The sequence below is a fragment of the Solanum tuberosum genome, unplaced genomic scaffold (assembly GCF_000226075.1).
Source record: "Solanum tuberosum cultivar DM 1-3 516 R44 unplaced genomic scaffold, SolTub_3.0 scf00591, whole genome shotgun sequence".
NCBI lineage: Eukaryota > Viridiplantae > Streptophyta > Magnoliopsida > Solanales > Solanaceae > Solanum > Solanum tuberosum.
Genome location: NW_006239516.1, coordinates 57,190 through 129,278, shown reverse-complemented (window position 1 = coordinate 129,278; position 72,089 = coordinate 57,190). Strand labels below are relative to the sequence as shown.

Below are 72,089 nucleotides of genomic sequence, written 5' to 3'. Positions count from 1 at the left end.
CCAAACTACTACTTTCCTCTCTTCTTGTTTCTGGTTGTAGGCTAAGTTAAACAGAAAGTTTTAAGATATATATGACTTGCTTTGCTACCAAGAAGTGTGGATTTGCTGCCTGAGGATGGGTTATTGATGTCCTATCTTTCTCATAGTGATCTGTAAACAGAATAATTTGAGGGTTTTGTGTATCAGTATGCACTTACCAGTGCCTTTTTGCTTGTTTTGATGTGTGTATATATATGCCTAAAGGATACAGCGAAGAAATGGATCAGGGTAAAAAGATAGCGTACTATTTGTAATAGCCATAAGAATGGAAACCAGATTATTTAATTAAATATACAGTAGCTTAACTAGCTATAGTTTAATAAAAGGTCTTAGATTTGGCAGTTATCTATGACAGGAAAGTAGTTAAGCAATGTGTTTATAGCTTATATGAAGAACTCTAGTTTTATGACTCTTTAAGTCCTAATTTCTATCCCCAAAAAGTAAGAAAAAGGATTCTTATAGTCCTAAATTAGAAGTAACGCTAAAATTGTAAGAGTGGCCTCCTCATTAGGAGCAATGACTTTAGGGAACCACCAGTAAAGGAAAAAAAGATACACAGGCTGGATTCTGCTGAGTCTAATATCTACGACTGAATAAAGAAACGAGAAAAAAAATGAAAGTCTTGGTTACTTAACAGTTTTTTTTCTGTGTCTGGTGGACATGTACAAAGAATGCACAACAAGAAGTATTTATGCTAATTTAGAAGAGTACTAGAACAACAACATACCCAGCGAAAGAACTCCAAGATGCTTTGTAGCTCGACTCTTCTAAAATGTTGCAGCTTCCGTGGAGGATCCTTAAAAAATTTACTACTTTTGGAGGATTAGTCAACATTTTGAAGAGTCCGAGTGACATAGCCAAGATGTGAGATATCCTAATAGAATGAACACAGAGCATTTTCTCTCAACTGAGAGAACTCCATGATGTGAAATCATCAGAGGAAAAAAGATGAAAAAAGGAAGCAACTTATGTTTAGATGGGGTTTCAACTCAAATATGTTCTCTTAAGGCTATTTGTTTGGTTAGCCTCTGCTAACCTTTCCCCTGTAGTTAGCTTAGACACCTTTCTGGATTTTGTCTTCTCCTTAATTCTATAAGTTTTGTATATTCTGGGCTGAGAAATCTTCCTTTGTTGAAATCTTTGCATCCGCTGGATGCTTTTAATGACAATTCACTTCATCAAAAAAAGAAAAAAATACAGTTGACCGATGGATTGATTTTCCATAGAACCCTTGTTCCCTGTAGAATAGCTTATTTTCTTTGTCCTTTTTCTGAAAATTATTTTCCTGTTGTCTCAGAAACCTTCATGGGAGAAAGCAGCCAATATTATAAGAGAGAGGTCCTCTTTGTTGCTTTTATTCTTTTTACAGCTTCTACCTGAAACAGTATATGCTGAACTCCATCTCATGTCCAAATGGAGCTTCTAGCAATTCCCTGCTGAATATGCTGATTCTAGCTTTCATTTTGCAATCATTTTCAGATATGACCGAGAATCGGATGGGCGTATTCTTGTGGCAAAAGTTGATTGCACTGAAGAAGTTGATTTGTGTAGAAGGTATTACTTGAGTGAAAAATTACTGGTTTAGTGGAGGTTATTGCTGAACCTATTTGGTAAAACCTTTTTGTCACCAAAAAATTACAATTTTTGTTTAATCATCTTTGTTTCTGTGTTTAAGAAAAGACGGTTAATCTAATTGTTTCCTCACAATCTAAAAAATGGAGAAGAGTAAACTGAGCTTCAAATCTTTGATTACATATGTCCGGTGGATTCTCAAACTATGAGAGGTTCAGTTAGTTTAGGGGATAGTATTAATGTTACCTCAACTAGCACAGACCTAATACTCAATCTACCTCTTCCTTCAATTCAATTTCTCAATTGCTGCAGTATTGATTGGTTGAACCGTGACAGTGAACTTGCAAAAAGATAGATATCACCTGAATAAAGGAGGAGATTAGGTTGGACTTCATACTATATGCTTTAGTAAGGAGTCCTTGTGTGTTCCCCAAGTAGTTTGATGAAAGTGCTTAGAGTTGTCTTGACTAATGTCCTTTTGGTTTATGAGTTTCTTACTATGCTTTCATTTTTATCCGTATGCCTAATAATCATCTAATAATAAATTTTCAGGAATCACATACAAGGGTATCCCTCCATTCGCATCTTCAGAAAAGGATCCGATGTTAGGTAAACCATTAACTTATCTTTATCACTTATAAACTTGCGCTACTACTAATTAAAATTTTAAGTTGTTTATGGATTGCTTAATGTCTTTCATATTTCATTGGTTTGACTATGATCCCAAACCGTCTTAAATTCAAAAAGAAAAAGAGAAAATCTCCTGGTAGTTCTTCATTACATTGTTAACTGTAGGCTGTTGTTGTCTGACTACTTCTTATCAATGCTAAGGTGTTAGATTGACTAGCATGGTAACAGGCGCACTTGTTATTTTATATTTGACCCCTTTCCGAAAGTTTTGAACCTTATCAGTGCAACTTTTGGCCATGGAAAGTGTACTGAAATCCCTCTTCTTCATCACTCTATCTTCTGCCTTTTCTTTTAATCTCTATCTGCTTCTACTTTTCATGCTGAAAATTTTGAGCAGCATGAAAACTTTGTTGAAGTTCATAACTACCCCTTGTGAGTTATAAGCGTAGTAACTCTTGAAGTTGCTACCGGCATTCCAATTTCTGAATAATTAGAGCTGCACATTACCCAGTGTTTTGATGGTGGAGGTAAAAACTAAAAAGGGAAGTAGATAGGTCAATGTTTGTTAACTTACATCATTTCCACTATGATATTTGGCCCATGTACTTGGAATATTAATGAATATAGTTTTTTTTAAAGCCTAAATCTCATTCACATGGTTCTTATAATGTATTTATTGTTTACTATGCTTGCCATGCAGAGACGATCATGGACACCATGATCACGAGTCATACTATGGCGATCGTGATACAGACAGCTTAGTCAAGGTGAGAAAAATTGGGCTTGGATAAGGAAAAGAAGAAAACATTAAAAGAGGAGAACTTAAGGATGGTTAAGATTGAGAAGAAAAACAGAGCTGGTCCAAATCATGCTTCCTTTTTGGATATACAGGGCACAACTGTTTGTACTAATTTTTCACAATGCCATGCAGCAGTTGTGTGGCCTTACATGTTATTGTATCATTTGTATCATGCCATTGAAATGACTGGGATATTTATTCTTCTGCAGATGATGGAAGATTTGGTTGCACCTATCAAGTTGGATTCTCAAATGATTTCTTCGGATAATTCGTCTACCAAGCTGGAAACTGGCTTGAAAAGACCTGCTCCTGTAACTGGAGGATGCAGAATAGAAGGTTTTGTACGTGTTAAAAAGGTACGCAAGTTATTAATGGGAGCCAGTAAAAAATAAGTGCCCCTGCAGCCGCAACCCAAACTAAAAAAACACAAGGATGATGCTGGAGACAATGAGAAATATGAGATGTTTTAAGTAGTTTGAAATATAAACCTGGGCAGTAAGATTGTTGAAGTGCTCATGCATTATAATCTTGCTACTCTTAAAATATTTGACAAACTAATATATCCATTTATGTTATGTACTGTTCAGGTTCCTGGCAACCTTGTCATATCAGCTCGTTCAGCTGCTCATTCATTTGATGCTTCTCAGATGAACATGTCACATGTAATTTCTAGCTTTTCATTTGGTAAGACAATAACTCCGAAGGTTATGAGTGATATCAAAATACTGCTACCACATTTGGGTCGAAGCCATGATCGGTTGAATGGTAACTCATATGTTACTAATCCAAGAGATTCTACAGAAAATGTTACTGTAAGCTCCTACTCACCTACTATATCCCTCCTTTTTTTTTGGATAAGTAATTGTTGGATTGTGTGACCATCTCATCTCAACATTTGGGTTCCCATTTTGGTGGGTTAAGGGTGATTTGGTTTCTTTATATGGCTTTTACTTTTTAGGCAATCCTCACCTCTTGAGCTAGTTATTGGGGTTGAGTTAGGCTCAATGTTCATTTTCTTTATCATAATATCAAAGTCAGGACCATCCCAATTAATTGTTTACCCGATGCTGGGCTACTATCTCATATTGACCACGTTCCAATTGTCAGTACAGGGTGTGCTGGGGTGTGGAGTTCCCACATCGGTGGGTTAACGATGATTGGTCTCTTTGTTTGGTCTTGGGCAATCCTTACCTCTTGAGCTTGCTTTTGAGGTTGAGTTAGGTCCAATATCCATTTTCTTATCAGTGATATTTATAAATGGTAAAATAACACTGAGACAGAGCATTAAAATTACCAACTGTTCAGAGCCCCAATCATTTATAAATTTAAATGTTATATTTTACATTTTGCTGCTTTTACCAACTCCGGTCTATAAAATTTTACGGAAGTATGAAGAAATCTCAATTCTCAACGGTTTCCTCTGCTTCTCCACGAGTTTTTGGGTGCACTTCTATGATATTTTTCAGCTGGTACATTGATAAAGAGTTTCAGGGATGACCAGAAAACCTAGCTCACCTTTTATCTTTATTGCAGATTGAACATTTTCTTCAAGTGGTGAAAACAGAGGTGATGACAAGATCGTACAAATTAGTTGAGGAGTACGAGTACACAGCGCATAGTAGTTTGGTTCATAGTCTTCATATACCAGTAGTGAAATTTCATTATGAGCCATCACCAATGCAGGTGTTGCATCAGTACATTTCATGATTATGTGATAGAGCTTATTACATCTTATTTTGGTTTCTTATTCTTATTATATGTCCTTTGCTGTCAGGTCTTGATTACAGAAAATCCCAAGTCCTTTTCACATTTTCTTACCAATGTCTGCGCTATTATTGGTGGTGTTTTCACGGTCAGTCTCTCCTACTTGCCTCTCCCGTTGTTTCACATCTTCATTCCCCGCTAACAACTTTCTCTGGGCTTTTATTTGTGTCATCTTTATTGAAATCCCCCTACATTCGTTCTTTTTGGCTGGTACAGGTTGCCGGCATACTGGACTCGATTCTGCACAACACAATGAGAATGGTGAAAAAAGTTGAGCTAGGAAAGAATTTTTGAGGAGCGTAGTCTGATGATAGAAATTTAGTTTGTGCACTATATTTAAGCTGGATATACGCTTTAAAATTATACTATATTAGATATTCTCTTCGTTTACAGCGAGTCTTGAAAACATTTTTCTTGCATCAAGAGTTCTGATGATCTGCATTATGTTCCTCCAAATATATTAGTAAATTTCTCTTGCACGCTTTAATTTGTGAAATATATTTGCCGCTCTAATTGTTCCAAAATACTTATCATATTTTGCTTTTTAAGTGTCAAAGTACATGATCTAACCTAAGAAAAACGGTAACTTATAACACTTTGTATAGTTTTCAAATACCATAATTTAATTTTGATTTGAAAATATTGAATTAATCATCTAATCAAATTTAGCTTCGAAAGATTTGTTAAGTTGGCTTTAGAAAAACAAAGCATGACAAGTATTTTGATACAAATAGAATATATATAGAGCATAATCGGAGAGAGAGAAGGTTTATAAAGTTCTCTCTTATATAATAATAATAATAAGGGGAACTTTTGCAAATAGCTATTATAATAAACTTAATTATGCTCCATAGTTATAGTTTGCATATTTACGGGCTGTAGCTACAATTTAATTAAGCTGTCTCGTTTGTATAATTCGCGGATTTGTATAATTCACAAGTTTGTATAATTCGCGAGTATATTTGTGTAATTCAGTTATTTTTGTATAAACTCGAAATAACGGATTTATACAATTACAGACATCTGAAGTGTAAACAGTTATACGAATTATATTATACAAAAATTACATTATAGAAAAGTTATACAAATTATGAATTATATAAATGTGCGAATTATACAAAACTAAAAAGCTGAGCCGTGTAATTATAGCTAAAAATAGATTGCGAATTGTAATTAAGGTAAACTATAGCTATGTTAAGTAATTAACTAGTATATGTTTGTTTATACGCGTAATTTTCCCTAATAATAATAATAATACTTCCGTCCACATTTTTCTGTTTAACCTTACCTTAAAAAAAAACAAAAAAAAAACAGATAACTGAATATGGTTATGCGCGCCATTTCTAACTGCTCATTGGCCCCCAATTTCTTTTAACTCTGTTCATCATATAAATACTCTGTAAACTTCCCTCTTCTTTTTCATAATTCTCCCAAAGAAACAAAATAGTCATCCCGTTCCTGTGTTTTCTTCTTCTGCTTCTTGTTCAAGAAATAAAGACGTTTACAATGGCTAGTTATAAGCTTTACAGTTGGGCTGGCAATAAACTGCATTCAGCAACGGTGGATAAAATCAAACAAATGGTATTGCCATACGCAGGGAGCTCAATGCCTTTAAAAATGAGGCAACCGTGTTAGGCCCCCAAAATTTGAGGGCCCCATTTTTAATAATAATAATAATAATAATAGAATCATTATAAATATTTTTTAAACAAAAAATAAATTATATTTTGTCATTCTTTTAGTTCGTTTCGAAACATTAAAGAATGTTTCTTTCTTTTTTGTCAATTTTTAAATTTAACTTCCACGTGACATGTTTAAGATCACAAGATTAAAAAATATTTTGGTGTATATATATATATATATTTGGCTTTGGATTTCAAAAATATAAGCTAGGCCTCCTATTTATATTTGGCTTTAGGCCACTAATTTGCTTGAGCCGCCACTGGCCATATGTCAACAGAGGTTGTTTGAAATTGAGTGAGGTAATTATTCAATTCACTGTGTTTTTCTTATTGTTTATTAATCAGATTGATCTCTAACTGTGAATCTTTGTGCAGCGACCAGAATTTATGGATTGTAGACTCTGGCTTATCTCGAATAGTCCCCAGATGATTTCGGAAAAGGTCGCTAATACAGCGCTGTCATCACGTAGCCGAGATGTTGTCGGCATACTTTGCTAATGGATTAGTAGGTGGTTTCTGTACCGGAACCTGTGCTAGTTGGCGACACCTTTCTAATGTCCGAGGAGAGGCATTTCGTAAAAGTAAAGAAGCATATGACGCATCTGTGAAACAATATGCTGGTGGAATGAACCGACCTGTTCTAAGAAGACAGGAACAATACAATCCATTGGGAGAAATTGTTGAACAAAGTGAAAGAAAAGAGGGATTGAATGTTGTATTGGGAGTCAATGATCATTATTCTGTGAAAATCAAGAATGTGGTGGAGTTGAAAATGCAAAAGAAGAGTTACATCTGAATTTAGCAATTCTTATATCTTTGTTGCATTCAAAGATGTTTTTTGATGATGAATCAAGTGACAAACATATTCGGTATGTAAAAACTTCATTCCCTGAGCTGAAGTTCTCCAAGAAAGATATGGAGGACAAGATAGATTCTCTTGAACAGAGATTCAAAGAAACAAGAAAAACACAGGGAGAAAATCCGAAGATGGATTGTTGTATTGAAAGAGAGATCTACGATCTTTCCATGATACTATGGGGAAAAGTGCATAAATGAAGTTGTTGGCTGTATTCCCATAGGCTAGATTTCTTATTTTACATCAGTACTACTCTTAGGTCTGTATTTCTCTACTTGGTTAAACAATCTTGAATGTCTTGTGATATCAACCAGTTTTTCCAAGTTTTATGTTGAATTTTTATCGTGTTCCTACCATTTCTTATGTGTCTCTATCTGTTTTTTCAATTTGAAATGCTGAGTGACTTTAGGGTCATACTGGAGTAGCTGTCTGAGTTGAGTTAGTGCATAGAATGGAGGAATCAGATTATTATAGTTTTTTAAAGCAGTTCATAACATTGCATTATATACATGAAGGTTAGAAATACATCAACATTCCCTAGAGTTAGAAAAACATATGAAGAAATCATGTTTTGGTTATTTAACAAACATCAAGTTGATTAACTTGTTCTGCTTACTCTTTTTTGTAATGTCCCTGTTACATTTTTCTCTCATATTTATAATGTGATGATTATTATTGTGTCATTGATACAAAGAACGATATGGACGGAGATTGTCTTTTGCAAATTTTATCCGCTTTTATGGTCATGGTTGTGATTATTGGAATTAGATGATGATGCCATAGTGTTTGTAGCATCAAGATGTTCGCCTCCCAATTGTCCTAGTACACCCTTCTCAATTTTCTCCCTTTTCACGATTTCTTCATCTATATGTATACCTTTATCAATTGTCAGAATGACAGCTTTTGTTCCATCTGGACGGGTTACAACATCTTCACGGACCTTCATGTGTTCATCCACTTTCACGATATCAATTTCCTGACAAGCTTTCTTTTTTTTCTTCTTAAGGAAGCAGCACAGAGCAACTGAGAGAAATACTAGAAAGAACAGACCACCAAGAAAGACGAATATAATGATAATGGTATGTGAATGATGTCCTGGTGGAGATGGGGTGGAGTTGGAACAATGTGTGGTGGTGGTGGAGGATAAAAATTACGAGGTGGTGGCTTAATTGGTGATGGAGGTGGTGGACTAAGATAATGATGTGGTGGTGATGGTGTAACGGGTGGACTTGAATGTGGACATGGAGGTGCAGGTGGTCTAACCGGTGGACGTGGTGGTGCCACTTTTGGTGGTGATGGTGTAATTGGTGGACGTGGTGGTGTCACTTTTGGTGGCGATGGTGTAACAGGTGGACGTGGTGGGGCCACTTTTGGTAGTTGTGATGGTGTAACCGGTGGACGTGATGATGCCACTTTCGGAGGCAATGGTGCAACCGGTGGGCGTGGTGGGGCCACTTGCGGCGGGAAATGAGGTGTATTAGGTTGGTGGGGTGGTGGTGACACACTTGGTGGAGGAAATTGATAGGTATGAGGTGGGAATGGAGGGAAATAGGGAAGTTGAAATTTTGAAATGTACATTTTGTTGGGTTTTAAAGGTGTGAACATGAAATGAAGAGTTGTGACTCTCCTAAAGGGTTGTGACTTTGCCGAAGGGTTGCGACCTTTATGAAAGGTTGTGTCTTTTCTAAAGAGTTGTGACCGTTTGAAAGGTTATGCCTTTTTCAAAGGGTTGTAACCTTTCTGAAAGGTTGCCTTTTTCCTAAAAAATTGTGACCTTTACCCTTTATTGGCTATAAATAGAGAGACTTTCTCTCATTTTTCTGCATCGAATTCTTCCCTTCTCTTGCATAGATTTCTTACAAAATAAAATCGATTGATCGTGTCTGTATGTGTGATTCATTGTTGTCATTTTGAGTTCGTTGAAATTATTGAAGTTTGAGGTACCACTACTTCTTTAATGGTTAATCCGTTTTATCTTGGGAGGAATTAATCTGCAATCTCGGGTACTTGAGGGGATTAAATTTCTTAAGGACACAATGGGTTCTGTGGACTCGGATAGTTCTTTGTTTTTCTTTTCATCTTTTATTATTTCTGGTTTACTAATCTGAATACAGGAGAAAACAAGCTGAAAAAGTTTATATTGATGGTATTTTCTGTGGTAAGGAAATTACTTTTATTTTCTATGTTCTTTTTGTTGGAAAGAAAAAGAAGAAAAAGAGAATTATTTTATCATATGATAAAAGAGTTTTGGGATGAATTAGTACTACTTTAATATGTTTGAGTATATTTTCTGTAGTAAGTTTTCCTTGGATGGGTAAAACTATTTTTACTTTCTTCCCAAGTGCATTGAAGCATTGCACCCCTTCGGTCTTCTTTTCAATAAGAAAAATTATTTTGTGCATAAAGGTTAAGATATGCACTTTAACTTTTTCTCTCTCTATATTCTTGGTTTACATAACTATGAGAAGAAGCAAATAAACAAATGTTGTCTCCTAACAATATTTGAACATGAGTTTAGTTTCTCGTTGAAATTCAATGTCTTCTGAGGAAAATTGAAATATGACGGAAACTGGAAAAAAAGGAAAAAATTAGCAAGAAAAATGACTTGCATGGAATCATTGCTGACAAATAGAATATGATTCAATGGGGGTAAATCAAGTTTTATCTTTATTTCCCTTGATTATTATTTTGTCTATCCTTATAAGTTATGAGATTTATTTTATAAATTTTAGGATAGATGGTCATTATGTGATGATCTCAGAATATATATTTATTACTATTAATATGTATTCTGTTTAGAGGAGATTTTTTTTTTGTAGTTTTCTACTCCATGTGAAATTTGATTGTGTCTGACTTTTGGAGACTAAAATTCTCTGATTTTTTACTTCTTTGATTTGAAGAATATAAGAACTTCACAAACAAATCAGATTGTGCATTGGTTTGAAGAATATAGAAACTTCACCAATTTGTTAAATATAATGTTTGAATGAATATTCTGACTTGAAGAGTACAAATCTTCGTCAGGAATATTAAGTCTAAATGATTTGAAAAAGATAAAATCTTCATTGTTAGCTAGAGACAATGTTGTATTTGAGGTTTCTGGAGATTAAAAACTTTTTGGTTTACTACTCTGTTTGAATGTGAAATTGATTCGAAGAATATAAAAACTTCATCAGAATTCAAGGTTAATTCGGTTAACGATTAGAAGAATATAAAAACTTCATCGTTAAACTAGAAACAAGTTGTATAAAGATTGAATCTTTATTGTTAGTATTCTAAATACTAAGTGGTCTGTCTAATTGTGACAGAAAGGAAAAACAACACTAGTGACATAAAATTAGTGATTTTTTGTGTCTGCAATGGGTGTTTATATGGATTAAATCTCCAAAAGAAGGCTTCGTGTTGCCAATGCGTATTTTGATGGTATACATTATGAAAGCATGGGAAAAGAATATGTGGAAAATAATTTCAAATACTTGAAAAGTATTTTTGAGAACATAATTAAAATGTGGGTTTTTTTTACTTGTGATAAAGACAAAATTTGACTTACTATCTAATTTAAATTTGAAAGTACAAGATATGAAATTTAATGACATTCTTGTATTATGTTAGACCCACAAAATTCTTGGAGTATATTTGATATTGTGGTCGTTAAGTCTCTCTTTACTAGTATATGATATGACTAGTGTAAAATCACAAAATTATATTACTCGTTCAAAAAAATTGTATTCTTTGATGAAAAAGTTTCACTTAAAATATTGTGATTTTTCATGAAAAGACATGTCTATTAAAATAATCTTTTTTGTATAGACATGAACATTGGTGAAAAGTGATCTGTTATGTTTGTGTTGTAAAACAAACATTTGGGTCATATTGCCCTTATTGGACAGATGAGACTATGGTCATGGATAATTCTATAACAAATTGGATGCTATGGAAAGGTCCTTCTGTAAAGGACATATGACAAGGTGTTGACTCTAAAACAATGTCTGTATTTGAGAAAGTTATAAAAAGTAAAGAACAAAATATTTGTGGGAAAAAGTTACCACACAGAAGGTCTTTTCAAACTTAGTGTTTCTGTTTATTCTTACTTGCTTGAATCAAATTGTTTGTGACATAAATGCTTGGGACATGTCAATTACGAAACCTTACAAAAGCTGATCAACTTAGAAGTTTTACCTAACTTCTAGTGCAATAAATCAAAATGTCAAGTACGTGTTGTTGAAAGGAATTTTAATACCTGAGAATTGATTTATACTGACATTTGTGATATGAAGTCAATACCATCTCGTGGTGGGAAAAAGTGTTACATAAATTTTATTGGCAATAGAAACATATAGACAATATAAAACTAAACTTGAAAATCAGTTGGATGAAATGATTGTTATGATTAGAAGTGGTAGATGTGGAGAATATGAATCTTCTTTTGCAGAAATATATTTGGAAAATGGGATCATCCATCAAATTACTTCACATTCTCACCTTAATCTAATGAAATTGTTGACAGAAAAAAACCAAACTTTGAAGGAAATGTTGAATGCCCTATTTATAAGTTCAGGTTTACCACAAAATTTGTGGGGGTGCTATCAGTATAGCAAAAGAGAACAACAAAAAGTTTGTCTGTTCAGAAAGAGAGAAACAAAAGTTTTGTTTGTTAGTAAAGGGAGTAACAAATAAAAAAACTTTTGACTTTTAAGAAAGGGAGCAACAAAAAGTTTTGATTGTTCAGACTTTGTTGTATCCTGATAGAGAATTGCTTGTCACCCCTTAAAGTATATACAAGTAATAACTCTTTAAAAATTGTGATTTAACAATTTCCAATACAGTCTATTCCATATGACAAATGGAAATAAGGAAATATTCCCAAAAGGGTCAAAGGAGGACCTAAGACTGTGGATTGCATGTTCATTGGATATGCTACAAATAGTAAAGCATGTTGATTTATGGTTCATAATTCCAAACTGTCGGATAGTCAAGTAAAGGGTCTAAACGACCTTGGAATGAACCAAAGGAGAATGAACTTAATAAAGAGATTCATAGGCGTAGTAAATGTCAATGGACAAATTACTTCCTTCGAGTTTGATTTTATAACATTTTTGCTTGAAATTGAGTCTCATATGTTCTAAGAAGCTATGTCCTTTGTGGACTCATTCTTTTTGATAAAAGGTTGTCAATAGTAAGATATATTCAATCTTGAGTAACCTTACTTGAGAGTTGGTTGATCTTCCTCCAAGAAATAAACCTTTGGGTTTAAAGTGGATCTACAAAAAGAAGAAGAAAGTTGATGAAACTATTGACAAATACAAAGCAAGACTTGTGGTCATTGGCTTTAGACAATAAGAATGCCTTGATTGATTTTCACACATAATAGCCACTAACTAGGATTACATCAATTCAGATGTTAATTGCGCTAGTTGCGGTATATGACCTTCAAATTCACCAAAAATGAATGTAAAAACATTTTTTTTTAAAATGGAGAATTGGAGGAAGAAATTTACATGGAACAACCCGAGGGTTTTGTGGTTCCTGGTAAAGAAAAGGAAGTCTGTAAACATGTTAAGACACTTTGTGGACTAAAAACAAGCGCTCAAATAATGACATGCAAAAGTTGACCAAACTATGTTGGCAAATGAATTCAACATTAATGAATGTGATAAATGTTTTTACATTAAAGACACTCCAAATCACAAGGTCATCGTTTGTATTCATGTTGATGACATATTGATCATCAAAAGAGACATTTCTGACATAACGCTACTAAGCATATGCTAGAAAGTAATTTCGATATGAAAGACATTGAAGTTACTGATGTGATTGAAAAAGTACTTGACAAGTTCAAGTATTTGGATTTCAATATTGTCAGGACTCCAATAAATGTGAGCTTTGTACTTCAAAAAATGAAGGCAAACGTGACTCGCAATTGGATTATGCTAAAGTATTGAGAAATATGATATATATCATGAAGTGTACGCAATCAGATATAGCATCTGCTATTAGTAAACTGAGTTGGTTCACAAGTAATCTCAATCAAACTCATTGGATGACAATGAAAAAAGGTTTTGGAGTATTTAAAACATACTTAAAAATTATTGTCTTGCATTATAACTAATATTCAACAGTATTAGAAGAATATAGTGATGCAAATTAAATCACCAGTTCAAATGAAGTAAAATCCACGAGTGAATATGTATTTACTCTTGGTGGAGGAGCAGTCTCTTGGAAATCTTCCAAACAGAAATGTATCGCTTGCTCTACTATGAAATCTGACTTTATCACTCTAGATAAGGCCAGTGAAGAAGTTGAAAGACTCCAAAATTTCTTGAAAGATTTTTGGCCCAAACCTTTTAGCTCCAGTAAGCATACATTGTGAGAGTTAAATTTGCAATAGGTAGGGCATGGAGAATGATGTATAACGGAAAGTCTCGTCATATATGACGTAGACATAATATCGTTATAGAACTACTCTGTAGTGGAATTATCATAATTGACTATGTAAAGTCAAATGATAATGTGTCGGATCCACTTACAAAAGGCCAACTAGAGAGGGAGTTGATAGATTATCAAAGGGAATGAGACTATGGCCGATGACAAGTTATTGTGGCGGTAACTCTACCTAGAAGACTAGAGATCCCGAGATCTAGGTTCAAGGAGATAAAACAAAGTCATTAATGACGGTTCAACATTGTCAAAATATTTTTTATGGTCCATTCTCATGATAAGACAATGTTTAGTAACAAGGATAAATACATTAGGACTTTTTAATGGTTTCTAAGTTTGATACAGAGTATATCAAATGGTGTATCTACGGAATAACACATTTAGAAATAACCTATGTAAGTGTGAAGTGTAAGCCGCTTCAAGGAGAATTCGGTAAGGCCAGTTCTCTACGCACTTATAAACCAAGACGTGTTCATGGCTGAAACGAACAAAACAATGAGAACCAAAAACACCACAACTTAAAGAAAGGTGGCCCGATTTTCAAGGGTTGATTGTGTGACTTATGTTGTCTAGGTATACACCAAAGCTCTATGGTTCAAAGATATCAAATCTACCGATTGACCGAGTATATTCGATATATGTTCACTATGGAAAGTTCAAAGGGAAACCCACTTATCCAGATGCAATCAATCCTTAATTATGAATCACACATTTTTTCATGCATATGTTTTAATAATAGTCATTCCCTAGTCATGTGGGGGATTGTTGGGTTTTAAAGGTGTGAATAGGAAATGAAGAGTTGTGACTCTTCTGAAGGGCTGTGACTTTGCCGAAGAGTTGCGACCTTTATGAAAGGTTCACTACAACAAAAATAATTTTTAGCGGTAATACATATTGACATTAATAAAGAGTGCTAAAGTCTTTACCGGCATTAGTTAAGTGTCATTAGAACCAATGTTGCTAACGGCTTTAGGGACATTTACAAAGAGTGCTAATTGCCGCTAAAAATACATATTTAGCGGCAATTAAGAATTAATTGCTTAATTGCCGCTAATGATCATTTTTTATGTAGTGGTTGTGTCTTTTCTAAAGGGTTGTGACCATTTGAAAGGTTGTGCCTTTTCCAAAGGGTTGTAACCTTTAAAGGTTGTCTTTTTTCCAAAAAGTTGTGACATTTACCCTTTGTTGGCTATAAATAGAGAAACTTTTTCTCATTTTTCTGCATCGAATTCTTCCCTTCTCTTTCATACGTTCTTACAAAACAAAATCGATCGATCATGTCTGTGTGTGTGATTCGTTGCTGTCATTTTGAGTTCGTTGAAATTATCGAAGTTTGAGGTACCGCTACTTCTTTAATGGTTAATCCGTTTTATCTTGGGAGGAATTAATTTGCAACCTCGGATACTTGAGGGGATTAAATTTCTTAAGGACACACAGTGGGTTCTGTGGATTCGAATAGTTCTTTGTTTTTCTTTTCATCTTTTATTATTTCTGGTTTACTAATCTGAATACAAGAGATAACACATTTGCCATTGCAATGGAAGTTTTTTCGCTTTACTAAAAGCTTATACTGAGTAAGATATTTGTATGATTATGATGCTTATTGTTAGTGTTGAGTTTGAGTATATATATTACTTATGTGTTAGTATGATAATACGTGTAAGGTTGTTATAACTTGACTCTTAGGCTAAGTTTTGCCAAGTTTTCATTGATTGCATTCCAAAACACTCATTTTTATTCATGTTTCTCAGGCATGTCATGCTGATCAAATGTTCATACCATGAATTTTTGGCCTCACTTAACCATGAATTGCTTCAAGCGAATAGGTTCACTTAAACATGCATAAATGAACGTTGTTGCTTGTATTCCACATTTGCTAGCCCGAGAATTAGATTTCTTTACTTGTGTTCCACAGTCCCCGCATCCCTGCTATGAGGTCGAAAGTTTCTTTTAGTTCAAATCGTTTAAATCTGTTGGTGTTGGTAGCTGGAATATTCTTCTGTTGGTAGTATTCTGCCTCCAAATTGTTCTTGTTTTTAGTCCAATATATGTGCAAAACATTGTGATATTAGGACATTCATTACAAAGGTTGTTGAATTCAAGGTGCTATATATGTTGCCTAATAGATATGCAACCATGATTTTGTCCTTTTCATGTGAGTCGTGCTTATTTTGTTACAATATGGTGATTAGCTTGAGTAGGTGTTAAGTCATTTGTCATTTAAAATTATACTATATTAGATATTCTCTTTGTTGACAGCTAGTCGTGAAAACATTTTTCTTGCATCAAGAGTTCTGGTGATCTGCATTATGTGATATCCCCAGTTAAATATGTAGAATGTTGTTTTGGTGTAGGTTCATTCATCAATATGAGCATAGATTTCTCAAAAAAGAGAACTAGTCAACTTGGCTCGTGTACGCAGACCTTACCTACCTCATGAAGGTAGAGAATCTGTTTCTGAAAGACCGGCGGTGTTTCTCTTCTATATCCACACAATAAACAGAAGTATATTTCTCTTTTCATTTTTGTACATTCGCAGTCTATACACAAACATTCAGTTTATTTATTTTTCATCACATAACCAATACAAATCAATACACCCTTTTACTCTCAGCTACATTCACTGAGAATAAAGTAGGAAAATCATGACAACATAAAACCCAAAAAATGAAAACAATCAAAACAAAACAAATACAAACAAGTCAATCAACTCTTTATCAGAATCCCAACAGTATAGATGATCCAACAAAAGCTGCAGCAGAGCCAATAAAGCTCATGACGATCGACGAAGCACCATTCTTAGGAGGAGAAGGAGGTGATGATTCTTGAGAAGGAGCTGGAGTTGGGTTGGTCTCACCTGAGTCAGATGGTGGTGATGGTGCCTCCTCACCAGACGGAGCCGGAGACGGAGGAACTTCATCTACTGATGGAGAAGGAGGAGGAGAAGAAGCTGTTTGGTTGTGGTGACTTCTATCAGCCATGACTACAAGGTACAACTTTTCATTCTTGACACAGTTGTCATGAACACCACTAATGAAGTAGTATGGACCAGAGTGGTTAAACTTAACCACACTGTGTCCATCACTATACTTCTCAATAGGAGAAGCAGTGTTGCAATTGTCAAAATCTGCCTTGTTTACAAGAAGCACTGAGTCTTTATCAGCAGAGTAGTGAAAAGCTGCCAAATAAAAGGTATCACAAGTCAGAATCAAATTAAACTTATACATTGTCTAGAGTGAGGTGAAACCACGATCTAGAGTTAGTGGATTCTAAACGAATAAGAGAATATATCCTTATTAATATAGGTTTAATCGAACCCTATATTTTTTTACATGAAAGATTGAATCGTCATGAATCATGAACTTCAATTATAGTGAGTATACTGGTAGAGCTTTAAGATTGAACCATCATGAATCATGGATTTGCCTCTTAGAGTTCTTTTTGTATGTTTATGTAGTTTGAGCCAAAAGTAATGTATTAAAATGAATTCGTAGGACCGTATTAGATCCACCTCTGACTCAGAGAGATCAATTTTGAAAATAGGACGATAATAAGAGGCACTCCCTAAACAAATATGTGATCTTTTCACAAATAGTCAATCAGATTTACTGTTTATTTTTTTGAGTTAGTATAGATAGACTAATATAAAGGTCAAAATTGAAATGAATATATAAACTTACATAAAGTGTCACCAATTTGGAATCTACTGCTCTCAGCCCATTGATTGTAATTATTAGCATTGGTATCCATAGGGACACTCCAATCTCCAGAGCCTCCAATTTTAAACTCATAACAACAGGCATTTTGTAACAACATCAAAATATTGACCAAGCCCAAAATATAAAAAACTTTTCTATTTGATCTTGAACTTGCTATTTGAGCCATTGGAAAAAAATAAATAAAGAACACAAAAAATAAAATAAAATAAATGTTAGATGAAATGAAAACTATATGGTTGATGAGAATATAGAATGAAAATGTGGGATATTTGTAGGTGCAAATTTGGATGAACTTTACAAGCTGTGGCAGTGAAGCTTTTGTTTCTTTTAGTTATTCTTATTCACCTTTAGATTTCTTAACTACTATGACAAAGCATAAAGCCAAAGAGAGGAATTGTTGTTTTTGAGTACTTTTTAGAAACTTATTTTTGGGATTATTCTTTTCTTCAACATTATCAAGAATTTTCAAGTCTTGTGTGTTGAGTTGAGGAATCCTTTTCCTTTTTCTTTGTTTTTTTCTGTCTGGTATTCGTATTGAGGTCCTGATTAATCTGGATTCATGCAATGTAAAATCTATATAAAGGAGAAATACAAGTTTTTTAATATTCAGGATTCAAATTCAAGACTTTCTGATTACAAGTGAAAGTTTTTTTCTTTCTAGTATTTATATTGAGGTTTTGATTAATCTGAATTAATACCGCATAAAATCCATTTAAAAGAAAAACACTCATTAGTAGGTTTTTCAATTCAAACTTGAGATTTCTGATTAGAAGTGAAGGAATTTTTTTTTATCTTTTGTTTTTCTGTCTATTTGTATTGAGGTTTCGATTAATCTGAATTCATGTCGTGTAAAATCCATCTAAAGGAAAAGCATCCGTTAGCGAGATTTTTCATATTCATGATTTAAATTCAAGATTTCTGTTTAAAAATGAAGGAATCTTATTCATTCCAACACAAACGATGAATCTACGAAAATCACACGTCTCTTTTATCATAAAATTTTACACAAAAGTGGAAAAAGAAGGTGGAGTATATAGGTAAACGGAGTATTTTTGTGATAAAAGGTTGTGTTAGGTATTAAGAGTAATAGAGAAACTAATATTTTGAACAACGAAAAGGAAAATATTAACTTAAGCTTGTATATCAAATGTTGACTGCTACATATAGTTGACCAAAAGTCCTAATGATTTTGGACCAAATGTGTGGTGGACTATTTCAAACCCTAGTTCCAATCACAAAAATAACGCTTACTAATCATTTATTTTTATCGTACTTTTAAGGAACATTTACTATTATGAAATCCTAGTTTCAATCACAAAAATAACGCTTACTAATCATTTATTTTTATCGTACTTTTAAGGAACATTTACTATTATGAAATCCTAGTTTCAATCACAAAAATAACGCTTACTAATCATTTATTTTTATCGTACTTTTAAGGAACATTTACTATTATGAAATCCTAGTTTCAATCACAAAAATAACGCTTACTAATCATTTATTTTTATCGTACTTTTAAGGAACATTTACTATTATGAAATCCTAGTTTCAATCACAAAAATAACGCTTACTAATCATTTATTTTTATCGTACTTTTAAGGAACATTTACTATTATGAAATCCTAGTTTCAATCACAAAAATAACGCTTACTAATCATTTATTTTTATCGTACTTTTAAGGAACATTTACTATTATGAAATCCTAGTTTCAATCACAAAAATAACGCTTACTAATCATTTATTTTTATCGTACTTTTAAGGAACATTTACTATTATGAAATCCTAGTTTCAATCACAAAAATAACGCTTACTAATCATTTATTTTTATCGTACTTTTAAGGAACATTTACTATTATGAAATCCTAGTTTCAATCACAAAAATAACGCTTACTAATCATTTATTTTTATCGTACTTTTAAGGAACATTTACTATTATGAAATCCTAGTTTCAATCACAAAAATAACGCTTACTAATCATTTATTTTTATCGTACTTTTAAGGAACATTTACTATTATGAAATCCTAGTTTCAATCACAAAAATAACGCTTACTAATCATTTATTTTTATCGTACTTTTAAGGAACATTTACTATTATGAAATCCTAGTTTCAATCACAAAAATAACGCTTACTAATCATTTATTTTTATCGTACTTTTAAGGAACATTCACTATTATGAAATTCGATTACAAAAGTTGAAAATGCCTATTCATAATTTTTTTCCTTTCAAACATTGTCTCGAAGCCTTAGTATAAAACTGAGTCAACTTGAAACTCGACTCTTAACTCATTTGGATTGGCCGGATTTTGATTTGTGTTTGGTTTGATCCATCTTGATGTGAGTGAAATTTGATTAAAATTCAATAGAATGAAGATTATACTTAAAATCAAGTTAAATAACAAATCTTATTTGTACAAATCAACAAATTGAAATTTCATCAAAATTCTATTAGATTGAGCTCGATTAGAAAAAACTAACACACTCAAGTCATGTAATAATTACTTTAAAATTAGTAAATTACATCTATTAAGCTCAACTATTAATGTGTCAATTTAATAATTGACACAAAATCTTAATGATTTATGACCAAAAATATGGTTGACCATTTCTAAACTTACCAAGTCAAATGAACAAATCCACGACACTATTATTTTCTGCAAAAAAACATCAACATTTCCAACACACGCGCCGCCGTCAGCGCGTCAAAAAATGTCTCAATAAACAAATAGCCTTCTGATTTTCCACTTTTTTCTCGCTGGATCCCACGTCTTCCTCGCTAGCTCTGAGAGTGAAAATGTCACCGCCAATACTCAAAACTGTAAAACACCCTACTTTCCAAAAAAAGAAAAAAAAAAGTTTAGCCAAGCATATGTAAATTAGGAAAAAGATCACTTTTTTATGTTGATTTTTGTGTGTTTCTTGAATTTCTGTCAAATGGGTAGCTAGGAAAACAAGTTTTATGATCTGGGGTTGTCCCATTTTTGTTTTTCTTGTTGAAAATCTGATCTGGGTTCTTGAGCTGCAGCTGTTGGGTTTCAAAGATTTGTTTTTTTTTGTTTGGTTTGAGGAGTTTTCAAGAATGTGGAGGGACCCTGGAGCTCCTGCTGATTCTTTCTACCAGGTTCGCCCTGAATGTACAAATGTTCCCAAAACAAGATTCAGAATCAAGGTTAGTTTTTTTCAATTTTGTATGGTAATTGGTAAGGGGTATTGTATTACATTTTGTATTTTTTGAATAGATTTTTGGTATGAGCTTATATGAAAAAGTTGGGATTCTAACTTGATTGGGATTGAGGCGTAGTTCTTGTTGTGTGTTAGAAGCTTTTCTGGGAAAACTAGTGATGTGAATGAATGAGGTAGTCTATTGTCTTATGTTGTGGGATGTATTGACATGATTGAAAAGATCATGTGTTTTATTGAGATGAAGATGTTTAGCTGTCAGACCTTATACTTGGGTTCTAAATTGGGATCATCAACTGCAATTGGCATCAGCCAAATCAAATGATCGGCGGCTGCCAATGTCTCTCATGGTAACAAAAATGTAGAACCAAATATCTATTGGAAGTAATAAAGACTTCATAGTAGAACATAGATGTTTTGGTTGCGGTTTGCTCCTCAGAATTTGATAGTGGCACAAAGCCTTATTGTTTGAAACTTTTTTCGGTTTGCATTCCAATTTTAGTAGTTGGGACTGGAACTTGGTCCAAGATTACCTGGTTTTAAGTTGGGGAAGGTGGATGTTCACCTGAATTTCCTTTTACATGTTTCATAAATTGTACCTGCAGATTAAACTACACTTTCCGTCCCAATTTAAGTGTCTTAGTTTGGTTAGGCACACAGTTTAAGAAAAAAGAGAGACTTTTGAATTTTGTGGTCTTAAATTAAAGATTTGTATAGTCTTTTAAATCTTGTGGTTTTAAACTTGTCGTGTAGAATATTGGAATTGGAAATCTCGCTAAATATAGAAAGAGACACTCTTTTTGGGACAAACCAAAATGGGAAGTAAGACACTTAAATTGGGACGGAGGGAGTATATGTTATCCTGTTCCTTCAATCTGGACAAATAATCTTTACTCTTAGACTCTTCTCACTCTTTAACCTAGCAAATCAGTAAATTCAATTGGATGACATTTCCGGGTTTTAAACTCATGAGGCTGGTGTGCAACATTTAATGAGTAACTCTGCATGATGATTAGCACAGAACATATCTCCCTCTTTGTTCCATAACGCGTGTGGCACATGTGGTGTGAACTAGTTTGAGCTGTATCTTAAGTCTGAACTATGGGGATCTAGTGTAGAGTATATACAAGTCCTCACTTGTGTCACATCTGATGCGTGCAGGCCTTGGATGATGTGCCTTTTTATCGTGAAAAGAATTGAATTTTTCATTTATCTGTTTACCATCACAAATAAGAATTCAAAAACACTATCTACGTTATCAATCTTATAATAACGTTCAGAAGTAGTTCTTACATTTCCCTTGAATAAGTTGAACTCCTTACTAAAAATCCCCTATCTCCTGTATCTGTGTTGCCGGATATATATTATCTATTGATCTACTTATTCAGGCTGGGAAAACCTTAAGTGCAAGGAAATGGCGTGCTGCATTTACATCAGAAGGTTATCTTGACATTGGCAAAACACTGAGTCGAGTTTATCGTGGGGTAAGTTTGACTTATTGATGTCAAAGTTTTTAAAGGATTACGATACTCTTTTCAGTTTTTGTGGTACTGATTCAATGAATATCCATTACACATAAATTCCTGAAAAGATGATTAGCATAGAAGTCTGCTAACCATCAAATTTCTATGACATAATAGGGGATTCATCCATCAATGAGAGGTGAAGTTTGGGAATTTTTATTGGGTTGTTATGATCCAAAGAGCACATTTGAAGAACGAGAGCACATACGACAACGGAGGAGGTAGTTTACTTTCTTTATTGCCTAAGTTTGGAAAACATATATAGCACTTGAATTTTTCCATTTTACAACACTTGATAATTGCAAGTTCATCACTTGACTTCAGTAGGGTAGCATGGTATTTTATTTTATTTATACTGTTGGAGGTGACCTGAAAATTGTTTTCAGCTGAAAACGGCTCCATATAGGATCATCGGTGACAGAATTAAAAAACCAGTAGCTCATCAAAATGGTTTAAACTCTGTACGTAGACGTTACCAAATTTGACAAGTTCATTACAGCTAGGAGATTGTTATTCATCATAAGAATACACACTGCTACCTCATCACTACTAATGGCAAGAGAAATGTTTGGGAATGAGGCTTAGTTGATCATCGTTCATTGATATAATTTGGCTCAAATTATCTTCACATGTAAAATGAGGATAATTTTACCATTCCTGAGTATAAACTAACACTGATCCATAAGCAATTTCCATACCCTATTGTTGACCTGGATTTCTGTTGTGTACGCTCAGGGTCCAGTATGCTGTTCTGAAAGAAGAATGCCGCACGATGTTTCCCATGATTGGAAGTGGTAGTTTTATTACTGCCCCTGTAATTACGGAAAACGGTGACCCTATTGTAGATCCTATTACTCTCCAAGAGGCACAAGCAGCAAAAGAATTAAATTCAGGTGGTCAACAAAACAGTAATCCTAGATGTGAAATGGTAAAGGAGCATGACAAAAGAATAATCCAGTGGAAACTCTCATTACACCAGATAGGTTGGTTATCTATATAGATTGCATGTACTTGCTAAACAACAACTTGTTGTAATGTGTTAAAGAATGACAAAAGTCCCACATCGGTGGTTAATGAGATGGGTGGACCCTTTATAGGGCTTGGGCAATCCTTCTCCCTTTGAGCTAGCTTTTGGGGTGTGAGTTAGGTCCAAGACCTAATTTAACATGGTATCAGAGCAGGGCCGGCCCGTCTCACCCGATGTTGGGGCCCCCAAAAAATCAAAATTGCCCACGCACCAGATGCTAAGTACTGGGCGTGAGGTGGGGTGTTAAAGAATGACAAAAGTCCCACATCGTTGGTTAATGAGATGGGTGGACTCTTTATAGGGCTTGGGCAATCTTTCTCCCTTTGAGCTAGCTTTTGGGGTGTGAGTTAGGCCCAAGACCTAATTTAACATAATGTTTTCTTTCTCTAAAAAGTGTTTACCTAGTGCCTACCGACATATTTCTGTTGGCAAATCAAGTACTCCCTCCATTGCAATTTATGTGACACTTTTTCCATTTTAGTCATTCCCGAAAAGAATGACATGTTCCATATTTAGTAACAACCATTTCAATCTTCATATTTTACTCTTAATGAAATGATTTATAGCCACAAATTTTCTATGACTTATTTGAAATGACAAGTTTCAAAAGTCTACCCTTTTCTCTTAAACTCCATGCCTAGTCAAACACTTTCACATAAATTGGGATGGAGGGAGTAGTAATTTAACTTTGGATGTACCACATGTTTATCCGGCACTCTTCAAAATCACTTGTTGGTACTCTTTCTCTTCAGGTTGTTTATCTAGTAACCATTCAGTCTGGTTTATGTGTTTATGCTAGGACTCGATGTTGTTCGGACCGACAGGACACTTGTCTTTTATGAGAAACAGGAGAATCTATCCAAGCTTTGGGATATTCTGTCTGTTTATGCTTGGTTTGACAAAGATATCAATTATTGTCAAGGTGGGTTGTCATATTATCTTCTTGATATGAAATTGTGTACATTATAGCTTCTCTTTGATCCGATAACTGACCATTATGGTCCGGCCCTTCCTTGGAAATCGTGCATAGCAGGAGTTTTGTTCACCATACTGCCTTAATTATTTTTTTAGCTTCTCTTTATCCGGTCAAATGCATACATATTTGTTGATAAACTATTTTAAAAAGGTGATACCTTTTTCCATAGCACTTGTATGTGATATCATTAGCATTATCTATATCGAGTTATCAGTGCATAGAATCAAAAGACTTACCAACTAATCAAAAGAGAAAGGGAAAAACAAAGGTACAAAAGAAACAACATTCCTTCCATTTTCTTTGTCAATGCATTAGAATCTCCTTATGTTATTTTGTTTCTGCAGTTGTTTATCCTGTTTCTCTATTGAATATTAAGCTCTTGACAATGCTGAGCAGGAATGAGCGATCTCTGTTCTCCCATGATTCTTCTTCTTGATGATGAAGCCGATGCATTTTGGTGCTTTGAACGCCTAATGAGGAGACTGGTATATATTAACATTTCTTTGCTCTTATACAAATTGTTTCATCATTCTAATGTTGTAAATCATATTTTTGAAATGCCTTAGCTTCTCATAATTCAATCAGCAATAGATATTGTCGGCATTGTATTGTACTGTACGATTAGGACAATTCCGTCCCCCTTTCCAGTTGAAGGGAAGTATTATTATGAGATTAGGAAATTAATCATGAATCAAATAGAAGAAGAATTTCCCTTTCCTTATTAAGGAATAATGTTGTACTTCAATAGCTATATTTTCGATTTGCAGCTTCAATTATTGGTGTTACTGTATGGATTATGCTTTTTGCAGTTCTAGTGACTAATATCAAGTGTTGTGTGAAATTTTAAAGAGAGGAAATTTCAGATGCACCGAGAGGTCTGTCGGAGTAGAGGCTCAGCTGAGTAATCTAGCTTCAGTAACACAAGTTATTGATCCTAAACTTCATCACCACTTGGGTATTTTATGATCTTTCCCCTTTAATACATACATACCAAGTCCAGTAAACAAACTATTTATCGTCTTATTTCTTCGTGAAATGAACTCACAGAGACATTAGGTGGAGGTGATTACCTATTTGCTATCCGTATGCTCATGGTTTTGTTCCGTCGAGAATTCTCTTTTGCTGATTCATTATATCTTTGGGAGGTAGGATTTCTCTCCTGAATACTTACTTTTCTTAGTCTCTAAATTTTGAACTTCTCGGTCATCGCCTTTTTGCAACAGATGATGTGGGCCTTGGAATACGATCCCGACTTGTTTCTTATGTATGAAGACCCTGACTTAGCTGCTGCAAAATCTGAAGGATCTAAAGGAAGAACAAAATCGACACGCCAGTGTGGGAAATTTGAGAGAGAAAATCTGAAAAATCGAAGCAAAGGTGCTGAAGCTCCCCTCCCAATTTCCGTTTTCCTAGTAGCCAGTGTCCTTAAAGACAAGAGCACAAAGTTGCTTACAGAAGCTAAAGGACTAGACGACGTTGTTCAGGTTGGTTTCAAAAGTACATGAAGTTAAACATTATTTTGATCTCCAAGTTCCAACTCAAATAGTAAGAAAAATCTTTCGAATCGTATTGTAATAATATATTTGAACTATAACAGATACTGAATGACATGACCGGGAGCCTGGACGCGAAAAAGGCTTGCACTAGTGCAATGAAACTTCACAAGAAATATCTTAAAAAGGTAATGTACATCTAACTCAGGTGCAACATTACAAGTACTACTCTCTCTGATCCTAATAACACGTTCCAATAATACTTGTCGTTTTAGAAAATCAAAATGATATCCTTGCTACTCAAATAGGTTGTGAATTTCACTTTCTAATGATGATGGCTTAAAACAGGCAGCCAATGCCAACAGGTAACAAAACACAAAAGCCAAAGCAAGCACGCTACGCAATTCAATAAGCCATGGAGCTAATGTAAAATGAAGTTTGTGATGGTATTTCCCCAGTTCAATGTTGAAACAATATTGCTACAGGGTAAGAATGCTATCGCGATTTTCGATATTAATTCAGATATTTTTGGCTATGTTGAGGAAGAGTTACTGTTTTCGAATACATTACTATGGCTTGATTTTGTTGAAGCCAATGTAAATTTCCATTTGTCATCCACCACCTCCAATTTGGGAGTATTTTTGTATACTAAGACACTCTTCAATAGGTTGTAACAACATAACACATTTTCTTTTGTAGTTTCATATTGGAAAACATTTCCTTAGTACCAAACACAACTTTAAGAGCGACCATTTATTCAACATAAAGCTTACACTAGCTATAGCTAGACGGACAAAACGCGATAAGAGGGGTTGCTCAGATGGTAAACAAGCTTTACACACGATGGTGTTTATTATTATTATACTAAACGCACTAGTTTTAGTACTCGTGAACTTTTATACGTACTGATCAGAAGTAGCATTCAGTAGGCTCGATGTTGCAGGCGCGGGGGAGGGACCGAGCTCTTTGTGACATGAGCTCAGGCTCCCGCGTCACCATCATTTTAAGTGCCGGACAGCGGCATTTAGTGTCAATGTTCCTCAATTCTTGGCAGCATTGTTGGAGATGTTCCTGTTGGTTGCGCATTTCATGGTCGTCTTTCGTCACCATGCTTAGCTCCTTTCTTGAAAGGAGCATCCTGCAATAATCAGTGACGTACACAGAATTTTTTTTAAGTTATATCGTGTAATTAGTGACGTCTTATTCGTCACTCTATGTTACACTAAAATTCAGAGTACTATGATGGTTAAAATATTTAAATGTCATTATGTCAATGTCAATTAGAATAGGGAAAAAGGACAAATATATCCCTAAATTATCGTAAATGGTATGCAGATACCCTCCGTCATACTTTAGGGACATTGGTGCCCCTGTCGTCCAAAAACTAGAGCATATACCCTTTATACAAAGGGACATACACGTGTCATAATCTTATCCACCGACCCGACATCGGATCGATGGATAAGGTTGCGCCACGTGTTCCTATTTAGTCTTCCATTAGAGTGAAGGGCATATACACTCTAGTTTTTGAATGGCAGGGGTACCAATGTCCCAAAAGTATGACGGAGGATATTTGCATACCATTTAAGGGGTATATTTGTCCTTTTTCCTATTAGAATATAGAAACTACATAAAACAAATTTAGTAGTAGAAGGTACAATAATTGAGGATTTAAAATATTTAGAAGATATATGAAAAAACAGATTTAAAGAGAAACCTTTGACTTTCTAAATATATGGAGTAGTAATAATGTGGAACACAATAATTTTTTGACCACATGTCGTAGAGGGGACGGGGATTATTTTAAGACGTTATTTTCTGTCTCAAATTTTTAGTTACATTGTATTATTTTTCAATTAGTGTACTCAGACTGATTATATAGTGTGTAATATATACTCTATATTATTAATTTGACAATTTTTTTAAAACCTGCAGTGGTTGAGCCTGTGCGTCTGGATCTGCTCTTGGCAACTTTGTGGATTTTCGATATCATCCTCCTCCGTCACGGCAACCGTGACGGAGAACTTGTTGGCATTTGCAAATGCCAAACAAACATAACAGAAGAGCAGCAACAAGTGAAATCTTCCCCATGACAACAATATAATTAATCAGATGTGTTAAAATTTTGCAAGTGCTTGTGATGGTGAAGTAGTCGATTTTAAAGGTCTATTTATAACTGATTGAATGGTTTGCATGTTAAATACGTGTTGCATCACTGCAAATTATGTAGATGAAAAAATAAAAGTTATCATCACAAGAAAAAGTAATTAAACGTGGGTGGTTTTTACCTTCCGTGTGTCAATTTTAACATGCAAATGCTGCCGAAAAAGTTCTTTGTTTGTGCTAAGAATTTCTGCGTCCGAAAATAGAAATGGTCCTTCCTTCATAAGTTAGGTTTTGGCCTTTTGGGGTTAAAATAGACTCAAGATCCATCTTTACATGGTATTAGAGTTAGACCTATCATAATTATTTGTTTACTGATATTGGATTCCCATTTTATTGTGTCCACACTCCCATTAACGATTTATCGATGTTGGGCCCCATATTATGGTGTCTACGCTCCAGTTAAGGAGGAGTTAACTATTTTTCGATGTTGGGCCTCCATATTATAATGTTCACGCTTCATTTAACGAGGTATGAGCGTGTGTAAGAGTGTTAAGAAATTATAGTGTTCAAGCTCCAATTAACAAGGATTTAACGATTTACCGACGTAGGGCCTCTATATTATAGTGTTCACGTTTCAGTTAACGAGGTCTGAATGTGCGGCAGAGTGTTAAGAAAATATAGTGTTCACGCTTGAGTTAATGAGGTCTGGGTGCACGAAGGAGTGTTAAGAAATTATAGTGTTCACACTTTAGTTAACGAGGTCCGATTGTACGATGAAATGTTAAGAATTCCCACATCAGAAAAGGGATGATAATTTGATCTTCTTATATAAATTTGGACAATCCTCCCCTTATAAGCTAGTTTTTGAGTTGAGTTAGGCTCAAAATCTATCTTTAACGATAAATTCGCAAATAGTTAAAATGCCCATGAGCATTGAGACTAAAATTAATTAACAAGCATATAAAACAAGTCTCTTTCATTTCCCATAAGATATAACCAAATCAACTCTGGCTTTATTACCATACATACACACGATGGTGTGTTCTTTATTATAGTACTTTGAACGTAATTTTTATACTGATCGAACTTCTATATCAATTAAAAGCTACATTGAGTGGGTTGAATGTTACACATACGCGGAATATAACGAGCTTTCCCTAACATGCGTTGCGCCTCTTCGCCTTGTCTACCGCAATCCTGCATCACCATTTTCTTAAGCGCTGGGCATCGGCATTGAGTGTCCATGTTCTTCAATTCCTGGCAACATTGTTGGAGATGCTCTTGGGCTTGGTTGATCTCATGATCGTCATCTGTTACCATGCTCAACTCGTCGTTAAAGTGTTGGTGGCTTCTTGAAATGTACATCCTGAAATCAGTAACGTACGTAGAATTTTATATTAACGTGTGGAAATTTGACTTATTGTTATGAATGGACTTTTAAGAAAATTTGAGTCGATATTATAACTAAGTTATATGTTTGTGTGAAGGCGTTATTATGTGTCATTGGTCTATTTTGTAAAACGTGGTATAAATTTTAAAATGTAACTTATATATTTATAAACTACGTAAAAAATACTATAAGTCATAATAATTGATAACTCAAAATATTTAATAGATATATGAAAATTTACAACAAAAAATGGACTTGTTTGAATCTCAAAATTCAAAATGTGTCACATAAATTGAGACAAAGGAAGTAGCGTTGTTTGGTCGAATTTAATAGTATGTAAATGTATTCATTTCCTCTGCATAGAGAGGCTAGACTATATTAGTAACAAGCAAACCTTGTATGTGTATCTCCAAGCATTTTGGAGATAAATACCAATTAGAGGGCCTGAGACGACCCAGAAAGCACTTGATCATATCATGATCTGATTTGTAAGCCTACTTGGGTCTTGAGTAAGTATTTACTTGTAAGAACGGAATTCTTTGTTTTGTAATGGATAGTTGCAACTCCATAAAAAAGAATTCAGTCAAATTTTTCTTATATTGAACCATTCCTATATCATATATGTGTATGTGTAAATACCGGTACCATATAGAATTTTTTTTAAAGTAATGTGACTTCTTATTTTGGGCTTGCTTGGAAGGTTCCAAATTTAGGTGTAAATATTTGGTAATTACTTTGTTAGTATAGAATCAGGTGTAATTGAGGGAAGGATTATACTCTCTAATTTTCAAGGGAAGCAAAAAATTGGTGGTTATTACAAAAGCCAAAGGTAATTACTATAATCAGTATAAAATTAAGTGTAATTGAGGGGGCAATATACTCTACGAGCAAGAAGTTGTTGGTTATTACAAAGTACAATTATTACAACTATATCTTCTTCTTTTGTTTTTAATATTTCTTACTCATACATTAATTAGTAACATTAATTGCAGTACTTACGGAAAAAAGTACTTTTCAAAAGAAACAATTTATATTTATATTTAGCTAATCAATTTGATAACATTTATGAGCAACACTGATATATGACCCAAATTTCTAAAAGCTTATTTTTCAAAAAAGCACTTTAACTTCTTTAAAAACTTTTTTTTTTTAACTTTTGAAAACAACGTTTACGTATAGTTAAGTAATTTTTACCTGCAGTGGTTAAGTTTCTAACTCTAAATTTGCTCTTGACAACTTTGTGGATTGTCAATATCGTCCTCCGTCACGGCGTGTTAGCATTTGCAAATGCTAACAAGCACAACAGAAGAACAGCAACAAGTGAAATCCTCCCCCTGGCTAATTATTTTTGGTAATTAATTGCAATTTGCAAATGCTTGTGATGGTGAAATTAGTGGATTTTTAGGGTGTATTTATAGCTGATTGGATGGTTTGCATGTTAAGTACGTGTTGAGTGAAAGGCTAATTAGGTAGATGAAAAAAATTAATTAATGTCAATCATCAAAAGAATAAGTAATTAAACGTGGCTGGCTGTAACCTTCCGTGTGTCAATTTTAACATGCAAATGATGCCGAAAAAGCTCTTTGTTCGGATTCGCAATCAATAAGGGTGGAGTTATAGTATCAGGTACGCGTTCAGATAAATTTAATAATAATTTATATTTATATTAGTGAATATGTATAAATATTTAATTACAAACGTGTAATAACTATAACGAGCTATATGTTTAATGATAAGTTTAGAAATTCATAATGTAAATTTGGATTCGCGCTGAAAAGTTCCATATTGCAGGGTAAGCTCTCCCTAACAAAGGTTAGTTCGTACATGTACTTATACAAATTCAATAAATACGTAGAAATATTTATTCCGCTTTTGTTTAGCAATGCTTTTGCAAATTGATTTTATTTTAATTTTTTGTAAAATTAATGTTCTAAAATAATATAAATTGAGACTCGACTTAAAAAAAGTTGAATTTTTTTACTTGGGCTATATATTACCATATACTGTATTATTGTTTACTAGGCTATATATTACTATATACTATTGTTTGTTATTAATAATGAAATTAGTGATGGATAAAATTTCATAGCTAAATAGTAAAAATCTCATGCTAATTCTATTTATCTACAGATTAATAATAAATTATAAGAAAATTCAATTAGTTATTTAAGAGCTAGCTATTTAACTACTAATTAGCTGGGAATTACTGACAAATTCCATAGCTAATTCCGTGTTTTCGAATAATGATAATATAATCAAACTCTAAAGCCTATCATCCACCTTTTGAACTTCTTTTAAAACTTGAGTCACACAAATTAACTAGCTATATCTCATCACCCAAAGTTCATTAATAAACATGAAAAAAGGAGGACTTTTCATTTGAGTATAAATTTAAAGAGATATAAACAAAGCTATGATCATACAACATTTTTTTTCTTTCTTTCTTCATTTTGCTGACAACTTGATTACATTACTCTTCAACTTCAAAGCTCAATGTAATGGTACCTTGTAATAATATTGTCACGACCCGATTTCTCAAGTCATGATGGCACCTACTATAACCCACCAGCAGGTAAGCCAACCCGTAACCCGGAACAACAAGTAATGGGTCTAAGGGTAGAAACTAAACAAGAGTAGACAAATAACAATATAAACAGGCGAAAGCAAACCAAAAACATATATACAAATAAAGATTACTCCCAGAACCTTGAAGTCACTAGTACAGAGCTACTAACAAAATGAGTACAAGTCCCAAAAGTGGACAACAGAGACTGGACTGTCTCGAAAGGTAAAAGACAAGTCTATATACACAGATAGAGACTGAAATAGTACAAGACGCCGTGTGCTCACTCCCGTCTCCGGATCAAACTGCTCCAAGCTCGATCAACGCTGGCTACTAGTGCCCGGACCTGCATCACGAAATAGATGCAGAGCGTAGCATGAGTACCAAAACCACAGGTACCCAGTAGGCATCATAGGCCGACTGAACTTGAAAAGTAAAGGCAATATGAAAAGAAGGAATAATACAAACCGAGGGTCAAGAACTAAATATAACTAACAATGGAATGCACACGAGTGTACAAAGAACTAACTAAAGTAATCTATAAGCTAACTACACCTAATTGGGCCCCCATAAGCCCAGAAGGTACACTCGTGCGCAAGTTAAATAAAAACCCGAACGGACCCCCATAAGCCCGACGAGTACACAGAATAACTATAACTAAAGAGAATTGCATAAAAGAACCCAAGAACGAAGAACATCGAACCAGAACCTCAACCCTAATTAGTAGAATCTGACAACACTGAGGCCGGACCTCGAACCGGATGCTCAGCAGAAGTACCCAAGTAACCAATCACAAGTATCAAGTATAAGAGGCCGGAACTCTAACCGGATGCTCTATATAAGTATCTGGGCAATAGAGGCCGGACCTTAAACCGGATGCTCTATAAATGTGCCAATGTAGCTGCTGAAAGAGTCCCAATTGATCCATACTCATAAATATCCGTGGAACGCCGTCCACACATAGCCAATCAATGAAAGTCCTTGGAACTAAATCGAAAATCAAATTAAAATCGCGAAGTAGAACTAGTGTCGCCGATGTAACTCGTGAAGCCGTAACATCGAGGAAAATAAGGATAACTATAGTCGGAGAGAGAGTATCGCCTAACTAAGGCCCAAACTATCAGACTCAAGTCTGCTACACCAGTTTACAGGGATCTAAGCCGACTGAGCGACGTCGGGGTAAAACTAAGGCCTATTGGATCCGAATCATGTATTTCTAAGGCAAGCCCTAGTCAAACCTAAACTAAGGCCCAACATGCTTCAAATAAACAGTAATTAAACATGCAAGCACTCTACATAGCGAGGAGGGTCCGTTAATAACACAAATCATGCTCACAGTTACCCGATAATTCCTGAAATAGGCCGAAAACATGATTCTTAACACCTACGCAGGATTTATATAACTACCCAACCCAATTCCTAACTAATCAACATGCATTCACATTCTCGAGCTCAATCTAAGAGAGGGAAAACCATAGCCTACCTGTAGGCCGATGACACGCTCCAAAATCACTCCTTCGGAGCTTTCCCTTTCCGAACGTCCTCAAAACGCTGCCCCGCTATCAAAAATAGAGTCACAACGTTAATACGGTCGTTTAGACACCAAAATCACAATAAACGGAGACTGGTCAATTTTGGAGTCAAAACGAGAATCGTGGGACCCGCACAGGAAATTTCGAAATTAATCCCAAAAGTGGGTCCTAACCAGTTCCCCCAGCTCATGTCCCCAAATGGGACACAATTCGGGGCTCGGAAACAACACAATATCAACATGCAACTAAAACCCAAATTTTCTCAAAAAATAGAAATGGGACAGCAGCAAATTCAGCGTATTTACCAAAAACGGGCGATCTACAGTAAAATCTGACAACACCAAAATGTTCTCCTTGAAAAACCACTTAAGATAGCCTCAAAAATCACCAAAATCGGATCTAAAATGGCTAAAGAAAACAAGTCTACAAAAATTTCCAAAATCAAGCTCACAAAAAGAGGTCTGGCAGCAGGTATTTTTACGAAAATTACCTCAAACGGGGACTCCAAATCACTATCCGAGCTCACCAACACGTTGTCCTCGAAAAATCTCACAACTTTGCCTTTTGGATCGCCCAAATCGGTTGAGAGATGAGAGAGTTATGAGGGTTTGAAATTTGAGAAAGTTAGCTGATTTTTCTGCATTTTATTGCAGATTTTCTGCAACTTTTCCCAAAAACTAAAAACTTCGACGGGGTGCTCCGAACTCGTTCGGAACCCCGTGCACGCAAACGAGATATGTAACCATACCAAATTCGACATTCCAGACTCAACGGCGTAGTCGAAATTTTCATCAGAGGTCATTTCGATAAAAAGTGGGTCCCACTTCCAAAAGCCCTTTAAGTCAAAACTCACAAAAGGGCTCGGAAAGATAATCGAAAAACCTCCAGACACAAAAGAAGGGTCAATCTAGACCAAACTCGACATTCCGGAGCTAACCACGCTGACGGAATTCTCATCCGAGCGCGTTTACTCAAAATGTTGACCAAAGTCAACCTTATGTCAAATTTCAAAGGCTAAAACGCCTAATCGCACCGACTCACACTGAAAACCTCGGGAGTCATGTCGACCACGCTACTAGCCTAAAATGACCCTTTCGGAGCTGATGAAATCGTCAGAATTGGGTTCCGATGTCATCTTCTTGAACTTTTGATCGAAAATGATCGTTCAAGGTTCATAAGCTCCAAAACACAAAAACTCACACCAGGACCAAACGAACGACCAGGTGACCGAACTATCAGTCCCAGCAAGTCATAAATGACTTGGGGTCGCTATAGGAACGCTCTAAACGATGCACAGAAGGCAAGACACAGAAATGACCAAGAGGGTCATTACAAATATATATAGAAATGTGACCATTTTAAAAATGTGCCACGTAAAATGGGATAGTGCAGAGTAGTATAAGGTAGTGCACCACAAAGTACATTAAAGAAAGAGTTTAAGTTATATATATCGTCAGGTTGAGTGATGATCAGTGTAACCAATCCGTCAAAAGAAGGAAAGTTAAGAGAGCAAGCAAAACTGCTGGTAAAACACCAAATTTGGATTTGAATGCTGCAGTGTTTTTAGGAAACTCTAGTGGAAGCACGCATTCTTCACCATTGAAGAACACCTTAGAAGGGAATCCATCGCCACCATCGATGTTAATATGTGGTGTATTCTTCTTCAAAAATGAAATAATTGATTGTTGTTTTCCAGGTACTCTTGGATCCTTATTAGGATTAGTCCCATTAACCTCTCCTACCAAGAATTTCAAACCAGGTAAACCTTGCATAAATATGGTGTTGCTCTTTTCTTTAGGTAACTTTGTACCGTTAAACGAGTACACGTTTTCATAGCCATTAGCTACATCTTTCTTCATTTGGATCGCGAAAAACCAGTTTTCAAACGCGTTATTTCCCCAGTTAAAGAGTGTTATACGCACAGTCCATCCTGTCTTGTGGTTTGAGGAGTTTTCAAGAATGTGGAGGGACCCTGGAGCTCCTGCTGATTCTTTCTACCAGGTTCGCCCTGAATGTACAAGTGTTCCAAAAACAAGATTCAGAATCAAGGTGAGTTTTTTCAATTTGTATGGAAAGGGGTATTGTATTACATTTTGAATAGATTTTTGGTATGAGCTTATATGAAGAAGTTGGGATTCTAACTTGTTTGGGACTGAGGCGTAGTTGTTGTTTTATGTTTAGAAGCTTTTCTAGGAAAACTAGTGATGCGAATGAATGAGGTAGTCTATTGTCTTGTGCTGTGGGAAGAATTGAGATGATTGAAAAGATCATGTGTTTTAATGAGATGGAAGATGTTTAGCTGTCAGACCTTATACTTGGGTTCTAAATGGGGATCATCAACTGCAATTAGCATCAGCCAAATCAAATGATCGGCGGCTGCCAATGTCTCTTGTGGTAACAAAAATGTAGAACCAAATATCTATTGGAAGTAATAAAGACTTCATAGTAGAACATAAATGTTTTGCTTGCGGTTTGCTCCTCAGAATTTGATAGTGGCATAAAGCCTTATTGTTTGAAACATTTTTCGGTTTGCATTCGGATTTTAGTAGTTGGGACTGGAACTTGGTCCAAGATTACCTGGTTTTAAGTTGGGGGAAGGTGGATGTTCACCTGAATTTCCTTTTACATGTTTCATAAGCTGTACTTGCAGATTAAACTACACTTCCCGTCCCAATTTAAGTGTCTTAGTTTGACTAGGCACGAAGTTCAAGAAATGAAGAGAGACTTTTGAATTTTGTGGTCTTAAATTAAAGATTTGTATAGTCCTTTAAATCTTGTGGTCTTAAACTTGTTCCGTAGAATATTGGAATTGGAAAACTTGCTAAATATAGAAAGAGACGCTCTTTTTGGGACAAACCAAAATGGGAAGTAAGACACTTAAATTGGGATGGAGGGAGTATATGTTTTCCTGTTCCTTCAATTTGTACAAATAATCTTTTACTCTTAGACTCTTCTCGCTCTTTACCTGGCGAATCAGTAAATTCAATTGGATGACATTTCCGGGTTTTAAACTCATGAGGCTGGTGTGCAACATTTAATGAGTAACTCTGCATGATGATTAGCACAGAACATATCTCCCTATTTGTTCCATAATGCGCGTGACACATGTGGTGTGAACTAGTTTGAACTGTATCTTAAGTCGGAACTATGTGAATCTTAGTGTAGAGTATATACAAGTCCTCACTTGTGTCACATCTGATGTCGGGAAGCTGGATGAGCATTTTAAACGGCCGCCTTTTTATCATGAAAAGAATTGAATTTTTCATTTATCTGCTTACCATCACAAATAAGAATTCAAAAACACTATCTACGTTATCAATCTTATAATAACATTCAGAAGTAGTTCTGACATTTCCCTTGAATAAGTTGAACTCCTTACTATAAATCCCCTCTCTCCTGTATCTGTGTTGCCGGATATATATTATCTATTGATCTATTTATTCAGGCTGGGAAAACCTTAAGTGCAAGGAAATGGCGTGCTGCATTTACATCAGAAGGTTATCTTGACATTGGCAAAACACTGAGTCAAATTTATCGTGGGGTAAGTTTGACTTATTGATGTCAATGTTTTTGCAGGATTACATGATATATGATCCTGAAGCTTCTATTCTACAGTTTTAACTCTTTTCAGTTTTTGTTTTACTGATTCAATGAATATACATTACTCATAAATTCCTGAAAAGATCATTAGCATAGAAGTCTACTAACAATCAAATTTCTATGACATTATAGGGGATTAGAGGTGAAGTTTGGGTATTTTTATGGGGTTGTTATGATCCAAAGAGCACAGTTGAAGAACGAGAGCACATATGACAACGGAGGAGGTAATTTACTTTCTTTATTGCCTTGAGTTTGGAAAATGTATATAGCACTTGAATTTTTCCATTTTACAACACTTAATAATTGCAAGTTCATCACTTGACTTCAATAGGGTAGCATGGTATTTTATTTTATTTATACTGTTGGAGGTGACCTGAAAATTGTTTTCAGCTGAAAACGGCTCCATATAGGATCATTGGTGACAGAATTAAAAAACCAGTAGCTCATCAAAATGGTTTAAACTATGTACGTAGACGTTACCAAATCTGACAAGTTCATTACAGCTAGGAGATTGTTATTCATCATAAGAATACACATTGCTACCTCATCACTACTAACGGCAAGAGAAATGTTTGGGAATGAGGCTTAGTTGATCATCGTTCATTGATATAATTTGGCTCAAATTATCTTCACATGTAAAATGAGGATAATTTTACCATTCCTGAGTATAAACTAACACTGATCCATAAGCAATTTCCATACCCTATTGTTGACCTGGATTTCTGTTGTGTATGCTCAGGGTCCAGTATGCTGTACTGAAAGAAGAATGCTGCACGACGTTTCCCATGATTGGAAGTGGTGGTTTTATTAATGCACTTGTAATTACTGAAAACGGTGACCCTATAGTAGATCCTATTACTCTCCAAGAGGCACAAGCAGCAAAAGAATTAAATTCAGGTGGTCAACAAAACAGTAATCCTGGATGTGAAATGGTAAAGGAGCATGACAAAAGAATAATCCAGTGGAAACTTTCATTACACCAGATAGGTTGGTTATCTATATAGATTGTATGTATTTGCTCAAAAATTCAACAACTTGTTGTAATGTATTCTCTCTCTAAAAAGTGTTTACCTAGTACCTACCGACATTTTTCTGTTAGCAAATCAAGTACACCCTCCATCCCAATTTATGTGACAGTCTTTCCTTTTTAGTCATTCCCATCACAGGTAAAAAAAAATTACATGCCATCAAATGCTGAAGAAGAAGCTAGCATAGTTAACAACACATCACAAGTAAAGACTCGAGAACTAGTAGAGATAGCTCTCCCCTGAATTTCGATTCTAATAACCCATGGAAGATCAAGAAATAGATTACCCCTCAAGTTCTACATCAAGTAAATCTGGTGATTTTATATTCTTCCACACTGATACTTGGACAAAGCCAAACAATTGGTGAACGGGGCCATGAAGGGTGTTTTAACAAAAATGGCATGTACATTAGATTCACACACCAAAAATGAATATGAAATCAAACAGTAAAAGAAAACATGAACCTATTTCCCATCTCGGGATCCCCACACGATCCTAGACAAGTAAAAGAATTCTTTTTCGAGGGAATCATCTCCATCCTTTATTGTAGAATTCTTGAAACTTTCTTCAAGGAAATTGATTCTTTCCGCAATATAGTCCCTGGACACTTCCAACTTTGGATATGAACGTTGTACATACAGTAGATGTTTATCAACTGATGGATTTTGGTTAGATATCTTTGTATCACACAAAGATATGAGTATAACCAAATCTAGCGGAAAATTATCTTCTTGGTTTTCATGTACTCCTCCAGATTCTTGATTTTCATGTTTGACTCCAGAATCTTGATTTACAGCTTTTTGTTCAGAATTCGGATAATTGACGTTCTCTCCCGAACCAACATTCTGCCCCTCTTTTTCTTCATCGTTTCTAATACTTTCTTCAATGGTTTCTTCCAATTCATCACCTCCCTGTTTTTCATCTGTTTTTCGTTCAATTCTTCTATAAGTTCTATGCATGCCATCTGCATGCTGCTTGGCAGTTGCATCGTAACTTTCCTTACTTTTTCTAAAAGCATCTTCCCGGTCCCTCGATAGCTTTACCCAGCCGGCATAAGACAAGGTAGATACACCAAAAACGACCCCCCTGGAAACGAATTCCGACAATTGGTATGCTACCTGGTCACTAGTTATCCCTGTTATCTTTTTAGAAAAGATTTCAGGGGTATAAGAACAAACCCTTTGTTTGATATCAATGAATTCTGGCCTCTGTAGAAAGAATCTGTGGTTACAAACACATTACAGGTTAAAAACAAGAAGAAGAAATAAAAAAAAAATACCTCACTGAGATTAGAGCATCTTCGTTTCAAGTAAGGAAAGATCATCTGCTTGATTTGATTCGCTCCAATTGATTGCAGCTTTTTCATTACCGAACTGTTAACTTGCAAGTTCGACATTTTTAAATGGCTTTTGAAGTTTTTTTTTTTTTTTGGAAGAATGGAAACAGAGAAAGGGAACTGTGAAGATAGCTAACTGTTATATAGTAATAACTGTATACGGTTATTCTTTCCCGCGCGAAATTTATTAAGTTTAATAATTAAAAAAAAAAGGAAAAAAAAAGTTTATAAAAAGAAATTCATTTTTTCATTAAGTAACTTTCACATAGAGGTGTGCATTCGGTTTTTCGGTTTGTTTTTATACTAGTCGGTTTGGGTTTTTCGGTTTTTGGTTTTGAAGAAGTGTAACCCAATCCAAATCAAAATAAATTTGGTTCGGTTTGGTTTTTCTCTTTTTGGTTTGGGTTTTTTCGGTTCTGTTAATCGGTTATGTCAATAATTAGAAACATATAACATAGTTATATTTATAATACTGAATTTCCTAAATTTACTTTTTAATATAAATCACAAATAAAACATAAAATACAATACTTAAAAGTATATCAATTATAGATGTCCAAACATAAAAAAAATAAACTAAATCATAATGAAAATAACTAAAAAGGGACAAAAGTGATTAACTCCAACTTAATTCTAAACATATATATAATATAATATAATTCGGTTTTCATTTTTCTAAATCCGAAACCAAACCAAAAACCAAACAAAGTAAATTATAAATCCAAAACCAAACCAAAAATCCAAAAAACCAATCCAAATTAGAATTTGGTTTGGTTTTCGGTTTAATCCAAATAGTGCACACCCCTACTTTCACATATAGCCACTTAAAAATAGCTTAATTACTCTCCATAGCTATAGTTTGATGATTACAATTCGTAGCTACATGTTATAGGGACGTGAGAGGCGAGCGAGATCGGGAGAGAGAGGAGAGAGGCGAGCTAGAGAGGGCAAAAAGTGGGAGAGAGGTGAATTATATATCTATATCAGTTAGATAAATGTATATTATACATATGTATTTGTATATATGACAAGCGAGATTGGGAGATGGAGGAGAGATGCGAGCGAGATTGGGAGAAGGAGAAGAGAGGCGAGCGAGAGAGGGCAGAGAGTGGGAGAGAGGTGAATTATATATCTATATCAGTTAGATAAATGTATATTATACATATGTATTTGTATATATGACAAGCGAGATTGGGAGATGGAGGAGAGATGCGAGCGAGATTGGGAGAGAGAGGTGAGCGAGATTAGGAGAGGGAGAAAAGAGACGATCGATATTGGGAGAGAGAGGAAAGAGACGAGCGAGATTGGGAGAGAGAGGTGAGCGAGATTAGGAGAGGGAGGCCAGAGAGATTGGGAGAGAGAGGCGAGCGAGAGTGGGGGAGAGGTGAACTGTATATATATATCAATTAGATAATTGTATATTATACATATGCATTTGTATATATGGCAAACGAGATTGAGAGAGAGAGGAAAGAGGCGAGCGAGAGAGGGGAGAGTGTGGGAAAGAGGTGAATTGTATATTATACATATGCATTTATATATATGGCAAACGAGATTGGGAGAGGGAGGAGAGAGGCGAGTGAGATTAGGAGAGGGAAGAGAGAGGCGAGTGAGAGGGCAGAGAGTGGGAGAGAGGTGAATTGTATATGTATATCGGTTAGATAATTGTATATTATACATATGCATTTGTATATATGAAAACGAGATTGAGAGAGAGAGGAGAGAGACGAGCGAGAGAGTGGAGAGATTATGAGAGAGGTGAATTGTATATGTATATCAGTTAGATAATTGTATATTATACATATGCATTTATATATATGGCAAACGAGATTGAGAGAGAGAGGAAAGAGGCGAGCGAGAGAGGGGAGAGTGTGGGAAAGAGGTGAATTGTATATTATACATATTCATTTGTATATATGGCAAGCGAGATTGAGAAAGGGATGAGAGATGCGAGCGAGAGAGGTGAATTGTATATGTATATCGATTAGATAATTGTATATTATACATATGCATTTGTATATATGGCAAACGAGATTGAGAAAGAGATGAGAGAGGCGAGCGAGAGAGTGGAAATAGTGGGAGAGAGGTGAATTGTATATGTATATCGGTTAGATAATTGTATATTATATATATATATTTGTATATATGGCAAGCGAGATTGTGAGAGAGAGGAGAGATGCGAGCGAAAGAGTGGGAGAGAGGTGAATTGTATATGTATATAGGTTAGATAATTGTACATTATACATATGCATTTGTATATATGTAACGACTCGAAAAATGATAGGTTAACCTAAAGCCTAACATGAGGGTCAACATTAAGGTACGTGCTAGACTCCATAGTTAAAAGGCCTTTGGTATGTTGGTTAAGGGTGCAAGGGCTTGTACCAAACTAAGGAAGGAAGGGCCTAAGCCAAAGGCCAATGCTTCCCACCTTAGCTAAGCACTGCCTCAGGCTTCACGAACCACTTCACGGTCAGTGGCCTTGACCACGGTCCGTAGAAGTGGCCGTGGAAGTCACTTGGCCATTAGGGAACCAAGGCCTTGAGGCCAAGGTTCTGCCCCAACTCAACAAGCCACTCCACAGCCAGTGGTCATCACCACAATCCGTAAAGTTGGAAGTGGAGATGCCTTGGTCAAATGGAGGTTGGCAAGCTCAAGGGAGCCATTGCTTAGAGGACCACGGACACCACCACAGGCCGTGGTCCTCCTTCACGGACCGTCAAGTTACCCTTGGTCCCTGACGAGGCTGCCTAAAAAAATGGGGCGTTTAAGTAATTTTGTTTTAATTGTTTATTAAGCGGGGTTGATTTTAAATGGTTTATATCATTAGTATATATAGTTTTAGGTTTTTTAATAAGTCATTAACCCCTTATTTCCCCAAAACTCTAAATCAAACCAAAAGAGTTCCCCCTTTCAAATATTTCTCTCTCTAATTCAAAGAAGAAGAAAGAAGCCATTGAAGCTATGGTGATTTCAAAGCTTTCTTCATCAAAATTTCGTGGGGTATCTTAGTAAAAAAGGTATGGTGATCCTTCATCTAGGGTTAGTCTTCACCCTAGAGTCAATTTCAACTAAGTTTTCAAAGATTCAAGCTTTATGAAATTTCAAGGGTTTTACTCAATCTCATGGGTTCTTCCATTAAATGATTTTAAGGGTTTTCAAAGGTCATTGATGTTTAATTGATGATTTAAAATGATTTTACTCCTTGAACCCATGATCCCTCTTAATTTCTAAATTATGACTTATGAAATGGGTTTGATGATTTTGAATGGGTGATGGTGGATTGATTTGGATTGTTGATTTATATCATTATCTATGCTTAATTATGGTGAATTGTTGGTGAATTGAGGAGTTGTGATCATAGCCTTGTAAGGCCAGTTTGTGAATGAGGTCATGGTGAATTATTTATGTTGATGATGAATTGGTTATGGAACTATGTCAATTGTCTTATCTTTTGTAGTATATTAAATCTATGGGTTGGAATGGTGTTGTGTTGATATAGGATTGTGATTCATTGATGTGTGATCCACTTATGGTGGAGGTGGTTGCTTTCATGTACCTTATGATGTTCAACGTATGTATATCTCCTTATATCTTATATGTGAATGTTATGTGTGTGTTCTTCATGGAAGTGATGAGATTATGTATGAAAGGAAATTGTGTTGGAAGAATGAATGTATGAGGTTGGTCTATTGTGAAAGGTTCTCCTAGTCATGTAATGTAATGATGCACTTTGATTGGTAGGTCTAGGGCACCTTCTTTTTGTGTAAACGAATGTGAAGTGATTAATGTATCCCTAATGTTGGTATCCCTTCCATGAATGTTAATTGACAAACCATGAAATCGGTAGACCTAATGGTGGTAGCCCTTCTCATGTGTGAAATGATGAACCTTGGACCGGTAGGTTTAAGGCACCCTTTAATGAAGAATCGGTAGGCCTAAGGCACCCTTCCATGGGAATTTAATGAGTTATCCTTATAATGTACCTTGATTCGGTAGGCCAAAGCGCACCCTCTCATGTGTAATAATGTTAACGAAATGAATAAGCCTAAGTCCTTGCGCATATATGAATGTCATGTTGGCATCTGTGGCCAGGAACCAAAAGTTTCCTCTTTCAATGATTTTATTAGCAAGATGACTACATTGTACTTTGTCTTACAATTCGTGTTGACATCAAAACTTTTTAACTTTCACTCTTCAAAATCTTGTTAAGTAGAAATATGATTGTCTTCCAGTCTTTGGTTTAGGTTGTTATATCTGAACTTAATCCATATTATTTAAAAGAAAGGCCCGTTTTGTCAGAAATATTTCTGTATTATGCTGAAAGATTGTTTTTCTTTTCTTCCATGTTTTTACATTTGTATGGATAAAGAATTTTTACCACTTTTTTTGTATTTTCAAGTTGACTTCATTTAATATTTCTTTTTGTCATTCCAGGTCCTTCCGCATGTAAAAGAAGCTGGATACAATGCAATACAAATTATTGAAGTTGTTGAGCACAAGGATTATTTCACTGTTGGATATAGAGTGAGTTAGAATTAGTTTCTCCTCAATTTCTATCTCTGAAAGCTACATATGATACATTCTCAAAATTGGACTTTTGTGCTTCCTACTGTAACAAGGTGAGCCATGAAATTAGACTTTCACCTTACTTACTTTGGGGTTTATTACATGGTCAACAAGGCTTGAACTTGGTGACAGGCGACAATGCCCCTGTATTCAATTACTATATGAAGTATATCAGATGCATAATCTGCTTTTCTTAAAATCAATTTTCGAGTCTGGTAAAATTAACAGATTGTAAATTCATGAATCCTGCATGAACACAGTGTAAATTGAACAATTTTTAGTTGACCAATTGTCCGGTTATACATTTGAAATATTGCATCTTCATTTCCCCCTCACTCTTTTTAGCTATTAGGATAGTGGTATTGGGCAACTACTTATAACCTTTTTGTTTAGATTTGGAACATGCTCAGCCTTTATGATTTATAATTTCTTTTTGATTAGGATCATTTATAGCTTCTTCCTCACCATTGATATGATTTCACCATCTTTTTTCCTATACAGGTGACCAATTTTTATGCTGTTAGTAGCCGTTATGGCACACCGGATGACTTCAAGCGCTTGGTTGATGAAGCACATGGTAATCCTTGACGTTTGACCTGGGCAAATATGGTTTACATCCTGCATGCTGTTAGTGACTACTCATGTTGCATATTATTTGCTTTCTCTTTCCTTTTAATTTTCTGATAACCATATTCTCTATGATTGTGATAGAGGTGTCATTTCCTGATAACTAGCTATTCTTTAATATAGTTCTTTCACATGGTACAGCCAATCTCTTCATGCCGACCATGAATCTTTTTTGTAAAATTTAAAATGCTGGTTTCTTTTTACAAAATATGAACTTATGGGTCTAGTTTTGTATTTGAAAAAAATTTGAAATCATGATTTGGAATCCCAAATGCTTTCTTTTTTTGAGAATTTGGGATATGAAGTCATGATTTCAAATCATGATCCCAAATAGCATGTCCGAAAATCACGACTTGAAATCGCGTGTCCAAGCACAAGCTAAGCCAGTCCAAGAAAACATAACTACAGATTATGCAGGTCCCTGATTGTATCTAAAATTGCATGAACATCATGTACAATAACCAGGTTGCACCAAAAAGCTAGCAAAATAAGACATCTTTGTTTTAGACTAATGTAATTTTCTCCTACGGCCTTCATAATTCTATCATTTCTTTCAAGCCAAATAGTCCACCAAATGGCTTGAGGGATGGTATTTTAAGTCTCTTGTAAATTTCTCGGACGACCTTCACCCCAGCAATTCGTTATTTGCTTAATGCATTCCATTTGGTTTCTTGAACTTAGCGGATGTTCATTCATTACTGGATATTCCATAAACCTAAACGTCTATGCCGCTGTCTGCAGATTGCTCAACCTGAATAAAAAGAATTGAACAAGTTTTATCCAATCAAGTCCTTGCAGCTAGTTGCCTTAAGCTAAGGCCTTACTCTTCTTCAGAACCTACCCACCTTCCAACGCTTGCTGCGTCGGAAGCACAAAACACCATTTACTTGCCAAGGAAAGTAGGAGCCTTGTGAAGTGTGAACATATTTTGGGAATGACATGTATTGACAGATAGTCCTGTCAACTAGAGGATGCTATCTTGTGAGCCTTAAAATTATTCTAAGTTATGTCTCCTTCAAACTATTCCAAGAAACGTCTAAAAACCATGTTGATAGCTTTAAATTCCTTCCTTTTAAGGTGAGTAATGGTGTCTCAGACACAGCATTCCTTCTCTAAAAAAGAAAAAGAAAAAGAAAAAGAAAAATGCAAGACACAACATGTCAACTTAGCTTTTTCAAATTAAGAAAAGATTTTTTAAGACCCTCTCCAGTCTCCAGCTTATGCCTCTTCTTGCCTTTAACCTGCGAGTGCTGGTAATAATTATAGACATTGTCATATTACATTAATGAATATTCTGGATAGCATTGTGATACAACTCCTTGTTATGATTTCTCTTTACCCGTATTGGTTTTACTAATCGTGTTCTGTTTTGCAGGGCTTGGACTGCTTGTCTTTTTGGAGATAGTGCACTCTTATGCAGCAGCAGATGAAATGGTTGGTTTATCTCTTTTTGATGGAACAAATGATTGCTATTTCCACACTGGTATACTCTTCAAGAGGATGTTTAGAAGCACTTCACTCCCTGATTAATTTTCATTTGTTACATTACAAAATCACACTGTGTTCCCTGATGCATGTGTCATTTGTGACATGTGGTTCTGGGATTCGCCAACCATTTTGCTTACATTGCTGTTATACTAGTATCTAACTTGGAACTACTAGTACTACACAACAAAATTGACTGCTGGCTAGGCCTACACCTGCTACATCATTCTGGAAGAAGTTTGAGCTCTACGTAGGGATCTCTAACTAGCTCAAATATCTGTTGCACAATTGTTTTCCCTTAGGTATAATTAAGTGTACATTGAACAAGATGTATGGTCTTCAATAACAGTGTCTTTGATTCAACAAGGGAGTGGAATCTGGTATTGACATAGGAGATCAAATTGATGTCAAATTCTGATTATGTTTAAATCACAATCTTTTCTTTCCTTAAACGGTTAAATCCAATGTAGCACTCATACCCTCTTTTATTGAAGAGCCTGTAATGGATGTGAAAATAGATATGCTGAAAAGCCTCTAAATCACTCCATCATTTTCCCCATAAGATCATAAAAAATTGGAATGATAAATTGGAAAATAGCTGTTTGTGGCTTGTATACATGTGTGACCACGTGCTAAACCACTGGCCATGTGTGACGCGTGACACAGGCATTTGTAATATTGGTATGCTTAAACCAAATATTTATGTGACACATGCTCTTCATGGTGCAGTTTAAAGTAGTGGTAGCTATTCGTTTGCCCTAGTATGCCTAGTAGCTAAGGCACAGCCCATATATGTGTGTTTATTTCATCTTGCACTCTTTTGCGATTGGCAATAGTTTTTGGGAACTTGTATTTTCTTGCTTTCATTCACCTAAACTTGATTCTCATATTTACTGTGTGAAATAGGACATCAATAACCTCAATCTGTGTCTCTAGGAAGGATGAGACAACACTCGGTGCATAGGTGAGTATAGCCTGGCTACTTTTGGTTTCCTCCAAACTAGAGTTATATCTCCACTATTCATAAACACAGCTGTGGGAGTGCATATACACTCACATGAATGTATATAGACGTGCTTATGTGTGTGTCTCAGTTTACCTTAATAATAAAGTAAATTTTTGTCATATACAAAATTTATAAGCACAAATGAGAGGTAGTGGAATATTCCATGAAAGGTTAACCTTGTTCCTTTTCTAATTTGTTTTCCTCATTTCCCGCTTTATATATTTATGCAAAATACTCTATAAATTTAATGCAAACAAGTACTTTTATTGTACATGGCCATAAAAATATAAACTTCATATCAAGCTTGGTCAGGACAGAACATAACAAGAGGATTATCAGGGTTGGAGAGAATTCTAACTTGCAGCAAGTCAGACACCATATTCACTGTATGTTCTACTAGTAAATCAAATATACTATTTTTGTTGCATTGCTATGTTGATGGAAGTTCTAATTAGTTGGAGTTCTCTTCAGTAACTTGGTAAAAGAACTATATCTGATTAAATGATTTCAGTACTTCTATATCATATGATTTCCTTTTGGATCCTGAGTTATGTATTTGCTGCATAAATAGGTAAACGTGAACACCACAAATTCTGGGGCACACGGATGTTCAAATATGGAGATCTTGATGTTCTGCACTTTCTTCTTTCAAATCTGAACTGGTGAGTTTATTGTTATATGGTTTCCATCCTATGCATGCTATTCTCTCAGTTTCATTGCTAGTTTTAAGTTTTGTTAGAAGTTGAAGGTTTGGCACCTGATAAATGTTGCTGGCTGTGCAATAAATGCACACCATCCTTTAATTATTAAGTTCATGCTATATTTTATTGTACTTTACACCTATATATAGGTTTATGTTGTAGTTCATTTGTATCAAGTGGGAAATACAAAATAAGTCCTCTCCCTCAATTTCGCAATGTATCAGAGTAGATTCACTCTTGGTAAAATTCTAAATTGCTTTTGCTCACTGGCATGCGTTCTCTTGCCTCTTTCACAGATGAGTCCATTTTTATTTATCAAAGTGAAATTGTAGACAATTGTCCTGTCCATCCCTTTCACATGGTCCGAATTCAATGATCCTCATTCGTGTCACATGAAGCTAGAATAGGAACCACTCCTCTCAAAGAAGCTCCATTGCCCCCAGCCCCCCAGTAGAAAGGAAAAAGAAGAAAGAAAAATTTGCTTTAAGTAAGCAGAGATGATAGATTTGGCACCTTGTGAAGAAAATTTGTAAGCTTAAAATTCATCTACCAACCTAGTGGAGGTGAGTCTGTTTGTCAACAGCAAGTCTGTTAGTGTGTCATCACCTTGTTGATGTTTCTTTCTTGAGATGGCAACAACTTGCATTAAAATTGAAAGAGACTGTGAAGCCATAATTACAGAGTGTGAACAAAAACTAAGCTAGGCAAAAAATATATTGCACTACAGAGGCTCTAAAATTTGCATTAGGGCCTCAGTGTCATCTATGTACACTTGTTTACACCAAAAATGAAAAAGCAAAATACAACTAAGCTTTATCTTCTGGATTGAGTTTCTCTTTCCTTCAAAACATCTAAGATTTCTTTCCCTCCGGATTGTCCACCATATGCAGCCTGGGATCATATTCCATCTTCTTTTTTAGCTTTTGTGCTTCCCCTTCCGTTCTAGCTGGAAAGCATGTCAAGCGAAGTCATTGACACTGACCAGCTCAAACCAATCGTAGCAAGGAAGACGTCCCAAAGTTGTGTATACTTTCCAGTTTCCACATAAGTGGTAAATAAAGCAAAGTTGTATTCCCCTTCTGTAGCCTGTCCTGTGTCAAACAAGCTTTCTCGACTACCAGCCAAACAAAACAAGCCACCTTTTATGTGATCTCAGTTCTCCAAATGTGCTTCCAAGGCCATAACAAGGTCAGCTTGTTATCAAGGTTCAAACTGTGATGAGCTGTTTTGACTGAGAAAATGCCTGTGTTATCCACCCCAACCTGTCTTGAGCTTGAGAAGTTCCAGTGAACTGATTGATGGTGTTTAGGAACTCAGCAAATCTGTCCAAATCCCAATCATTCAAGGCTCTCCTATAACTTAATTTCCATACCCGATTGCTCCAAACTTCACTAATGCCAGCCCTTTGTTGCTGGTTTAGAGAAAAGATATCAGGGTATGAGAGCTTGAGAGGGCCATTACCTAGCCAATTGGCAGTTGTCAGTATGTATGTTTTCTTCTTAGTCAAGTCTCATACATCCACGTTCACAGGGTTGATGCATCAGCGTGAGCGATTTCTGTATAAGAAACAAACTTCTTTTTGAAACAAAATGCTCTCACCTAACAGACATGATTGTGCAAGAAACTATTTTCTTGACATGTTGCTTGTACAATGGTATTTTTCAGGTGGGTGGAGGAGTATCATGTCGATGGGTTCCATTTTCATTCGCTCTCGTCCATGTTGTATACGCATATGGATTTGCTTCATTTACTGGTGACATGGATGAGTAAGCATCAAAAGTTCAATTGTGTCATGTTAATTGTTCATGCGTTGTTTACTTATTAAAAAATGTTTACACATTGTTCACCAATGACATATATTTAAGATTCATATATTTGCAGTCTTTTAAGTGGATTTTGGTATCTATCTTGATTAGTAAGTGCTGGAGATTGTAATGTGGATTAGAAAACAAAGCTAGAAGGACCTCAAATTTGAAAACTATGTGACTAGAATGTATGTTAAACATTGGAAAATTATGAGCATCTATCTTTCTGTTGGTTGGTCTTTCTTCAACAATCTATAACATTTGTTGTTGCAGATATTGTAACCAATATGTTGACAAGGAGGCCTTATTGTACCTCATATTAGCAAATGAAGTACTACATGCTCTTCATCCTAATGTGATCACGATTGCTGACGATGTAAGTGAACTATTTCAATTCTCTTGAAATTGTACTTCGCTTTCCTTAGATGCTTTCCAGGAAGTAGAAATCCTTTGTTATTGAACTTAGTCCTGCTGAATATACCTTATGATACTTTAAGATCTCTTGAAAAGAGGATTTCACTAAATGTTTCTTGATAAGTAAAGATAATTCAGTGTTGTGTTCTTCTTGTGCAAGTTTATTTCTTAGTCTTGTATTACTAGATATGTCAGATTTGCTTGCTTTTTCACATGCAACTTGTAGATTGAGACCTTTGGGTGACGTTTGGTTGGAGTAATGGAGAAATAATCTCCACATAAAATTCAACATTGTTTAATACAATGTTTGGTTTGATTTTTCTGTTCCACGTAAAACTCAGCATAATCTGTTACATGTTTGGTTTCAAGTTTTCGTTTCTGCATAACTAATACTCACATAAGTTATGTGGGAATCTATAGATTACTTTATATTTATGTGGGATAGAATGTGGAAAAAGAATGCAGTGGTTAGTAATATATGGATTAGAACAATAAATGAAAAGAATAACCCTTCATGTAGTAACTAATATTTTATTTTTAAAAAATTTAAAAACATGCTTTAAAAAATACATTGTATAATAAATTTTAATAAAACAATCAAATATCCAATAGCATGTAATCGTTAAATTACAATCTTTTCATTATTAATCCTTGAATTACATTCTGTGTATCACTAATCCTGCATTACAAACCCTACATTACAAACTGTCCTTTGATAAAGATTTCTTTCTGTTACATAGGCAACTCTGTATCCTGGACTCTGCGATCCAACTTCTCAAGGTAGACTGGGCTCTGATTATTTTGCCAATCTTTCTGCCTCAGAGATGTGGCTTGCATTACTTGAAAATACTCCTGATCATGAATGGTGCATGAGTAAGGTTGAGCCTTGCGTCATTGGCTTACAGGATTTTTCTCCTTTCGAACATCTAATGCTATGGTAGTTCGTGGTATTTAATATGGTTGACTTATTTCAGATTGTTAGCACATTAGTGGGCGACAGACAAAATACTGATAAAATGCTTTTGTATGCAGAAAATCACAACCAGGTAGCTACAGTTTTTTTTATTGTCATGTATTTATGAGTTTTGTCCCCTTTCCTTTACTTTCTTTCATATTGTAAAGGTCTGATTTGACAATCTACATTATTTGACTGGTTGTAATTTTCCCTTCTCTTTTAGTCCATTTCTGGAGGTCGTTCCTTCGTAGAAATACTGATTGGTAACTCCTTGGGGAAATCTTCCATATCACAAGAGTCGTTGCTTAAAGGCTGCTCGTTACACAAGGTAATTTCTTTACTGGTGGTTTACACTTCATGTAGAAGGTGAATATTTGGTACTACCTAGAGGCTGCTTGTTACACAAGGGCAACTGCTTCACATTTCTTGGTTGATCAGGTCTGACTCTTGTGAACAGCCACCCTTCACTCGTCTCTTTTTTTCTTGGATGTTATGTTTTATATAATGTTTCCTCTTCTCTTACTTGGTTTGGATGTACTTGAGCCGAGGGTCCACCGGAAACAGCCTCTCTACCTCCATGAGGTAGTGGTAAGGTCTGCGTACACTTTACCCTCCCCAGACCCCACTTTGTGGGATTTCACTGGGTATGTTGTTGTTGTTGTTGTTGTATTTTGGTAATCACTGGACCTTGCTAAAGCGGGATGCTTTGTGCACTAGACTGCCTTTTTTTTTCATGCTTACCTCTTATTTGAGGTCAAATTAACCTCTGTACAGTTGTCGTCGTTCTTGATGTTGCAGTCAATAAGTAGGGGCATTCAGGTGAAACTTGTATGTGCTTCAAGAAGGAACTAGCCTTTTAATATTTTCTTCTTCTGGGAAAATAGTTCAGCTTGATGAATCTGATTTCATTGATTTTCTGGTTAATAGATTAGTCCTTCTGATAAACTCCTTACACAAGGGAATGAAAATAAAGGATTCACTAGGCTATATCCCTCTTTTCAGCACAATTATAGATTACTTACCTGCTTGTTCTGTGATATTCCCATGCATTTGGTCTTGTCTAATTATGGTTGGAATCTTTTTTTATTAAATAGATGATCAGATTAATTACATCTACAATTGGTGGTCATGCATACCTCAACTTCATGGGGAATGAATTTGGTCACTCAAAGGTGAGTAGTTATTTTCTGCATATATGATTTGTGGACGTTTACAACTATAAATACAGTAGATTTAGGACCAAATGACCTGTTTCCTGCAACAGAGAGTAGAGTTTCCAATGTCAAGCAACAATTTCTCCTTTTCACTGGCTAACCGTCACTGGGATCTATTAGAAGATGATGTACATTATCAATTGTTCTCATTTGATAAGGTGACCACCGAACTTCTAATTATGCAAAATGCGCTCTGCTGCCTCTCTCTGAATATACTTATATATATACACACACACGTGTGTGTGTAGAATCTTATGCGACTGTTGCTGAAGGTATATTGCATTTGAGATGTACTGTTTAGTAGATATTCTGTTGTATATTACTTGTTGCTTCGTCCCCCCCCCAAGGAGTAAATTTGTTCCATTTTCATACATCATTGTTGGTTTTCTATTAATCCTGATAATGTCTTTCTGATACCGTGTGGCGAAAATACACCATACGAGCAATGCAAGGTAGGCCTAGTTGCGCATTAGTAAATGACTGTCACTAAATTGATCTGCCCTTTGAGTGTTCTTTTTTGAATATATTCTGCTTGATATTAGATGTTGCTTTTCCTCCTTTTTTTCCGTCAAGGAGTAAAGATCGTTTGGCTTCCACACATCACAGCAACCCTTTTTTGATATTCTGTGCTGAAAAAACAGTGTAGTCTTTAGTAGATATTTTGTTGGAAACCACATATTGCTTTCTTCCCTTATTTCCCATCAAGGGGTATATATAGTTAGGCTTCCACATGCCATAGCAACCTTTTCTGATATTATGTGGAAACAATATACTGTATGATCAATAAAGGTAGCTCACATAGTTATGCATTAGTAAATGAGGTTCATGTGCTACGCCTGTCTTTATTGTTTTATTTCATACTTGAATGGTATTTACCACCTCTCCATAACCATTATTTTTTTCTTTTTAGTTGATTGATGAGATAGCTTGTGTTTGATTCAGTCATAGGCATATGTTATGCATCTCTTTCTTTCTGGCTATGCTGTAAATTGGAATAGTAGTTCTGCAACCAAAGGGAAAAAGAAAGAAGAGAGTTATGACTCCTTTCATTTTCAGGATATGATGGACTTGGATAAAAATGGGAGAATTCTGTCCAGAGGTCTTGCCAACATTCACCATGTGAATGATACTACCATGGTACAACAAACATTGTCTCCTTGTATTTGATATTTCTCCATTACAATTTTTGTCTGTATCTCGTTTTTCTAGTGTGCCTGATTGATGATAATTTGAAGGTGATGCGCGAGATGGCCCTGTATTGGGGTTCCCTAACTATGGAGAGTATTTCATAGTTTAGTTGTCCGGGGGGTGGGGGGTGAGAACATCATAACCGTTGCTTGTATGCTGGAATTTATCATTATAGCTAGTTTCTATGGCAAACATTTATTTCTTGAATATAAAGAGTGAAATTATTTTTGGAACAGGTGATTTCTTACTTGAGAGGTCCCAATCTCTGTGTTCAACTTTCATCCTGTCAATTCATATGAAAGATACATTATAGGTGTTGAAGAAGCTGGAGAGTATCAAGTCTCATTTTATCCTTTTCTTACTGAATGCCTGTCTAAAGTTCTCCTATATTCATCTCTCACTCCCACATAAACATGCGGTGAAGTGTGAAAAAGGGATCATCAACTTGGAATGGGTATGTAAGTTGAAAAGATTTATGTAGCTGTTGTTTCTATCCCTACTTATAGCCTGCCTCCGCAATAAATTAATAGAATAACCACTAGCTTGTGTGAGTAGAGGATCATTCTTTTCCTAATTCGATCTCTCTCTCAGTCCCGCATGAACATGAAGAGTATCTCTCTCAGTCCCGCATGAACATGAAGAAGAGTATTACTCCATCCGTTTCAATTTATGTGAAACCTATTTAACTAGGCACATATTTTAAGAAAGAAAGGAATATGACTTTTGGAACTTGTAGTCTTAAAACATGCCATCATGCCATAACATTTGAAACTTGTGGTCCTAAAATGCTATATCATTTATGAGGAACACAGTTGACATATCATTGATTACTCTACCTATGTATTTTCTTACATCTCTAGCTATAACTTGAAATTCCAGAGAATAGTACATCTATCGAGGAACACAGTCGACATATCATTTAATTACTTGATCTATGGATTTTGTAACTTCACAGGCAATTTCTTACCCTATTGTTCGGTCAACTTTTATAGGTCACATTAAATACAGATGAAAACAAGTACGGTGGTAGAGGACTACTTGGCCATGATCAGAATATTCAAAGAACCATTAGTAGAAGGTAACCCAGTCACTTGCTTTCCTTTTCCACTTGTTTTTACACGACTCATAATTAGTCGCTTACTTGTGTTCTCTACTTCTTCTAGGAAGATGAATTCCAATGTTTTTTTCACATGATATCCGTATTAAACTTCTATATAATGCATGTCTTAACGTTTCCATTTCAGAGCTGATGGAATGAGATTTTGCTTGGAAGTGCCTCTGCCAAGTAGAAGTGCTCAGGTTTGATTTTTTTTAATTCATTTATCATCAACCCATGACCGACGAATGCTTGATTAATAGGTTCAACTCCTGCAGGTCTACAAGTTAACCCGAATTCGAAGAGCATGATCACTACGTTTACACTATGTATCAGTTTGACTCGGATACAAAACATGTATTGAAGCACCTTCGTGCTTATCTATTTAGCTTTTATAGCTTATTCAGGCTGTTTTCTAATCTTTAATAGGTTCTACGTTGCCCTTATACTGATCAATACTGTGGCCTTTCCGAGGTGAGTTTCTGTGATTCTTGAGCACAGACTGTTGGCTAGTCAGTTATCATGAACTTTTGCCTTCAGCATCTGGATAGTCGCTTCTCCTGTGCAATGAGGTATGGACGGGGAAAAATTAGCTTGTCATGGGGGTCAAAAGCATCTGCCAGATTAAGATTTCACAAGCCTCGAGTAAAACCATCACTGCTTTAGGATACACAAACACATTGACGGGTAAGCTCTGATACCTTTAAAGTTGTCAATGTATATAAGAGCATTCAAATTGATGAGAACTTCAATTTGGTATCGGATGTTGCGTCATGTTTTGTAAACATTGTGGCCTGTGGGTATCAAGTTATCGGTTCAAGATATACAAAAGCCTCTAAGAGATGGGCATACATCCTGAGTTTTACATCGGAATCAAACGATTCTCATGCAACATTTTCTTATGTTATTCTATATTGTAACCATTTCTAATTATGTCCAATCTTGTATAATCACACATTTATCTTGTAGATGTGTTTGGCCTTTAACAGTCAACGCTTGTATACCACTGCTGGGATCTCAGCCAGTTTTATTTAATTTTGCATGTTACATCTTCATCTATTGTCATATATTTAGAAGACTAAGGCTAAATACTTACATTGTTTGCTTTTAGGTACCATAATGCTATCTAATCTCACTCCACTTTTATTATTGGAGTTGAATTTGCAGTCCGTATAAAAATTTAAACTATTATCGTATATTAACTTGTGATGTAAATTTATACTATTATCGTATCATTTTCTTTCGGCAGAAATCTATAGCTTTAGCTCATATCATGTATGTGTTACGTACCTTCATAAGTTGTGAACTTAATGGCATAAATGCTTTAACGATTCAGTGGCAAGCGATTACTTGTAAATTTCAAATCTTGAATTTGGCTTTATAAATGCCTTTTACATTGTTAGGGCATACAATTTAAATTCTTCTACAAAAGGGTGTAAAGAGTGGTTGACTGGCTTTTAGTATTGATAAGAGTCGTACAAACAACAACATACGAAAAAGGGCATATAAAAGAATAGAGATAAGGAGACGATCAAGCTGAGTAAGCACTGAGAACCATCTTCATAACAAGATGGGTTGTGCTAGAATGATAGAGATTACTCTTTTTTTAATCAGACGTTTTGAATTTGAGTGGAAATTGAAATTTTTTTATTGGAAGCATTGCCCTTAGAAATGAGTCCTGCGATACACAAATTCAAATTTAATCCTAGAATACAGATGTATACTAGACATTGAGAGGGGAACTTTTTTTGTAAAAAAAAAAAAAGACATTTCTTCATAGACCAAAATCTACAAAAAGAATTTTAAGTTTTTTTTTTAAGAGAAAAAACAATATTATCACTCTTTTGTATGGTCACCACACATATAAATATAGCAGGAAGGAAAAGGGCTTCAACTTTTTACTTACCACGACAAAAATAATATTTGTGAAGGAACTAACTAATACAAATGGATAACGTAAAGAATATTATATTAGAGGTGAATTCAAATTTTAAAGTTCATATTTTTCATAATTATATCTCAAAATAATATAGTAACAATTAAGTTCATAATCATCAATATAGATAAATATTTAGTGAATTCTTTACTATATGTATACAAGTCACGTGACAAAAACTATTGGTTACTATGAACCGGTAGTTTATTATCTAGATCCGCCACTTGTTTACACTTTCAAGTGTATTTTACTCTATTGTAACATTTTATTTTTAAGGTTATTTGCAATACTTTTATGAATGATTACGTAGAGTTATTTTATAATTAACCTGGTAATATAATTTAGTTTTTTGCATAATTATATTGGGAAATATGTGATTGTGATCAGGGATGGAGTCAGAATTTTACCACCGTTTCGCTCGAATGTTATATTGTGTTAAGAAATCACTTACTAATAAATATGAATATAAGGTGCAATATAAGTCCGAAGTACTAAATTCCACTATTAATAATTACAAATAGATCCTTAACAAAGCTGACGATGTTATGTTGCTATCATCGCAGAATAAACACAAACACAAGTTGCTGCTAAAGTTAGTTTGTTATGGGGACAGATCGAGAAAAGGTAATAGACATGTTATTAGCCAATGCACATCTTTTTACTATTTCAATACTGATACTTATAATTTCCTTTCCTTTTATTTGTCATATATTGGGCTTTGACCTTGTTCGATACAAGGAAAATAGCTCCTTTAACTATAGAATGCATAGAGCTGACTAATTGAGCTAGACCTCGACCCTCTATTGAGATTTCTTTATCTCAAGGAAATTGCTTCTCTTTTTTCCTTTTACTAAGGATAATATTCTGAAAAGTATATTTTTAGAATAAAGTTGAGCATATTTTCCTTTTACAATAGTAGACTATCGAATAAAGTATTAAAGGGTATAAAGAATAAATTTACCTTTCAAAAATGTCAATACAATTTTGAGAAGAGTTATATAACTCAACTGACACATAGCATATATTATACCTCGCTTCGGAGGAATTGCAGAGTTTACGAAGTAAAGGTTTGATTTGAAATAAATAAGATTTTTCAATCTTTAATTAAATGTTTCATATTCAAATTCTTGATATGAAGAAGTTTCAGTTAAAAAACACTTTCCTCTTAACTCATCCTACGCAACAAGTATTTGAATTAATTGGGTCAAAAAATTTGTTCACCAAATAGTTAGACAAAAAAAAAAAAGCAGGTTTAACTCATAAAATGTGCAAACATACATGTATAATATGCTAGGTACTCCCAAATTACGATATACAATTAAAAAAACAACATTAATTACAAACTAATTCTTAAATTCTAAATCCAAAACTTTATCTTTTATATAAATGTACGATGTACAATACAATATTGCTAGAATACTCCTCTAAGTTAAATTTTGCTATACTGCTTCGAAAACTTCTATTTTTGATTGATAATTAAATATAATTGTTTTACCTCATAAAAATAGAAATAAGGTCTCCATACATACTATTTTCTGAGGCTTAGACCCCACTAGTGAAGCTACACACATCCTACCAAGCTTAGACTCTATTGATGAGATTGTCATGAACATCTTATCAGATTCAGACTCACACTCCACTTATGATACTACGAACATCCTAATCTCCTTATACCGACTAATTCTCCCCTAAATTAAACACAAATCTTAAGATCAGAAGCAAATCTCACTCTCTTCAAAGATTCAAATGATGCTTCTCTTTGCATTTTCAACTGATTGTAAAAATTACCAATAAACATCTCAGCTTTATTAAACAACCCCTCCCCACTAATCTCCTCTTCCTCCCCCTCCTCTTTTACTTCACTTCTATCCTCACCACTCCCAATAAAAAACAAACTTGGTGTGGAAGGACATTTTTGTAATTTCACTTCATCCTTCACAACTAATTTTGTGACCCCAACAATTTTCTCAGAAACACATTTTTCAACCAATTTAGGAACAATTTTTTGTTGTTGAAGAGAAAGAGAAGGAGGACTATTTTTGTCATCATTTTGAGATTTGGAGAAAAAGGTAATTAGGCTAGCATCAACTCCTAATGAGATAATTAGAAGATTAACTATGAAATAAAGATAAGGGGTTCGTTGAGATGAAGATATTAGAGGAGTCATGAGTACAAGTATAGCTATAAGAAAAAGCTTTAAAATTTGGGATTTCAAAATCTTGTCCATGTAGAATGGAAAAATTTATTGGTAATTTTGAGGAATGAAAAGTGTTTTATTATGAAGAAAATTGTTGTTAGTGAGATTCAAACACGTGAAAATCCTAAATACGGACTCTCTTGGTGATGGTGTTGGAAGGATATTGGAGATGGCTTTGATTTGATATTATATAGAGGTTGACATACAAGGGGCAATGTAGGGGCCTGGTCAACTTCATATTTATAACAACAAAATAAAGAGTGAAAAAAGGTAGTATAGGTCTTGCCTTTATCATATTCATAGCCCTATCAAGTAGGTGTATGAAACATGTATATAATTAGGTGATATTTGAAAAATAGTACTAGTATTTAAAATTAAGTTGAAAAATTCATATTTGGGCATACATTTATATGCTTTAGTATGATTTTTTTTATCTAAGACAGTCTCTCTACCTATTAAGATAGAAACAAAATATATGTACACTAATATGCTTTAATATGGTTTCTTTGAGTTGATCAAAGTTTATTAAAAATAGTCTCTTTACTTGTCAAAATAGAAATAAAATTTACGTACACAGTACACTATATGCTTTAGTATATTTTTTCTTGAGTCGATCAAAATTTATAAAAAACAGTCTCTCTATCTATCAAAATAAAAATAAAATTTACATACGGAGAGTATGCTCTCCTAATACCCCACTTTTGGAATTACTCAAAGAGGATTTAGATTTTGAGTATGAGGAGACGAGAACATGCTAGAAAGGCAAAAAAGAGACGCAAGTCAATTAAAAGGTGAAAAAGATAATATTTCAATTCTAATTGGACAACTATTGATAAGGCAATATTCCCTCTTTTTTTTCTTTTTTTTTGGGTTAGTCTCTTTTTCTCGATAGGGGAAAAAGGTAGTGCAGTAGTTTCTTGCTTTTATTTTTTGTTCTTTTGTTTAGGTTAAGTAATTATCTTAAGCAAAGATATGTAAACATAGAGCCGTTAATATGGGCAAGGCCTGTTGGGTCAGGGCTGGGCTACAATTTTGGAGCCCATTTAAAAAAAGGAATTTTTAGCCTGGCCTAAATAAGCTTGTCGATTTGTGGGGCTTGAGAAATATGGATAGGGCCGGTCCGTGGGCCAAATAAAAATTAATTAAAAAATAAAAAATAAAATAGAGTACTAAAATTAACAAGAGTCTAAACTCAAAATCAGTTTTAAAGTTTGAAATATTACAATTTAAATACAAATTATGTTTATAAAATATGTATTACGTAAAATAAAAATACCCTAAAATTTCTAGGAATCACTACATAGGCCGTAGCCTATGAAATATTGTCATAGTTTTTGTGTTTTATTCTGATCATTGGAAAATAATTAGGTTTATAATTGTATATTTAGCTATTTATGCTTTTACTTGAAATCAAACTTAATAAATATTATAATGATAATTTTATTTGTGGATTTGATTAACAAGTAGTAACACTATCACCATGTAATATTATCTTGTCAATATTATGATAATATTTTTAAATTATAATTTAATTTAAAAAATTATAAAAAATATATTTTTATGAAAAGAGGACTGGCCCGGCAAACCCGTAGCCTACGTATTTTCTGGTCCACACTAAAAATGGGCTTGCCTAGCCTGACCCGTCAAATTTCAAAGCATGTATGGGTTAGCCCGGATGGGGTGGGCCAGCCCATATTGATAGCTCTATGTAAATATAGTAAATTTATATTCTGCAGGGTATAAATACTAAAAAACGAAATATTGAATCAAATGGAATTTTTTTGGTATTTCGATTTCGGTTATTCAGTTTTTGATATATATTTTTGCATTTTTTGATATTTCAATTCGATTTTCGATATGTATTTTTAAATTTTTTTGATATTTTGATTTAACCGAAATATATTATATGGTAATATATATTAATATTATATTAATTATTAATATTAAATAATAAATAATAAATATTATAGGCAAACAAAATACAAAACGGGTAAATCACCGAGGCATCCTATATTAAGAAAATATTTACCATTTACAACAATAGAAATTTTGTAACTAAATATAACAGTTCCTTAATATTAAGTGATTCTCTTTTTCTTTGTCTCTGTTTATCCAATGTCTTCTTCTCCTTCGCTGCAATTTTTTCTCTTACAATCATGATTTCTCTTCATCTTCTTCCTCTTCACAATTTTCATCTAAAAAACTATTTTTAAATATTTTTATCTTCAAATCGATTATTGTCACCCATGTTTCATGATTTTCACCCAAAAAAACAAGGAGTAGAATACAAAATCCCAAAATTTATACAAAATCGTGTGCACAAGCACGCATTCAAAATCTCTAAATTACAATAGCATGAATTCACCTTTGATAGTCATTAAAAAACTTCAAACTTTGAATTCATTATTTGAATTTTACAAATTTGAGATTTGTTTAGATCAGTTGTTCTTGCAAACAGTTGAAAATATCATTTGGAGTTTATATCTCAATTTTAAGGGGGATTGATTAAATTTAGAATTGATTTTAGGAGTAAAAATTAGATTAAAGCTCGAAAAAAATGAAGTTTTCATATTTGTATTTAAATTGTATTAGAATCGTTTCATAATTGTATTAAAACTGTATTAAAATCATGAACAATACATTTATAATATATATGACAGACATATCCCCTTTTTTACTGATATCAATCAAAATACTTTAGGTAACATACTTATAATATATATATAAAATACAAACATACTACTTGTTTAATTTAATACGTGTTGCAAAAATCACCCGCGTTCTTAGTGATACAAATCAAAATAACTTATAAGACACATATAAATTCATGAATAATACAAGTTTAATTCAGTCTATAGATCATTCTCTTATCTTTCGCTAGTTACGTTTTTCATTCATTCTTAATTCTCTCTTCTAATTCAACTTTAATATTGTGTAATACACTTTTAATGTAACTTTAATTCATTTTGCAGTTTATTGGTTGATTTGTTACAATTGGATTACTTGTTTAATTCACTTTATAGATTACTGTATGGTCTTTTATTAGTTACATTTTTTTATTAATGCTTAATTCTATCTTCTAATTCAACTTTAATATCTGTGTAATACACTTTTAATACAAGTTTAATTCATTTTGCAGTTTATTGGTTGATTTGTTACTATTGGATTACTTGTTAAATTCATTATTCATACAAGTTTAAATCACTCTACAAATCACTGACTGGTCTTTTATTAGTTACGTTTTTTATTCATGTTTAATTCTCTCCTCTAATTCAAATTTAATATTTATGTAATACACTTTTAATACAAGTTTAATTCATTTTGCAGTTTATTGGTTGATTTGTTATGATTGAATTACTTGTTTAATTCATTATTGATACAAATTTTATTCAGTTTACAAATCATAAAATGCTCTTTTGTTTGCTACTTTTTGTATTTGTTTAATTCTCTTCTAATTCAACTTTAATATGTGTGTAATACATCTTTAATGCAAGTTTAATTCATTTTGCAGTTTATTATGCATGCCTATTCATTTGTTACAAAGATGATATCATATCTTCATATCTTCATATATTCAAATATTCATATCTTCAAATTTTCATATTTCATATGTGCAAATGTTCATACCAAAAAATTCAAATCTTCATCAAGTATGAACACAATTATTTATATAACCCTCATTAGAATGGAAATTGTCGACAACGCCAAAGCAAGAAATAAAATATTAATCGACTTCTTCTATAAACTAAGCAGCCCCAATACTTCGATTTCTGAAAAATTTCCTTACTTTTCTAAAGATCTTTAGCCTTTGGTAAAAACCCATTTTTTATAATATTGAAAGATTAAGGAAGAGCATAGTGAGAAGGGGTACAGGGCGAAAAGGAAAGAGAAAAGTAGCATAGAGAGAGTGTGCAGAGACAAAAAGAAAGAGAAAAAGAGAATAGAGAAAGAGGGGGTGCAATAAGGAAAAGGAGGAGCAAGAGACAGAAAAAAGGGAGAAGGAACGTAAGAGGATAAATCTATAAAGTATCCATAATATTGCCATATATTGCTATAGATGGTAATAATTAAAGAATATATTTAAAAATAGTAGTTATTAATAAAAATGGACCTACACAAGTAATTAATTTTTAAATTATGTAGAGCCGTCAAAATAGGCTTGACCCGCTAGGCTGGCCCAATCCAACCCTTGAATTAAATGGGGTTGGGCTCAATTTTTTCAGCCCATTTAGGAACGAGATTTTTTAGCCCAGCCTCATTTGGCCCACTGGCCTCGTAGGCCCAACCCGCAAGCCTCAGAGGTCAGTCCGCGGGCTGTGAATTTTAAAAATATTTATTATATATATTTTAAGTAGTGTTTTACTTGTTAAGATTTTGTCAATAAATATTTTTAAAATATCAATATAAAATCAAGACTATATTTTTAAGGAAAAAATTACAAGAATATACTATTTAAGACTTTAATTAACAATAAATGCTTATACTTCTTTTTAATTACAAAACTAGTTTTTAAATTACAAACATAACAACAAAAAAAATAATTTTTGAGATTTAATTAAGTAATTTATTAGTAGTATTTTTTCCTTCTTTTTTGGGTTATGTACGGATTTAAATGGGAATGATAATTATGATATTATTTTTTATTTTTTCAACCACGATTTTACTTACCTATTTTGTACACATTAATTTTCTCTCTCTCTTTTTTTTTTTTTAAAAAAAAAAATTAATCTATGTAAAAGGAAGTAATATATCTATTTTAATATATGAAGGTGCTGATATGGTATTGTTTTTGGTAGTGAATTATTATGTTGCTGTTTTTTGTGTTCTGATAAATTGGGGAGGTGTTGATGTTATGGTATTAACTGTGATATTGAATTATTATATTGGTGATTTTCGTGATTTCTTGTTTATAATTAAGATGGTGTGTTGAGTTGTGGAGATGTATATATTATGGTGTAGAATAGTGAAAGTGAATGTTTGTGTTGGTTGTTTTAGTGAGAATATTAATACGTGTTTTTATACCATTAAATGCCCCATAAGAATTCTTAAAAAAAGGACTGATCACTATCTTGAAAAAAGAACAATTATGCAGTAGTATATTCTTATCAAAATTTTCTTAATCACAAAGTATATTTGTTCAAAGCACTTGGTTTCAGACTATGAATTTACAGTAAAATGTAGTCATCACATAGACATATTTGTTCATGATTTACAGTTCCATATTTGCTATCAACTCTCTATTTATTCTATAGTTCCAAGTGTATCAGCATTAATTCTGTCTGTGTTGCTCAATGTTTGCACTCAGGCATAGTTTTACAACATGGACCACAATAGCTGGTAAACAGAAGAAGAATGCGAATGCGCAGTTGACAAAGTCAATTTCTCCGAAGCGAGCATCGTACAATATCTCTTGGCTATCTAGCTAGCACAAGCTAAGGTACCCACCCCATGGACAATGCCAACAGATCGTATGCCTGTCATAAGCATTATTCAAGTTAGTCATATTATTCATAAGACTAGAGTCAAGTAGTTCAAAATCATTGTAATTAGTCACATTGTATGCATACATATCAAGTTTGGAGCAAAATTACTGATTTATGAACAAGGGAACAACTCTGTTATAAGATGCGTGTGAACACATTGTATGCACACAACTTCCTCACTTTTATCGTCCACTGAGAAATGTCAAACCGCAATAGTATTAGCATACAAGTGTGAATCAAGCGAGTTATGTAGATTTGGATCCTTTCCCTATGTACCCTGGCCGCAAACAAGAAACACCCAAAGACAATTATTGCACCTTGCAAAAATCTAACGACAACGTTGGAGAGAGATTTTTGAAGTTAGATATTGTTCAATTATAGAACATCACTCCTTCAATATTGTAATCCACGTAATTACCTGCGTTAAATTACAAAATAATAATCTATTTTCAAAATAAATAGAATGGTGTTCCTAATGTAATTAAATTACATAGATTGGTATTTACAATGCATATATATATATAAACTGGTAATCATATGGGTGGATTTAGACACCCCTAAACAAAATACATAACACACTTGCTATTAATTATGGTGTTTATAAAAACATATTACACAATATCAATTACACTACACCATCTACACTTTCAATTACACATAATAATCTACCATCACAAATCAATAGACATTATTACCAATTTACTATTTATTCAATTTTGTTATCTACACCAAATCAGTCAACTAAATACACCAATAGACATACCCAAACATAAATTGGTAATCATGTTGGCATTCAAAATGGTTGACGATACCTAAATCATCAAATCATTTACCAAAAAAGATACCAACAATTTCGACGTATTTAAACACCCAATAACAAACTACATAATAAACTTGATATGACTTCTGGTGTTTATAAACACATACTACACAATATTAATTACACCAAATCATCTACGCCATGTACACCATCACTAATTATAACCAATTATTCAACATTGTTATCTATACCAAATAAGACAAATAAATATTACACCAATAGATGTACCAAAAATAGTTACTGCTCATCATGCTGGTATTGAAAAACGTCTGACGAGACATAATTTTTTTGTATAGACCAACATTTTTTACCAAATCAGGTATCAAAAACTTACCAGAATTTCGTTGTAATTAAACAACCCTAAACAAACTACATAATACACTTGCTATGACTTATGACGTTTATAAAAACATAATAAATAACATCAATTACACCAAAATCATCTACACCATCTACACTATCAATATACCATCACAAATAATAAGGATTATTTCCAATTTAACATTTCTTCAATTTGTTATCTATACCAAATCAGACAATTAAATACGCCAATATATATACCAAATTATTAACATGAAGTTGGTGTCTATTCAATGTCTAAAAGATACCAATTACACCTAATCACATACCATAAGTAATTTGAGAATTATGGTATAAAAAAATATAAATAACAATATATCACACACCAAAACAAACTATAGATTCATGGTGTCTTCTATAACACATGCAACATACCAATTACACCAGATCACATACCAAAAGTAGTTTGCGAATTATGGTGTTTATCTATGGCCAAAATAATATGTAACTGCACTAATCAATTAAACCTAATGTTATACCAAAAAATATTCAGTGGATCAAATGTTTAATAACCACCAAAGTTGATTTCTCTATACGATGTAATGTATACCATTCACACAAAAAAAAAACGATGAATAATGGTATTTTTAAAAACATACTACAGAATACCAATTTAACAACATCATCTCCACCATATTCATTATCAATTAAACCTATTAATATACTAAAAACGATTAATAATATTTATTGTTTATTCAAAAGTTAAATCCAACCAATCGTTGCACCAGACCATGTACCAAAGCATATGAATTTTATACTAAAACACAAAAAACTTACAATTTAAACTAACGACTAAAAATAAAAAAGACCTAATACATATTATGAGAAAAACGATCATACGAAAAAAAATCCCAAATATATTAAAAAACACCAATTCAATCATTTTTTGTTTAAATACCTAATGCGTCCCATCGTATGTTGTGTTGAATTAGAATTGAAAAATTGTTGGTATTCATGTTTGAACAGTCCATCAGAGAAGAAAGAGAGTTTTATTTTTTGTTAAAAACCTTTCTTTATGGGAGAGAATATAATAAATCTGAGTAAATCGTGGAAGGTATAATAATTGGAGAAAATCAAGGATTATGAGATAAGTGTGGCTGACTATTTCTATTTTTTTTTATTACTATAAATTCTAGTTTTGAAAAAACTGTTGTTATATAAGTGAAAAAAAGTATTGATATATAGTAGTAATTAAGGTACTTAAGTTGTATACTTAAGTTTTTTGCCCTTTTCTTTACATATCTTTTACTTTTTAGGGTCATTAGCCCACTAAATTTTCTTATTAGCCCAAGTCCATTACTCCATTATAACTACAAATCTTTGACCTCTTTTACTTTTGTTTTTTTGCCTAATTTTTTACTTATCCTTTATTGTCTTGTTTATGAAAATAGTGATCATGTAATATTTTTTGCTCGGATAAATCTTATGAATGTTGTATCTTGGTTATTATGTATATTTTTTTTTGTAAATATTCACTGAAGTATGTGTAATTCATGAATGAATTTATGTATGTATTGATGTCGTGTTCATCGGACATCAACGTTCGTATTCTTTCTAAGAGGAAAATGTTGTCCATTTTTTGGTTGAAGGGTCAACCCATGGCCCGCTTAGGGCTGGGTTGGACTGCTATTTTGTAGGCCCTTTAATTAACCCGTCCCAATCCATTTAACTCTCTAGCCTGTTAGGGTTGAATTGGGTTGGGTTGGGCCAACCCATTTTGACAGCTCTAGATATATGTGTGGTGACCGTTGAGCAGGTTTATATAAACAAGAAATCAATGTCTCAATGTATAGTACTTTTAGCGGTTGAAGTTGAAAGTGACTTTTAACTGTTGATGTGTCTTTCGAATTTATGACATTTAGTAAAATTAATGTTATTATCCATCTTTATTGGTAGTTAGATATATGTGTTGACTGTTGAGTATGTTAGTTATACAATAGGAGATCTATGTCTTAATTAATGTACGTAACAATATTTGTACTATTAGCGGTTAAACTCAAAAAGGGACTTTTATTGTGACAATTTACATTAAAATGGATGGGAAATTGGTAGCCATAGAAAAGTAGGTTCATGAATTTAATTGTTGATACATCTTTTTTTACTTTAAAAGGCTTAAGGGGACAATTCTATGTGACCCTGAATGTTAGATCAGAGCGAACGATACATTGATAGTTGATTCAATTTTCTCCATTATATTTGATTTGAACTATATTATATTACAAGTTTTTAGTTACTAGTGAGCAATATATACTTATACTAAATTCGTTTTCATTATGGCAACAAAAGATAAGTAATGATTAAATAAAATGATAGTCTATAGCTTGTAAGCTAAAATCCTAGAGAGTTTGGTAGAAGAGTGGAGATGTGTGGAAATGATCACATGATTTTGTATATGGAGACATTCACATGAAAGGGCCACCTTGTTAGTACAATAACAAACACATTTCTTTAAAGCCCACTTGAGATCAAACCCCATTTGGAAACAAACAAACACAAAAATTTTAAACTTAGTTATGGCCTCCCCACCCCCCAAACATGACTAAGTAATATTTTATGTGACTAATACTATAACTAATGTGACTAACACATAACGTGACTTTGCCTAGTTATACTGTTATTTTCTATAATTAATGTGACTAACACATAACGTGAAGGAACATATTTCGCCTGTTATATTCAAGCATTTATTTTATGTCTCTTTTTGGACTCTAAGGTCCATTTCACATATATCCTAATTTGTCTTCCCATAAAAAAGATACTCTTTTCTACTAAGAAAGGATATAGCAAACACCTTTTTACATATCAGTAAATTTTAATTTTATGCAGTGATTACTATTTAAAAACATAATATCAACCATGCACAATTAACTTGAGGATAGGAAATAAGAAATGTCTCTCTTTTATCACGCACTCTTAATTTTCTTGGAAAAGATATAAGTTTAATTTGGCGTACAAAAGGAGAATATTGTGATTTGAATAATTTGTTGTGACCATGCCTAGGACCATGCTTTGGGGTCCCAACTCCCAAAAAATACAGAGCCAAATTGAGATTTTGTAGGTCAATGACTTGAACATAGTCAAAGATTTGCAATGCATCATTGCACAAATTAAGGCATGTCTACTACTAGTCTAAATAAATTTTCACGTAATACAACATGCTGACTCTAGAATTTAGGAGTAAAAAGTGTTGGTGCTTTAATTTAGGAGTTGATTAATCAATATAAAAAGGATTGTGGATCACATAACATTTCGTGTTAGCAATTTTAGGGAAGAGTGAATCCAAATAGTGTGATGTAGACAAGTCCATGCTAATAAAAAGTGACAGTGCTTTAATTAAGGAGTTGATAAATAAAAAAGCTAGTTTGGTACACAAAACATATTGTGATAATAGGGTTTGAGGACCGACCTCACCACAAGGGGTGCGATGTAGCTAGATAGTCTACTCTTATACGATACTTGTGCTTGTTTTCATGGCTCGAACATATATCCTGTAAGTCATACAAAATTAAATCAATTTTATTGTTGGTCTATGCTCCCCTTTCAAGATGATTAATTAATAATTTGTTTTCTCATTTATTTTGTTCACACGAATGCAGGCATCGACATCGAAAGTACTTCAAGAAACATGCAACTACATAAGAAATTTGAATAGACAAGTGATCGACTTTCTCAATTACTCTCAACTATTGATGCTGATAGTCCAGAAGCAACAATCATCAGGAGTTTATTAATGTAGTAACCATATATATACTCCTATGAATTAATTAATTAATTAATGTATTTTCATTTCTAAATATTTGAGCTATATTTATATATAAATCTTACTACCAAGTTCTTAATTTTCTGGTTGTTGTTAAGCTCTAGTAGACTCAGCTGGTCACTATAGCTAGGCCAATCATGAGTTGAAATTTAATTAGAACTCAACTATATATTAGTACCGATTGAACCAATGTGATCCCCCCTAGCTAAGGACACACGTACGCTTGTAAATTATTTTTCCCTTAATTATATATAAATATAATTATGATTATAATTAATTAATAAGTTGTGACTTTTTACTTTAAAATTCCTACTCTATTATAGTACTTAGATATTGTATTTAATCCACATTGAAGCAAGAAACTAATAACATGTGAGATTACACAAAATATTACTACCTAATAAGTAATAAGGACAAACTAGGAGCACTTATTAACATGGTGATTAATTTAAACGAAATATAAAGTCATATAACATCTAATTAGCAAAGAAAAAGACGAAAAAGTATCAGGCAGTGCTAGTTTTTGGTTGGTGAATCGAGTAAGTTCAGGGTCAATCACTTCAACAAAAATAATTTTTAGCGGCAATAAATATTGACATTAATAAAGAGTGCTAAAATCTTTATCGGTATTAGTTGGGTGTCATTAGAACCAATATCGCTAAAAGCTTTAGGGACATATACAAAGAGTGCTAATTGGTATTGACACCCAATTTTGACCGTCCCCAATATAAATTAATCATCGAGCTTCTTCCATTTTAAACTATCTAAAATAATTAATTTTTTAAATTTCAAAAATAGTTTGCGAGTTATTTTAAATAAATTATGTCAGTTATTATAACTTTTAGACAATACTTATATTTTACATATCTATATATATAATTGATATATTTTAGGAACATTCGAAAATCGTCTCAAAAATATTTAGTTTTACTTAAATATTTGGTTAACTAGTTTAGTTATAAGATAGTTTATATTTTTGAAATTAGTTTAGTTTATAATTAAGTTAATTATTTTATTTCGTTGAGATTAAGAAGCTCACTAATTAATTATATCGATTCATTTTTATTTAAATCTTAGCCAAATTTGCTAACCAACTCGATTTGGCTAATTTCCTAAGTCAATCTACACCTAACCTTTAAACCCAATCAAAGACCAACTTTGGGCCTTTACAATGTAATTCCAACCGACCCAATTCAATTAATACCTGGCCCACCAATTTTTCCAATTCAATACAATACAGCAGCCCATAAACAACCCAGCACACAATTCCAATTCCTCTCTTTTTCCAATTCTCCAACCGACCCAAGTGTAAAATCCGACCCGATCCCATTGCTTTTTTTTTTTCTCCTTCTTCGCGTGACCAGACGCAATACCCAGAAGCTACAACGTCAAAATACAGCAATTCCAGACGCGTGAAAGAGCATTACGCTGCTTTCCCTTGGCTTCAGACGTCCCTATCCCCATTAATGTTGCAACAGCAAGAAAGAAAGCACACGTTTTTCCCTTTCCTCTTTCGGAATGAGGTGAAAATTTCAGGAAAAGGTGCTTGTCCGAATCGGTGAAAGAATTCAAATTTTGAATTCGGAATTGACCCCAAATTTCTACCCGATTCCCCCCAAAATCTGCCCTATTTTTCCCTTATATAATCATCTCTTCTATTATTTGGGAGGGGGGTGGAATTTTTTTTTAGTTGGAACTTTTGGTGTTAAAAAGCGATTATTGAGAAAAACATCGAGAGGAATTACCCGGAATTTAAGAGGAAATATTGTAAACTACTAGCTATAAATATTTGTATACAAACATTTGGGAATAGGTCTCAGAAGCAGAGAGAGTGCGAGTTCAGTGCTTGCTCGAGTCTTTTGCATCGTTTCTCGGTTCACGTACGTTTACCGGAATCGTCGTTTGTGGTCGTGGAATGCTCGTTGCCTTTAGCTCTTCGTCTTGTTCCAGAACGCTGCTCCATAAAGGTATACAACCTCGCCTCTCTTAAGTTCTTCTTCTGATTCTAGCTCTATTCGTCTATTTGGGTTGATTTTGTTTTTTTTAGTTTTCAGTAGAAATAGGGCATTATGTTTAGTTTTTGCTCTCGGAAAGGATTCAAATATATGTTCTGAAAGTACTTTTCGTGATTTTAGCATAGCTGAATCTTGATCCCATTTTGATTTTAAATCAAGTTCTCGTTCGAGTTTGCTTAGAGTGCGTTCGGTTTCAAAGATATTTAGTTCAGTTTGGTTTGTGTTGAAGGCTGATTTTTGGTTGCTATTGTTCTTGGTTTCTTGGTTTTCTCAGCTGTATCATAATTAGTTTCAAAATGCTCTTTTTGTTTTATTTTGTTCCTGTTTGTTATGAATCTGTAGAAGCACTTAGTGTTTGAAGTCCTGTTCTTCATTCTTTTACCATTATGTTGAATGAATGAATCAAGACCTCGAGTTGTTTTGAGCTCATTTTTTTTGTCTTTAGTATTGTCTGTCTTGATTTTGCCTACTTGAACACTGCTAAACTTGTTTTTCCTATACCTTATTCTGTCTTCAAGGGCCAGATCCTCCGTTTTGTCCATCATCTACTAGCATTCTCTTCAAAATAAGCCTAAGGTCGTAAGGTTGATCATATGATTTAGTACAAAGCATGTGTTGTAGTTGATTATTATTATTATTATTATTATTGTTATTATTATTATATTAGCGTGATAATGTTAGTCTGAAATTAATTGAACGACTTGTTCTTAAGATCACGTGGATAGTGTTCAAGCCTTTACTTTGAAATATCAATCCATGTGTTCATTTTAAATACATGTTTATGATGAATCACAATAAGAGGAGTCCAACTATGCATACAGTGTCACTTGCTTCCCTTAAATGCTTCCATATTTCCTTGTTTTTTTTTTTCATCTTAGTACTTAAAAGCACCATCTTTTTCTCTATTGTCAGTTCATCTTAGCTCATTATCTTCAGATTGAGTTTGTTTTGCTTAGAGTAAGATGACTAATGTGTGTGAGAGTTTTTTTTTTCCCTTCAAATTGACGTGATCTGCTTTAGTTGTGGTCTAATTAATGACTATTTAGCTTCTAATCTCTTCTATTAATATTCTATATTTTGGATTCGTGGGGGGCACTGATGAGTTGCTAATTTTTATCTCTTATTTGTTTACATGTGACACCAATTCGAGTCCCTTCGGACTCCCCTCTAGCATATCTTCGAGTTGAACTTTTTCGAGTCAACCAG

The 72,089-nt window shown here is 34.0% G+C and overlaps 5 protein-coding genes, 1 long non-coding RNA gene and 1 pseudogene across 7 annotated transcripts in view; 3 read left to right on the top strand and 4 right to left on the bottom strand.

Moving 5' to 3' along the window:
• The window catches only part of LOC102606188 (protein disulfide isomerase-like 5-4), a 7,925-nt gene extending 2,665 nt beyond the window's left edge, over positions 1-5,260 (top strand). Inside the window, exons 7-15 of the mRNA XM_006365977.2 lie at positions 1,337-1,377; positions 1,519-1,593; positions 2,164-2,220; positions 2,942-3,008; positions 3,250-3,396; positions 3,628-3,852; positions 4,574-4,723; positions 4,815-4,892; positions 5,021-5,260. Of these exons, the coding sequence (XP_006366039.1) occupies positions 1,337-1,377; positions 1,519-1,593; positions 2,164-2,220; positions 2,942-3,008; positions 3,250-3,396; positions 3,628-3,852; positions 4,574-4,723; positions 4,815-4,892; positions 5,021-5,098 (918 nt within the window). The 3' untranslated portion in view covers positions 5,099-5,260. The remainder of the gene's footprint in view (positions 1-1,336; positions 1,378-1,518; positions 1,594-2,163; positions 2,221-2,941; positions 3,009-3,249; positions 3,397-3,627; positions 3,853-4,573; positions 4,724-4,814; positions 4,893-5,020) is intronic.
• A 2,809-nt stretch (positions 5,261-8,069) lies between these two features.
• LOC107058682 (vegetative cell wall protein gp1-like) lies at positions 8,070-8,920 on the bottom strand. The gene is made up of 2 exons (XM_015304697.1): positions 8,497-8,920; positions 8,070-8,377 (listed from the first exon to the last, which is right to left on the bottom strand). The coding sequence occupies exons 1-2, from the start codon at positions 8,918-8,920 to the stop codon at positions 8,070-8,072; spliced, it is 732 nt and encodes a 243-aa protein (XP_015160183.1).
• Positions 8,921-16,321: 7,401 nt separating this feature from the next.
• On the bottom strand, positions 16,322-17,709 carry LOC102605851 (early nodulin-like protein 3). The gene is made up of 2 exons (XM_006365976.1): positions 17,461-17,709; positions 16,322-16,958 (listed from the first exon to the last, which is right to left on the bottom strand). Exons 1-2 carry the CDS (start codon positions 17,663-17,665, stop codon positions 16,498-16,500), a joined length of 666 nt encoding a protein of 221 aa, XP_006366038.1. The 5' UTR covers positions 17,666-17,709; the 3' UTR covers positions 16,322-16,497.
• A 2,412-nt stretch (positions 17,710-20,121) lies between these two features.
• On the top strand, positions 20,122-26,491 carry LOC102605290 (GTPase-activating protein GYP7-like). Of its 2 annotated transcripts, none has more exons than XM_006365975.2 (11): positions 20,122-20,667; positions 22,067-22,162; positions 22,319-22,422; positions 22,937-23,184; positions 24,028-24,150; positions 24,601-24,689; positions 25,054-25,159; positions 25,252-25,349; positions 25,428-25,688; positions 25,802-25,885; positions 26,006-26,491. In XM_006365975.2, the coding sequence occupies exons 1-11, from the start codon at positions 20,458-20,460 to the stop codon at positions 26,024-26,026; spliced, it is 1,440 nt and encodes a 479-aa protein (XP_006366037.1). In that variant the 5' UTR covers positions 20,122-20,457; the 3' UTR covers positions 26,027-26,491. The 2 variants fall into 2 exon arrangements, with proteins under 2 accessions (XP_006366037.1, XP_006366036.1); XM_006365974.2 differs by having other exon boundaries at positions 20,123-20,667; positions 26,046-26,484.
• A 115-nt stretch (positions 26,492-26,606) lies between these two features.
• Positions 26,607-29,123, bottom strand: LOC107058681 (2S seed storage protein-like). Its single transcript, XM_015304696.1, has 3 exons — positions 28,966-29,123; positions 27,627-27,779; positions 26,607-26,835 (listed from the first exon to the last, which is right to left on the bottom strand). The coding sequence occupies exons 1-3, from the start codon at positions 29,121-29,123 to the stop codon at positions 26,607-26,609; spliced, it is 540 nt and encodes a 179-aa protein (XP_015160182.1).
• A 2,831-nt stretch (positions 29,124-31,954) lies between these two features.
• LOC107058684 (uncharacterized) lies at positions 31,955-33,814 on the bottom strand. Its single transcript, XR_001472226.1, has 3 exons — positions 33,779-33,814; positions 33,240-33,315; positions 31,955-32,102 (listed from the first exon to the last, which is right to left on the bottom strand). It is a non-coding gene; the product is annotated as an uncharacterized lncRNA (long non-coding RNA).
• A 6,636-nt stretch (positions 33,815-40,450) lies between these two features.
• Positions 40,451-55,359, top strand: LOC102582958 (1,4-alpha-glucan-branching enzyme 3, chloroplastic/amyloplastic-like; annotated as a pseudogene).
• The last annotated feature ends 16,730 nt before the right edge of the window (positions 55,360-72,089 follow it).

Bases quoted from the DNA above. Each gene is read 5' to 3' on its own strand.
- LOC107058681 (XM_015304696.1), bottom strand. From the start codon at position 29,123: ATGGTAACAGATGACGATCATGAGATCAACCAAGCCCAAGAGCATCTC. The intron at 27,780-28,965 runs GTTAGGGAAAGC...GTCATGGGGAAG, and splicing joins GGCGAAGAGGCGCAACGCAT to ATTTCACTTGTTGCTGCTCT. The intron at 26,836-27,626 runs GTTTTAAAAAAA...TGATTATTGCAG, and splicing joins CACAGGCTCAACCACTGCAG to GATGCTCCTTTCAAGAAAGG.
- LOC102605851 (XM_006365976.1), bottom strand. From the start codon at position 17,665: ATGGCTCAAATAGCAAGTTCAAGATCAAATAGAAAAGTTTTTTATATT. The intron at 16,959-17,460 runs GTAAGTTTATAT...TTTATTTGGCAG, and splicing joins CCAAATTGGTGACACTTTAT to CTTTTCACTACTCTGCTGAT.
- LOC107058682 (XM_015304697.1), bottom strand. From the start codon at position 8,920: ATGTACATTTCAAAATTTCAACTTCCCTATTTCCCTCCATTCCCACCT. The intron at 8,378-8,496 runs GTAATTTTTATC...TGTTCTTTCTAG, and splicing joins ACCAATTAAGCCACCACCTC to TATTTCTCTCAGTTGCTCTG.
- LOC102605290 (XM_006365975.2), top strand. From the start codon at position 20,458: ATGATCTGGGGTTGTCCCATTTTTGTTTTTCTTGTTGAAAATCTGATC. The intron at 22,423-22,936 runs GTAGTTTACTTT...GTGTACGCTCAG, and splicing joins CACATACGACAACGGAGGAG to GGTCCAGTATGCTGTTCTGA. The intron at 25,350-25,427 runs GTAGGATTTCTC...TTTTTGCAACAG, and splicing joins ATTCATTATATCTTTGGGAG to ATGATGTGGGCCTTGGAATA.